This window comes from Terrapene carolina, unplaced genomic scaffold, assembly GCF_002925995.2.
Source record: "Terrapene carolina triunguis isolate 2854851 unplaced genomic scaffold, T_m_triunguis-2.0 Scaffold58, whole genome shotgun sequence".
Lineage (NCBI taxonomy): Eukaryota > Metazoa > Chordata > Testudines > Emydidae > Terrapene > Terrapene triunguis.
Genome location: NW_020664409.1, coordinates 78,140,210 through 78,212,298, shown reverse-complemented (window position 1 = coordinate 78,212,298; position 72,089 = coordinate 78,140,210). Strand labels below are relative to the sequence as shown.

Below are 72,089 nucleotides of genomic sequence, written 5' to 3'. Positions count from 1 at the left end.
AGTCCCCTCCTCACCTCTGCCCTGCCCGATGCACCTGTTAAGGTGGCAGCACTGGGAGGAGTGTGTATACCAGCTGGAGGCAGGAAGGGTAAGAGAGTGGAGAGGCAGAGTCCCTACCCCAGATCTGGGTCTAGTATATGGCGAAGGGGACTTTCAGCTTCCCTCTAGTTAATCAATGCTGATTAGGGTTGCCAGGCATCCGGTTTTTGACCGGAACACCAGGTCAAAAAGGGACCCTTTCGGCTCTGGTCAGCCCTGCTGACTGGGCTGTTAAAAGTCTGCTCAGCGGCACAGCAGGGCTAAGGCAGACTCCCTCCCTGCCCCAGCTCCGTGCAGCTCCCAGAAGCGGACGGCATGTCCCTGCGGCTTCTAGGTGCAGGTGTGATCACGGAAGCTCCGTGCGCTGCCCACATCCTGAATGCCATCTCCACAGCTCCCATTAGCCGGGAACTGTGGCCAATGGGAGCTGCAGGGATGGGGCCTGCTTGTGTGGGCAGCGTGCAGAGTCCTGCCCGCTCCTGCACTTAGAAGTCAGAGGGAAATGCCGTCCGCTTCCAGGAGCCGCCTATGGTAAGCACTGCCCAGAGCCCGAACCCCCTCCTACACCCCAACCCCCTGCCCCAGCCCTGAGCCCTCTCCCACACCCAAACTCCCTCCCCAGAGCCCGCACCTCCTCCCTCACCCCAACCCCCTGCCCCATCCCTTAGCCCCCTCCCACACCCAAATTCCCTCCCAGAGCCCGCACCCCCTCTCACATGCCAAACCCCTTGGCCCCATAGCCCCCTCCTGCACCCCAAAGCCTTCATCCCTGGCACCACCGCAGAGCCCGTGCCCCCAGCTGGAGGCCTCACCCTCTTCTGCACCCCAACCCCTTGTCCCAGCCCTTTGAAAATGAGTGAGTGAGCAAGGTGGGGAGAGTGAGTGACAGCGGGAGGGGGATGGAGTGAGTGGGGGCGGGGCCTTGGAGAAGGGGAGGGGCAGGGGCAGTGTCTTGGGCTAGGGGGTGGGGCATGGGTGTTTGGTTTTCTGCAATCAGAAAGTTGGCAACCCTAGTGCTGATGCTCCGCTGTAATAATCCCACAGGTGGGAAAAGTAGCCATATGCCGAGCAATCATTCTGTCATGTGCATAGAACATGTGTAATTTATGATCTTTCAGAAAATAGTTAGAGCTCCTTCTAAATTCACTGTACAAATTAGTAGCACACATTTCACAAAACCATAACTCCTTAACAGAGGCAGATAGTACCAACATGCCTGCAGACTTCTGTCAAAGGTAGGGTTGTTCAGATTTACAGTGCATGGGTTTAGCTCAGGTTTCAATGGGCCCAGCATGTTCCCTTGAGTCACCCTTGTAATGTGATAACAGGCTGCCTGGAATTGCTTGCCCTAGTCTGCTGAACATGCATGTTTCAATCTCTTTGGCATGTGAGTGTTTGGCACATACCTATTTTATATAATTATAAACATAGTTGAGTCTGTAAAATGCTTTTTTGGGGGTAGGTTGTAACTCAAGACCCATTGTTCAAATTACCCCAAATTTGGAGCAGTGACACTGCCCATCTCCCCCATGAGGTACAGTAAATTTCAAAAAGCAACAGAGGGTCCTGTGGCACCTTTAAGACTAACAGAAGTATTGGGAGCATAAGCTTTCGTGGGTAAGAACCTCACTTCTTCAGATGCAAGTAATGGAAAGCTCCAGAGGCAGGTATAAATCAGTATGGAGATAACGAGGTTAGTTCAATCAGGGAGGGTGAGGTGCTCTGCTAACAGTTGAGGTGTGAACACCAAGGGAGGAGAAACTGCTTCTGTAGTTGGATAGCCATTCACAGTCTTTGTTTAATCCTGATCTGATGGTGTCAAATTTGCAAATGAACTGGAGCTCAGCAGTTTCTCTTTGGAGTCTGGTCCTGAAGTTTTTTTGCTGTAATATGGCTACCTTTACATCTGCTATTGTGTGGCCAGGGAGGTTGAAGTGTTCTCCTACAGGTTTTTGTATATTGCCATTCCTGATATCTGACTTGTGTCCATTTATCCTCTTGCGTAGTGACTGTCCAGTTTGGCCAATGTACATAGCAGAGGGGCATTGCTGGCATATGATGGCATATATAACATTGGTGGACATGCAGGTGAATGAGCCGGTGATGTTGTAGCTGATCTGGTTAGGTCCTGTGATGGTGTTGCTGGTGTAGATATGTGGGCAGAGTTGGCATCAAGGTTTGTTGCATGGGTTGGTTCCTGAGTTAGAGTTGTTATGGTGAGGTGTTGCTTTTTACAGATTAAGACTAACACGGCTACCCCTCTGATAGTAAATTTCAAAATAATCTAAATAAGCATGTAGATTTTAGAGCATTTAAATGAGTCTTCCTTTAAACATAAAATGCTGCTCAACCAAAACTATAGTGGAGCTGGCTCTCCCCTATAATATATATATATATATTCTTCACCTCTGTATAAGGAGTTATCACCTGGTCACCTAAAGATTACATGTTGTCTGTATTACATGTGGTCTGTTGTTAGACATTTTACATCGTAAGCTCCTTGGGGCAGGGATCAAGTCTATTTCACATTCTTTACAACTCTAAGCACGTTGGAATTCAACAAATATATAAGAGAGTGGTAAAGATGGCTGCAAGAAACTGAAGAATAGTAGCTAGTCCTTCAGAGATACTTATTATGGGCTTCACGATCCAAATAAAATTGTTTTCCATTAATAAAGTGAAGTAATGTTGATGAGGTGTGTTGGTTTGCTATGCAGGGAGGTTAGATAAGTGGAAACATTACCCATCTTCTTTTTCCTGTCCAATTAAAGGACAATAAAATCTCTCAATAACTTCCATTTCCATCCAGATTTTCAAAATAAATGTTGCAGGATGTTTTGTCACCTTGCCCAGTATGATAGGATCAATGGAAGGTACATGAATGACTTCCAGCGGCAACAAGTTTAGCAGAGTTCCTATTGGTTCATCCATGGCAAAACTTGCTTTTTTGGCTCAGCTACCACCACAAAGGTTCTAGTTCAAGCCTCAGCCATGGCCAAATGCAAGGCACACACAGAGAGTTAAAGCACCAGATGCAGTATTCCCTTAACTGTTTAAATCTGCTCTAGTATCTGGCTGTTACTTGGCTTGTGTGTTTGTGTTCTTCCCGTGTGCTTTCCCAGCTCTATGCAGATAGCCGGTTCAGCTGAAATCTTGTTGCCTCAGTAGCACTGTTTAGGCTGCTCAGTGCTTCTGTCCTTGAAGCTTTAACGTTATTAGTAGATAGCACGGCATATTAGTTTAGCAAACTTTGATGTTACTCATAAAGGAAGACCCACAGACATGGTTTAGTGGCCAAAGGCACTCGGCCAGGTTTATTGCTGTTTATTTACCCTCCTAGTGCCCTGGCTCCATGGTTACAGGTACACTAACACATGAGTGCCCTGTGGCAAGGAATGACTCAGTCAGTGGTGGAACTTTCCGCTGCCCTCTCGGCCGAACAAATAATTAAGGTAAAGTACCTCTACATTTATAGACTAAAACAAACAATTAACCCACAAAACTTACACACCACCTTATGTATTTCATGACATCTGTTTGTTACCTCCCCTTGTTCCTGATATCTTGGACAAAACCTCCCTAATCATTGTTTTGTCAAACCATCTTATCTTATCCTAGATTGAGATGTATCTGTACTACCTGGAATATATTTAGGTAAATATCTAGTGCCTAGTACACTTGCAACTGCTTTGCCAAGTTCATGTACTGAACAGTGAACTTGTAAGCATCTGCTTTAATGCGTGGCCTGACTTTGCTTCACAGCCTCTGGTTCAGGCCTCAGACCATACACCAGGCCCAGTGCTCCAGCTCTCTCTCTCTCTACTACACTGGCCACATTAGAAGACACTATTGTGACACATAGGCCCATTGGTGCCCATGGGCAAAGGGTTCAATGTTCATTACAAGCAACCCCTGTTTCAGACCTGACAAACTCACTACACCCAATACACCACTTTCATGGTATTTATCCATAAAGGCTAGCATGTGTAGTCTCTACTGAAGACTTGTAACTTATTGATAGTCATAATCATTGTGAGATGTGTGTATGGATGTGACATACTAGGGTGCAATCCAGACCAGCGAGGGCTGTGTCACCCTTCCCTGCAACCTTGGATGCCTTACAATACCCTGCTGCATTGGCTCCCATCTGGGCCACTCACAAACAGCCTGCCAGCATGCAAGCCACACCCTAGGTGTCTGAGTATAACTGCAGCCTGCCAGCCACACTTTTACCAGCCATGGTTACCTCTGCAGGGTGACCCCAACACACTCCCAGTCCCAGATTTTCCCCACATAATGTATGTCTTGTACTGTCCAGCCCTTTCCTGGCCAGTTTCAAATGTATTATTCCTTTAAGAAATAATATATACTAGCTTGTTGCCTTAAATGGAGTTGCCCAGACACTTCAACTTAAGCACACTGGATTAGATAATACAATAAAACAAGTTTATTAACTACAAAGAGGTAGATTTTAAGTGAGTATAAGTAATGAGGCATAAGAGTCAGAAATGGTTACAAGAAAAATAAAGATAAAATGCTGCCTAATCTAACCAACTCTTTTAGATTCAAAGCAAAGTTTCTCACCATATGCTTCCAGCAGCAATACTGACCAAATCCTTCATGTCAGGACCCTTCCTCCAGAGTCCAGCGGCTGCTTCTTTTGTCTTCTCAGGTGCAAAGAGTGAGAGGGACAGGGAGGAGGGGTCTTGGAGTGTTTTCCCCTCCTAGTTTTCGTCCCTCTTTGAGAAGCATTTCCAGCTGAGATCCAAGAGACAGGGAATCTGATGGAGGAAGGAGACTTGATGTTGTTTCTTTGCTAAGCTGCAGAGCTTTATCCCTACCCCTCTTTCTTGCCAAAGAATGGCCACTTGGTAGGTGACGGCTCATCAGTTTTGTTGACACCTGGCTGGGGTGTCAGCTTGCCTTTTGTTTTTGTCTTTGTCACAGTGTAGCTGGCTGACAGGATCCAAGAGGGTATGGCAGCTTCGTGATTGGGAGATATCAGACTTGTCTATGTGAGAAGGAGGTTGTGGGTTTATCAGGGGTGGAAGGGGAAATCCAGACAGTAACCATGGGTTTGTCAGCCCAAGTGCTGTGATGGGGATTGCTCATTTGTTCCGGGGGACTGGAAAGGGGGATGTGGCCTTCTTGGTGACAGGAAGGTGTCTGTAGGTTTGTCAGTGTGGGGAGACTAAGAAGGGATTTTAGGATTGTCTTGGGGGATATCTTGTGGCTTGTCACAGGGTGAGAGAAGGGTTGTGGGCTTGACACTGAGAACACTGAGACATCTCCATGGCTAGGAGATGCCATCCCATCCTGGAAAACGAAGACCTGGCCTCAGTTACATACATCTTCATCACCTCCCATGTGGACTACAGCAATGAGACAGACCTGAGCACAAAGCCACTGGGCCTTAAGAAATTCAAACTAGTACAGAACCCTGCAACACAACTCTTCCACCACACAGGTTGCTGCAAGCACATCAAACCTCTGCTTTCTGCCCTGGCTTCCCATAGAATATTGAGTCAAGTTCAAGGTCTTAGGCCTTTTCTTCCAGGTGTTCCACTGCGTGAGCCCAGGATATCTAAAATTCTGCCTGAAGCTCTGAGATGAAGACCGTGTTCAATAATTCCTCTGCTCAGGCACAATGGAACCTTCTACCACAAGGATAAATCTCATCTGTGGAAGAGTTAGAACTTTCTTGGGGTCTGGCTCCTATAGAAATTAAGGCCCATTGCAAACCTCACCACCACCTTCTGCTCCAAGTGCAAGGTGCATTTCTTTGACCTGCCTTCTGTGAAATAAACACGAGTAGCATGTACATTAACACAAAAACCCTAAACAAAACAGGACTCTCCATTGCACACGCAATGCTACCCATGAAGAGGATGAGAGAATGAACATGTGACAGATGTTAGTCTCACTGCTTAATGCACCATTGGAATGCACTCGGTTACTATGGTGATGAAGGAGGCACAAGAACCTATATAGAACAGAAGAGAGTGTATGGATGGTAAAAGCACAAGGATGCAGTTATTTGCAAGTCTGATAATCAGATCAGTGCTGTGAAATCAGATTTTGAGTGCTGTCCAGATGCACTCTGAGGTGTGCTCTGGATTTAAAAGTGTGAACATTTTGAAATACATGGATGGAAGGACAGACAGATCAATGAGGGGCCCAGCAGAAATTCCAACGGACCTGAAGGGAGAGTCATTAGGACATCTAGCCATCTCCTCCACACACACTACCATTCAGCTGGCAGCAGAAGGAGTCCAACTGGTCTGAAAGACTTCCTCCGCCACCCTGCCATCTGTTGCAGATGTTGCAATATCTGAAAGGCATGAAGCACTCTGGGGCAAAGGGAGCCCACAAGTGTCTGAAATTTGAATTCAATGTGTGATGACAACTTTTTGGAGAAAAATAAATGGAAGACAAGAGTATAAAGGCCAGAATGTGCACTGAGATCAGTGAGGGAGCAGAGAGGTTTTGCTTTGTTTTAATGTACAGTTCTAGATCCCTTCAGGCATCTGCCTGGTGTAGGAGATAAGAAAGTAAAAGTGTGTTAGGAAGAATTTTCCAAACATGATTAATACCTTTTTTGAAAGTCCCAGATCTCAAAATCAGCTTTTCTACTTCACGTTACAGTTGTACAATAAGTTGTCTGAGGGCTGCCATCCAACCATATCCCCATAACACAACCTGAAGCAGAAAGGACCTTTAAAAAAAAATTATGGGGAGTAGGAGAAATTGGGAGCATAATGGAGGGCAAGTGACAGCCTGACCTGGGAAGCACCTGTTGCCTCTTCATAATATAAACTTTGATTAGGCTGTGACTCAATTATTATTAGTAAAGATGGGCCAAGAGTTGAACCTCAGATCCAAACCACCTGATATCAGATCTTCCCTCAAGTTCTGAGATGTTCAGATCTGAGATTTAGAGAACTTGGGGGACAGTAGCAAATTTCAGATCCAGATCAGAAGTTCCCCAGAGTCTTAGGGGGGGTTGTGGTTCAATCTCACCTGAATACTCTTCAGAGGGGAAGAATGGCCTTGCAGAACTCAGATTTGGGTTCAGTTCCCAGCTCTGAGCCAGACTCCCTGTGTGATTTTAGACAGGTAACTCGGGGCCTGATTTTCAGAGGTGCTGAGCTTTCAGTGGAAGTTCTGGATGCTCAGTGCTTCTCAAAGTCATCACTGACCTGATATATTTGCACCTCAGTTCCCAGAATATCAGTTACTGTACGTAACTTGTACAAGAGAAAACCACTATGGAAAAGACCCATCGAAATGAAGAGAGAATGACAACCAACCTATGGAATTTCTAAACCAACATATTCTGTGGCAGGGATATAAATCTCTACTCATATCTACAGGATCCATTAAAATTTCTGTCAAAAGGATCTCATTCTCTGTTGAATCCTATTGGATTTTAAAGAAATGTCTGAAGCCCTCTTTCGTGCTATAGAACCTTATTGGTTTCATCCCTGTTCAATTATAAGGCTTTTCCTTATGGATTAAGGGCTTATTTCTGAAAGGTGCTGAGCACTTTGGCCTCACTCTAGTAAAGCAAGCATGTATTTAGCTTTAAGCATGTGAGGAGTCCCATGGAAATCACTGTAGTGTGCTTGGCACCTTGCAAGATCAGGCACTGAGCATGCTACTGAGAGACAGCCACAGAACTGCTAGTGTCCTCAGACTGGTGCTAGTCAAAGTAATTGACTGTTAATTTACTTCTGAAATAGTGAATTTCATTACAAACATATTAGCTCACTGTAACACCTGCCTCACTTTTTCCCTTATTTATACAAATAAGTGCAGCGGCTCAAAAAAAAAGGCTTAGTATTAAAGCAGGGAAATGATGACAAAGCGAGAGATATTTGTGGCAAAAAATAAGGCTTGCATAGCAAAACAGCAATCCTATTATCTCATCAACATGGCACAGACTGAGGTGGAATTATAAATAGCAGCAGTGGTAATGCCTGGGAGTTGCAACTTGGCGCTGCTGCTGGCCACTTCTTTCTGGCTGAAGTTCAAGCTGACATAAAAAGGGTAGGAATCATAACAGCTAGAGATGGAAAATACCTATCAGCTCACTGATTCCATTCTCCTGCAGGGGCAGGACATAGTCCTCAAACAGAGGATGCATCAGATACAAAACTGACACTTGGGCCTAGTGAAAAGGCCAGCAAGGAGCAGAGGAGTTTATTTGGTTAGCAAATGCAATTTTAATGCTGAAAATAACTGAAAGATGCAAAGGGCAGAGCTGGGAGCCTAAGAAGGTTAGTTGTTTTTATTGAGTTGTCCTGACAGTTAAGGGTATGTCTACAGGCAGCTTGGCTGGGATTGTACTTGGGCAACTAGTCCCTCCCCCTGCTTGCACTGCCATGGTTAGACTCTATTTTTAGCGTGTTATCTCCATCAGAGCTAGGGCAGGTATGTCTCCGTGGGCTGGGAATCACACCCCTAGATTGAAGTGTAGACTTACCCTAAGAATACAGGGTATGATACAGTTGTTCTCAGCCTTTCTGTACTATGACCCTATGTTACATTAGGAAACTATTTTTCCTCCCCTTACCACCTGCCATCTAACTATAAAGAACAGGAGGGGGGTTCACAACCTCTTTAGAGTGCTCATGACCCCCCAGTTGAAAATTCATTCATCCCTAAAGGAAGAGTTTTGTATGAATAGCCAAGAAAATGGACTACGTGCAGCACTGTAGCATGTAATAATTTGGGGGAAGTGTGGCAGACACAACTGTGAATGAATATATAGTGCCTTGACTGTTTCAGCCATTTTCAAAAAGACACAGGTACACTCACTGACCTTTGTATTTAGCCATTCTCCTTAAATGCTGGAATTCCAAAGCTTGTCTATGTACATTAATTTTCTTTTTAAGTTCAATTGGCTTCAATGGGTTATGGATCAGATGCTGCATGAGGACTGCTGAATGGTGCCTTTACTTCCCACCAAGTACTTGTTCCTAAAGTGCCCTCTTCTATTCTACAAATGAATTAATAATGAAACTTAGTCTGCACTGTCGTCTGTTCATTTGAGCACAGGTTAATCGTCTACATTTCAAGAAAAGAGGACAAATCTGGGGAGGGGAAATAGTGCAAAGCTTATTTTTAAGGGACAGAGCCTCCGGAAGTTTTAATTGTGATACAAAATTATGCACAGCATAAAATCATGTATTTGTATCCCAGTATATGATCCCTTTCATGATTATTGCTGAAATATGAAATAAAGTATATGCTATATTGACTTGATATGGGACATTCTGCACCAAATAACGACAACTTGTCACCTTAACTGGGAGCAAGGGACTTTTCAGATCTTATTTTGGCTCCACTGCTAATTCCCTTTGTGGCCTAACATGTCATTTAATGTCTCGCCTCAGTTTCCCAATCTTCAAAATGGAGATAACAATACTATCTACTTCTCAGAAGTTCTGTGAGGATTAGTTAGTACATATTTAAAAAGCGCTTTCTGGATGAAAAATGCTGTGTATGATTTCAGTTGTCCTGCATATAGGGCAGATTAGGAGGAAACCATGCAAAACCTGGAAATTAGTATTTTACTTTCTGCAGCAGCTCAGAAAGCCAAGGTAGAAGAGGGAAGCCATCACAGTAACCAAAAGGCTGTAAATGACCTTCTGATTGAAAAGCGATAGCTGTGGCAAGAAGCCAAGGAAAATATAATCCAATCAGTCTATCTATAAAGTGTTTTAAAAATGTAACTCATTGAAGAGGAAAGCTATTGATGGGGCCTTTTTATGAGCATCTTCCAAAGGAAAAAAGGATAATGCTCAAGGATATGTAATTTCCAGATTCCCACAGACCTTGTAACAAAATATTGGACAGAGGGAAGGGACCATTTAATAAAGCAAAGTTTGCAGGAAACATCTTCTGGAATTGGAAAGAAAAGAGACCTCTTTCCCTTTGAACTGAACGTATGTGGAACCAGCACCCAGCCCTTCTATAGCACTTTACATATCCAAAATGCTATAGAGACAAATAAGTAGTCTTCACAGCACTACTGTGGAACTAATAGCAAGAAAACAGTCTGAGGATTCTAGAAGTGGTAACATTGCAGTCTGTTCTCTTTGCCGTTTTCTCCTTTGTGTTTCCTTGGCAGCTCCAAATTATGTGGCTGCTCTCTGGTGGCAGCGAAACGACTGTACAGCCACAATAGTACTGCTCCTTCAGAATGTGCGGCATTACAATGCATTTATAGGGCTTAGCTGTATCTTTTAAAAAAGTATCTCATTGTATCTGTAATATAGTGCATCACTCCAGTGTGTGGATGACAAAGAAATAGCAAAGCTTCACAGATTGGATGCTGCAGCAATTAAACTTTATAGCTCTTTCATATATGCAAATGGACAATATTTCAGAATAAAATGGGCAACTGAAAGCAATGATAGTCTTGAAGCATCTATTTGGGTTGGTTTGCTTGTTTCTAAGCTAGCTAACTTGTCCTTAATGACCAGAGCTAGCCACATAATGGAAACATGGTTTGCAAATATGTATTCGATGAGAAAAGGACAACATTTGCAATGAATGTCCCCTCTCAAGGACTTGCGGTGTTGATGGTGAGTGACAAAGCTAGAATATCATTCAGGGGTCTCGATTTAACTTGCCCCTCATAGGATTCAGCAAGATTGTAGTGCATGGATGGGGGTTACCTGCAGCCATGTAGTCCTTCTACTTGTGATTATTTTTTATTTGTTATGTCCTTGTGTTTCAAGTAGTGTCTGTTTGTTAGGTCCTCTCAAGTGCTCAGGGATCGGTATCCACTCTCAGCCCTCCTCATGCCCTTGGCCTATCCCCAACCCACACCCTACACAATGGGGAGGGGGAATGGGACTCAGTTGCAGAGAGCTGGCTACAGCAGCCTTACCCCATCTGGACATTCCAGCTCATCAGGAGAATTCCCTGGCACGGCAGTTCTCCTTCCCCCTTTGAACTGCTGGAGAAGTGCAAAGGAGATGGAACCAGGATCTGGCCCTTCATCTTTCTAAATCACTGTGTTTATGGTGACTGTAAACATTTTTCTAAGGGGAGGGAGTTGTGAGGGAGAGAGGGAGTAAAACAAAAGCAATAAGGGAGGAGATGTGTGGTCCATGTAGTCTAGTATTCTGACACAGATACTTCTGAGGAAGCTGCAAGAGACCCCTGCAATAGAGACTTAGGGGATAACCTGCCCCCAGGGAAAGTTTCCTTCCAACCCCCAATAGTTACAAGTTGGTTTGTGCCCCAAAGCATGCGTGTTTATATTCCTTCTATCTAGACGAGCCAGAGGGCCCAACTGTGCAAAATGCAGACGTCAATGGAAGTTAAGGGAGCTCAGCCGCTCGGCTTGGGATCAAAGAGGGGAAAATGAGGATGGGGGAAGGCAGAGAGTGGGAGGAGTGACTGGATGAGTACGGAAGCAATAGGGGAGAACAGGCTGGAGTGCTGGATGATTGTGGGGGAGTGAGGTAGAGCGATGGTGTGAGGATTGAAGCATAATGATGGAAGCAGCTGTTAGAGGCCAGAATGAGAAGTCCACCAGGACTGCGCTCTGCTCCTTGAGTGTCTGAGCCATCCCAAAAGGGCATGGAGGATGCAAGATCATACCCTCAACCCTCCGCTGCCGACACTCCTGCTAGAGTAACTGGTCAACTTCATAGAGGAGAACATGCTCCACCCCCACATGGGATGGCACAGTGGGCATGTTCCCACTGCATCCTGGGAGCTCCAGGAAGCATTGTGAACCCAGTGCTCCACTTGGGCAATGTAGCTCTGCGTTCTCTTTGATACAATCAGAACAGACAAATTCCAACTAACGCAACAAAACACAGCATTTGGAACTATAGGGAAGCAACTTTATAATTCATTTAAATAAAGCTGGCCAAAGCTAGTTTTTCCCCTCTAGAGGAAGCAGAGTGTTTCATCCCTGTAAACCTTCTAGCTCTAAGGCTTACATTAAAAAACATGTTAGCTATTCATGGTTCACCCTGGTGCGTGGGTGGGGTGAGTGACTGGTAGTACATTAGCATCAGTATGTAGTCTGATTTAACAGAACCCCCTAGGGTAGTGGTTTCCAATCTGTGGTCCGCAGACCATGTCTAAGAGGTCTGCAAAAGATGACTATGAAAATAAAGTTTTAGATCCCAGAAAAAGCATTCCATTTTTCTGCTCAATCAAAAGTATGTGAATACTCCCACCTACAGGTCAAAACCCGAAGGTACTACCATTACCATAGAAGCCCACAGTTTAGCACCCTTTCTCACGCTGCGTCAAATGCCGGGCCGAGCACATGCAACATTTATACTTTAAATCTGTTCAGTCACTTTTCAGTCTAAGACTTCTATGATAGGGGTCCGCGGACCACAGGTTGAATTTCCAAAGGTGTCCGCACCTCCATTTGAAATTTTCTAGGGGTCCGCAAATGAAAAAAGATTGAAAACCGCTGTCATAGGGTTAATCACAAACAGCTAATATGCTTTTAAACATGAGTGTCCTTGTCCACGCTAAAGGCAAAGTTGTGTTTAATATTGTGCTAGTTAAAATGTGTTGTTAATATGGTTTTTAAGGTCTTGTCTACACATAAAAGTTGAGCAGCTTATCATACAATCCTCATAATACAGACACAGTTTTGTCAGTGTAAAAGTGCTTATACCAGCATAGCTTATTCCAATATGGAAAGGGGGAATAACTATACAGGGGTAAATCACCATTATACCAGTATTACTGCATCCACATTAGGGATTTTACTGGTATAATTATTTCACTAAAAATAATCACATCCTTAACCTAAATAGTTATACTATAAAACTTTTAAATGCAGACCAGGCCGATTACAAGGCATTTTCTCAAGCCAGGGCAAGGGCAACATGTTGCAAAAGTATAAAATAAACAACGTTCTTAAGATCTGGGGAAAATCCCTGTAAAAGTCACCACAAAGCCTGAGCAGAATTCTTGCAAATTTCACCTTTTTTCCCCTGCAGTTGCCCCCCACGGGTAAGCAGCGCCAGGGATAGAACATGAGCTACATGGGTTTCCAAAAGCTGTTGATTCTAATGTCATACTTAAAGTCAGTGGTGCAAAGATCAAAGGAGAAAATGAGACAATTGAATAAAAACCAATCCAGCGTACTAGTCCAAAAGAACCCATCCCAAAAGGAAGTCTGCTGTCCTAGCATATTATTCATCTTCAAAAAATGGTTCTGCTGGCTAATTAACTTCAAGTGTCTGTATTCTCTCTTGTACAGTTGTGTGTTATTGTCACTCTCTCTTTATATTCTGGTCGATAACACCTCATGTCATTGTAATCCAGGCAGTACTGTGCAGTAGCCAGAGCTATTTTTACTGATGATGCATTTTCTAATCTGTTTATCACCAGAAGTGGTTTCTCTCAGTCGTGTACCAGACTTCTATCTCCTTTGCCTGTCACCCATCTCAGCACCCTTCTGATTTTCCTGCCTATCTCCTTCAATATTTGTTCTTTCCACTGAGTCACTGAGTTTTTGTATCCCGAGTGTGCCTCAGAATCTCAGCTGCTATGGCACAAACAAGAGCCCTGAATGTATCTATCTTTTTGTTGAAGGCAAGGATATATGCAGAGCAACCATGCATGGTGGGAATACATGTATAAAAAATACAAAACACAAAATAGCAGAGAAAATATTTCAGAGGACATGAAGAGATACAGGGAAGTATAAAAGGCATTGAGCAAAGGCACCCTCCTGAGTTTGATATGATGCCAGAAGACCATAGGCTGATAGTAGTTCTGTCATTTTCACCATGCACGTTGGCAGTCCATTTCTCCAAGTTCGCATTGTCATTCAGTTCCTCTGTCCAACTCCAGTGCAGGTTTACAGAACAGGGGCATCACAGAATCATAGGACTGGAAGGGACCTCAAGAGGTCATATAGTCCAGTGCCCTGCACTCATGGCAGGACTAAGTATTACCTAGACCATACCTGACAGGTGTTTGTCTAACCTGCTCTAAAAAATCTCCAATGATGGAGATTCCACAACCTCCCTAGGCAATTTATTCCAGTGCTTAACCACCCTGACAGTTAGGAAGTTTTTCCTAATGTCCAAACTAAACCTCCCTTGCTGCAATTTAAGCCTATTGCTTTTTGTCCTATCCTCAGAGGTTAAGGAGAACAATTTTTCTCCCTACTCCTTGTAGCAACCTTTTATGTACTGAAAACTGTTATCATGTCCCCTCTGTCTTCTCTTCTCCAGACTAAACAAACCCAATTTTTTCAATCTTCCCTCATAGGTCATGCTTTCTAGACCTTTAATCATTTTTGTTGCTCTTCTTTGAACTTTCTGCAATTTGTCCACATCTTGCCTGAAAGTGTGGTGCCCAGAACTGAACACAATACTCCAGTTGAAGCCTAATCAGCGAGGAGAAGAGTGGAAGAATTACTTCTCGTGTCTTGCTTACAACACTCATGCTAATACATCTCAGAATGATGTTTGGGTTTTTTGCAAGTGTTACACTGTTCACTCATATTTAGCTTGTGATCCATTATGACCCCCAAATCCCTTTCCGCAGTACTCCTTCCTAGGCAGTCATTTCCCATTTTGCATATGTGCAACTGATTGTTCCTTCCTAAGTGGAGTACTTTGCATTTGTCCTTATTGAATTTCATCCCATTTAATTCAGACCATTTCTACAGTTTGTCCAGATCGTTTTGAATTTTAATCCTATCCTCCAAAGTACTTGCAACCCCTCCTAGCTTGGTGTTGTCTGCAAACTTTATAAATGTAGTCTCTATGCCATTATCTAAACCATTGATGAAGATACTGAACAGAACTGGACCCAGAACTGATCCCCATGGGACCCCACTCAATTTGCCCTTTCTTGACTGAAAATCACTAATAACTACTCTCTGGGGATGGTTTTCTGACCAGTTATGTACCTACCTTGTAGTAGCTCCATCTAGGTTGTATTTCCCTAGTTTTTTTATGAGAAGGTCATGTGAAACAGTATCAGAAGCCTTACTAAAGTCAAGATATACCAGATTTACTGCTTCCCCCCATCCACAAGGCTTGTTACCCTGTCAAAGAAAGCTATTAGGTTGATTTGACATGATTTGTTCTTGATAAATCCATACTGACTCTTACTTATCACCTAGTTATTTTCTAGGTGTTCGCAAATTGATTGTTTAATTATTTGCTCCATTATCTTTCCGGTACTGAAGTTAAGCTGTCTGGTCTGTAATTCCCCAGGTTGTTATTATTTCCCTTTTTATAGATTGACACTATATTTGCCCTTTTCCAGTCCTCTGGAATCTCTCCCATCTTCCATGAGTTTTCAAAGATAATAGCTAATGGCTCAGATATCTCCTCAGTCAGCTCCTTGAATATTCTAGGATGTATTTCATCTGGCCCTGGTGACTTGAAGACATCTAACTTGTCCAAGTAATTTTTAACTTGTTCTTTCCCTATTTTAGCCTCTGATCCTACCTTATTTTCACCGGCATTCACTATGTTAGACATCCGATCACAACTAACCTTTTCAGTGAAAACTGAAACAAAAAAGTCATTTAGCATTTCTGCCATTTCCATATTTTCCGTTACCGTTCCCCCCCCCTTTGAGTAATGGCCCTACCCTATCCTTCGTCTTCCTCTTGCTTCTAATGTATTTATGAATGTTTTCTTGTTACCCTTTATGTCTCTAGCTAGTTTATTCTAATTTTGTCCCTACATACTTGTGTTATTTGTTTATATTCATCCTTTGTAATTTGACCTACTTTCCATTGAAGATCTCCTGGTTAGGCCAGGATGGTCTCTTGCCATACTTCCTATCTTTCCTATGCAGAGCAATAGTTTGCTCTTGTGCCCATAATAATGTCTCTTTGAAAAACTGCCAACTCTCTGAACTGTTTTTCCCTTTAGACTTGCTTCCCATGGGATCTTACCTACCAACTCCCTGAGTTTGCTAAAGTCCGCCTTCTTGAAATCCATTATCTTTTTTGCTGTTTTCCCTCCTACCATTCCTCAGAATCATGAACTCTCCCATTTCAAATTCTCAACCAGTTCCTCCCTATTTGTCAAAATCAAATCTAGAATAGCTTGTACAAATCTGTAACAATACTCATGAAAGAACATAGGAATACTGCAAGATGTGCTGGAGTAAGTGGGTCACCCTGACTTTACAGGTAGTGGACTTTGATTTGGGAATGGAATTCAAGTTCAACAAGAGTCTAGGGTAGACGGCTCGGTTCTAGAGACCAGGAACTCTAATCTGAGGAGTAAGAATTCTGTCCAAGGGCCCTGGTTTACTCTAGCTTTCCCACCTGTAGATTCTAAACTGTGTGGAGTGATTCTGCAGGACTCCGGCAGTGGCAGTGCTAGTGCTGACTTCCCAGCAAGGACCTGACTAGCCCGGCAACAGTGGTATAATGCTGACTTCCTAGCACCCTGCCAGGTAAGAGTGTAGAGCTGAACTTTACAATGGGACCTAACCACACCAGCAGCAACAGGACTAATGTCATAGAACTGGATCACATAGCTACACATCAGAGTGGGCCTTGTTGGCAAGGTCATCTCTAGACTGGAGCAGCCACGCAGAAGAGAGGCACCCCCTGACTACACTGAGTCTGAATGGATCCATGGGTGGGGTTTTAGATGAGTAGGGATTGCTGTGTGATTGAGTTCAGGACCTAAAAAAGCCAGATCGTTAATAGTCAGAACTGTGGAGGTAGCTGTACTCCTGGTACACTGACTGAGTTTGCTCAGTCTGCTGTATATACATATATACAGTTATTGTGTTTCTTGTGTCTTTTTCCCCCAAATAAAAGGTCCTTGGGAATCCATGTTCCCAAGACCGCTCAGTTCTTGCAAGTGGGGAAGAACCACCTGCAACAGTGATCACAAGGAGCTTCATGTTTAGTTTCCCAAAGCCAGAAGTATGAGAACAACTCTGGATGGCGGCTCAGGCCATTGTTTTATTTATTGTTGAAAAAGGACCCCCAGAAAGATTGAACATAGCTTTTGTTGCCACCCTTAGCACCTGGCACAAAGGCTACAGAAACATGACTGTCTTTGTACACTGTAAAGTCAAACTTGTGCTAATTAACATGTTTTTTAATACAATGCATCTTCCCAACATAGAGAAGGCCATTGTGATGGTGATTCTATTCTAATCAGGTTCTTATACTGCGCCCATAGTGTCCAAATAGTGCAGTTGTTGGCTGAGATGCAAAGTTTGGCAGTCTGATGCATAATGACTGTGCAACAGAAACCGTGTTTCAGAGAAACTTGTATAATTCTGTTTCCAGGTTTTCCTTCTAATACAGAAACTGGTGGCTTTTTTGTAAAATGTTCATGAAGTGCTCAGCTTCCACATTTACTGGGGGCCAATCAGAAATCATGTTCCTGTTATGGAAATCGAAATCCTGGGCAAAGTTTGCAAAATCTTGGCAGAGAAATGTTGGTTCATAAACAGAGATGACCTCCAAGATAGAGAGAATTTTTTGTCAAGTAATGGGATAACCTTTTGTGAAGAAGTAAGTGAGGCAAGTTCATGACCATTCATAGAGGATAACCAGGAGATGGCTCAGCCACTGTATGAACTAGTGTCACACAGTCAAGAACGAAGCATGGAAAATAGTTGAACATTACAGGAGGCTGCGTACTTCATTGGAATTCTGTGGTGTTGCTGACAAGCTTTTGATGGCTGCTATCTTGTTAGGATCTGGTGCTATGCCAGCTGCAGAAAAACGTAAGGTCAAAAAACCCTAATGAGGTTTTATGGAACTCATATGTGTCTTGATTTAGAGTGAGGTTCATCTGCTGAAGTCTCTTAAACTCTGCTTTAAATTATTTGTCATTGGCCTCACAACGTATCATGTCATGTATGTTGTCATCGCTGAAATGTTTTTACTGCAGGGTTGCCTTGCACAACAGGCTGCACTGTGTTCTGGAACACTTCAGCAGCAGAGCAGATGCTGACAGTGAGCCCTGTGCATAGTTGATGGTGGTGCAAGCTCCAGCTGGTGATATCAAGAATTGTGCTCAAGGTTGAAGAAAAGTGTAGTTCTATGGATGAGATATACAGCAACTAGAGAACTGCAGTTTTAGGAAGACTCATGTCCACACATGTTCTGAGTTTCTTGGGTTTTGCACTTACTCTTCTAGACAGCAAGATCTGCATGCACAAAAGGAGTTAGGCATTGCGACACTCAGTATCAAACAAAGCATTGTGGTCCAAGTCTCCCCTCTGCCTGATAGGGAGAGTGGATTTGAACAGGGATCAGATGCCGCTTAATAGAGTGCTCTAACCACTAGGCTATGAGATATTCTGATGTGAGATTCCCTCAGTCTCTCCTGTTGAAGCTGTTGCACTCTGGATAAATAATGAGTCATTGGAGCTCGGGGACTGGATCCTGGGTCTCCCATAACCCTGACTGCTCTAAACACAAGGCTATACAATCATGCTCATGCTTGTGCTCTTGCTCTGTCTCTCTCTTGCCCAAATGACTCAGCATGAGAGTGAGCATGACTCTATAGCCTGATGGTTAAAGCATTTACTCAAAATGTAGGAGACCCAGTCCCCCTTCTCCAATGACTTTTCATTCTACCTTGTTGAATTCTAGGCACTACTGCAATATAAATGTTAAATAACAAATCCGAGCTGCCCACAATGTGTGTCTATTTACTTTTTCCATGATCTCCAGTTCTTCAGTATATTCAAGCTTTTTGTTCCATATTTTTCACGTTTTGAAATGGAATCAGGTGGCTCTAAGTGACTGGTGGTACACTGACATCAGCAGGTAGCTTTATTGGAAGCTTTTGATTTTCTCAGTGCTGTTGAGAAGGTTTTGGGTATCACTGAAACAGTTGGTCAATAGTAATTCCAGTGGGCCAGATGCTCTACTCCACTGAGGCCATTTTGCTTCATGTTTGTGACACAAAGTGGCTTTAAAGGAGCTAGAGATGCCAACAGAGAACTTCCACCATGTAGAGGAAATCTCCACAGGTGTAATCACCTCCTTTTCCAGCTGCACTCTACCTAGGCATTGCATATTCATTTCCAGTTTCAGGTCTAGCAAAGACCAGTGTGACTGCTGCATTACATAGTGCATGTACATGGCTCACTTTCTGGAATCATCTCAAAAGTTTGGTGCTCTCCAGCAGTTTTCAAAATACTGAATCCATTCTTCAGTGTGTCAAATTTGAGGACTGATGGGAGCCCTGCTGCTCTCAGTTTCCCCTTCAGTTTCTTTTTATTGTCTGATTTATGTTCTTTGCATTCTATTTTTGTATTGAAATTACTGAATTGTAGTTTATCCTTTTTTTCTCTCTCATTTTCTTTTCTACCCAGGTTTAACTGTTCCAACATGCAGAATGTTTGGTTTCCTCTAGGCACACTTGGTAGGGCTTGTTTGCATTGTTTTTGCCACTTACAAGATGGCTGACAACTAGCTTCCTGGGCAGGTTCAGAGACCTCTGTCACTCATAAAGATGGATTCTACTTAGGTAAAAAGTCTGCTTTCTATTGTAGTGGGGTTCAGAATGGAACAGTTTTTCCTTTGAGAAGCTCAGGATATCATCTACATCAGTGGCTCTCAACCAGGGATACGCCTGCTCCTGAGGGTACACAGACATCTTCCAGGGGGTACATCAACTCATCTAGATATTTGCCTAGTTTTACAACAGGCTACATAAAAAGCATTAGCGAAGTCAGTACAAACTAAAATTTCATAGACAATGACTTGTTTATACTGCTCAATATACTATACATTGAAATGTACAGTGAATATTTATATTCCAATTGATTTATTTTATAATTATATGGTAAAAATAGAAAGTAAGCAATTTTTCAGCAATAGTGTGCTGTGGCATTTTTGTATTTTTATGTCTGATTTTGCAAGCAAGTAGTTTTTAAGTGAGGTGAAACTTGGGGGTATACAAGAGAAATCAGACTCCTGAAAGGGGTACAGTAGTCTGGAAAGGTTGAGAGTCACTGATCTACATTAAGATTTTACAGTATTCTTGTTTGAACTAAATCTGTTGCACTGGGCAGGTTTTGAGTCCTCTCTTAGTCCTCTTTTCAGCTGCATTTACATGCAATTTCTTGAAGGCTGGGTTTATGTTTTGCTTTTGTTATTCTCTGGTATCTTTTATGCTGGACATAGCTGATGATGTTAGTGATCCTGGCTCCCTAGCTCACTGAGGAACACAGCCCATGTTGCACAATGTCAATGTCCTGGCCCAGATTAAGCAATCATGATGAATTTGGAATTGATTGCTAACTACAGTAGTTACTTACCTAGGTCAGATTGCTTGTGCCTTACTAGCTCATTAGCTTTACCTAAGCAGTTATATTCAGGTAATCATTAGCTCAGAGCAGCAGCTGGAAGATCGTGAGTAAGCTACAGCAGGCAACAGAACTCAAACTTAGCTCCAACTAAGGGCCCAATTCTCCTCTCACACTGATATAAACTGAGAATAGGTCCATTGAAGTCAGTGGAGCGATGCTGCTGTATGTCACAGAGGAGAATCAGGGCCCAGAGGTTTTCATTCCACATATCTGTAAGGCACTGTCCAGAGTGCAGGCCAATTTGAGTAGCGAAGTGAGAAAGAAAAACCTCGGAGAGGAGGCAGCAGGGTGAGTAGACTACCAAAGCCATGGGAGGGGGAGTAAGTCTGTTGCCTTTCCCTAATGCCTGAGGAGGGCATCTGCCCAGCAGTTCTCCTACCGCAAAGAGTGACTGTTGGGGGGCAAGGTGGCTGTGTGTCAGAGAGCCATGGAGCATGGTGGGAATTGCTATAGATTCATATAAATATCTATGCTGTTGAATGATTAGCCAACCCATTCACAAATGCCAAAGCTTCTGAGATCTCGCCATCAGTGTTTTCTGCATATATTTTGGCAGTGTCAGCACATGTTGCGTGGCTTTGTGTTTTTACAATGTTACATCATTATGATGAAACGTCACTTATTAATGCAACCTATAGGGCAAATAATGTGTGATTTAGTGGATATTTTGTTTTAGTCCTTTTGGTCTGCTCTGTGAGATCTTTATCAGACAGAAAATTGTATCAATTTTGAAGCCCTGATATTTATATTAAAAATACTGTAACAAAGCTGTGGCCATCTAGGATTTCCCAGTTGTCAGTCACTGTGAGGAATATTATGGCTACTGAAATCTTCCCAGGAACACTAGGCATAGTACTCTGCTCCAAAACACATACTCTTACAGCTTGAGCTCGAGGAGAGGTGTTAGAAGTATACGGCATATGACATACAACTCAGCAGTTCTAATTCTAGCCAGTAGAGGGCAGTGGCAGACAGACACATTAGAAAGTACTTCACAGTAATCTAAAATTCACCAGAGTATGTACATATACACACCCTTGACATATTTTATTAAAATTGTTCTTTGGGGAAATTTTTTTTGCCAACTATGTTTTGAGACCCATAAAGTAACCTGACCACTGTTTTTCTCCTCTGCATCATGGCTGCTTGGGGGACAGGAAGAGGATTTCTCCTCTTTGGCTATCTATTTCCAAAATGACTTCTTTGTATCGCGCCTGACCTTTGTTAAGGAAACAGAAGTACAATGTTTTGAATGGCTGAGGAGTTCCCTGTTTTAAGGTCTGTTTTGTAAGTGAAGCGACTGCTTTGACTGTTGGGAACGAGAATTTCCACAAATATATAGCTTTGAGTTTTTTGAGGGTATTTTTTCTCCTAGATTCTTTTTTTTTTTTAAAGTATTACTTGGAATTTGGGACTGCACTGCCCAAAAGATTATCTGCCACTGAAAAGCATGTCTGAACTAAGTAGGCTACCAAAAGTACAAAGCATTATCAGTCATATACTCAATTTAAGGTAACTGACACTCCCTTGTGAAAGCCACAGTTCCTTCCTTATCTCTCTGACACAGTTCCTCAGCCTTTTAGCTTTCATAATAGTATTTTTAGCATATGGTATTGCACAGCAACTAGTTAAGAGAGGAAAAACTAGAAGAGGGCAAGAAAGTACCTGAGTTCAACAATGCAACACATTTGAATGCCAAGACTTTATTTTCTAAATCAAGCATTACCTGTGTTTTCAAATGACTAGACTAACAAACAAATAGCAAAAAACCTGAAATACAAATCCAGAATTAGCACATTTTGGACACAAATTTAAAACAAATGTTTTCCAAACCAAATTATAAGGTCTGATATGTATTTATCACTTTCAAGGATTAAATAGTATTTAGTAAACTTCACCATATAAACATTTGTGCATTAATACTCACAGTTCCACTTCCTATGGGGCAAGAAGAGAAATCTACATTAATAAAGTATTAACCAATTTCATTATTTCCACTGGAATCTAAAATGATTGAGAAATAAGTAAATTCACAAGTCATAACATTTTTGATACGAGGAAAATCTTAATTGTTTAGAGATAACTAGGGCCATCCCAAATTCATGGTGCATTTTGGGCAATTCCATAGTCATAGGAATTTAAAAATAATAAATTTCATTATTTCAGATATTTAAATCTGAAATTTCACAGTGTTGTAACTGTAGGGGTCCTGATGCAAAAAGGGGTAGTGTGTGTGTGTGGGGGGGGGGGGTCACAAGGTTATTGTAGGGGGATCGTGGTATGGCAACCTTGACTTCTGTCCAGCTGCTGGCGGTGGTGCTGCCTTCTGAGCTGGGCAGCTGGAGAGCAGTAGCTGCTGGCCAGGAGCCCAGCTCAGAAGGCAGCGCCACTGCTAGCAGCAGTGCAGAAGGATGGCATGGGATGGTATTGCTACCCTTACTTCTGTGCTGCTGCCTTCAGAGCTGGGCATCCAGCCAGCAGCCACCATTCTCCGGCCACCCAGCTCTGAAGGCAGTGCAGAAGTAAGGGTGGTAATACTACAACCCCCTACAATAACCTTGCAATCCCCCCGCAACCGCCTTTTGGGTCAGGACCCCTAGTCTGAGAAACGCTTGTCTCCCCTGTGAAATCTGTATTGTATAGGGTAGACCAGATTTCACATCTGTGATGCATTTTTCACGGCTGTGAATTTGGTAGGGCCCTAGAGATAACCATTCCACTAATTCAGCTGTGCTTAAAGTTATATGTGATGTTTATTAAATTTCATGTTAGGTCTCTGCGCTGAGTAAAGATTCTGAAATGGCTGACCAATCACTATTAGTGAAATATAACAAATATACTTGGCTTTTGTTCTCTTGTTCAATGGTTTCATTCTTATTTAGCTGACACTAGGCAATTTGTCTATCAGCACTGGTAAGTCTTCAGAACTTCATCTGGATTGTGGAATGTTCCAAGGACCCATAATGAGAGAATTATCACTCCTTATACTCCTTACCCTGTTAGGCGAGATTCATCCAAACTGTAAAAAGAAGTTGTAAATTATCTCCCCATGCCAACTGGACTCCTTGTTCTAAAGGAAGATTTACCTTGGAGAGTGGCTATGCTTCTGCATGGGGGAAGAGCTTTCAGTTTACTCAGTTGTCCTTAGCATATATGATGACCAGGGATGCATTGAATATGGACGTAACCAGACCCTCTCCATACAGGGGCTGCACTGGTCTCCTATTGTCTTCCTGGTGGAAAGGAGGTCATGGTGAGCTGCTGCAACCTCCAGCAGGCAAGTAAGCAACCATCACATAGAGCAGGGGTGGGCAACCTTTCAGAAGTGATGTACCGAGTCTTCATTTATTCACTCTAATTTAAGGTTTCGCGTGCCAGTAATACTTTTTAATGTTTTTAGAAGGTCTCTTTTTTTAAGTCTATAATATATAACTATTGTTGTATGTTAAGTAAATAAGGTTTTTAAATGTCTAAGAAGCTTCATTTAAAATTAAATTAAAATGCAGAGCCCCCCAACCGGTGGACAGGACCCGGGCAGTGTGAGTGCCACTGAAAATCAGCTTGTGTGCCGCCTTTGGCATGCGTGCCATAGGTTGCCTACCCCTTATATAGAGGTTGAAGAGCATCAGAGCCTAAATGGATCCAGGAGACATCATATATGACATCAGTAAAGATCAACAATTTTCCCAATTAGATTTGCACTATTCAAAGCCAAGTCCCACATTCTGTGTGGCATGTTATACACCTCTACCTCGATATAACGCTGTCCTCGGAAGCCAAAAAATCTTACCGCGTTATAGGTGAAACCGCGTTATATTGACCTTGCTTTGATCCACCGGAGTGCGCAGCCCCGCCCCCCTCTGCCCCCAGAGCACTGCTTTATCGCGTTATATCCAAATTTGTGTTATATCGGGTAGCGTTATATTGAGGTAGCGGTGTACTTAAATTACATAACAGCTACCTTCCAGTTATGCAGCACTTTGGTCTTGAGTCTGCAAGATACTTAAGCATGTGCCTAACTAAGCACATTAATAGTCCCAATGAAGTCAAATGGGACCTAAGTTAGGCACATCTGTAACTAGCTTGCTGAACTGGATCTATAATGAGCACATTCCTCTCCCCAATCTACTTCACTTTCATTGTTCTCTCCCAGTCCAGTTAGTATAATCCAAGTGGACTCCAGTCATTGAGCAATTCTGGGGATGAGGAACTAAGGAAGTCCCCAAGGGAAAAAAAAGTGTTAATGGGGAGCGTTACAGAGTGAGGGAGTGAACGCCTATTAAGTTCTGGGGGTGGACAGAAGGAAAAAACACTATTGCCTGAGAAGTTGGAGAATGGTGGTTGAGTATGCATTTGGCCATGTGAAAGGCATAAGAACGGCCGTACCGGGTCAGACCTAAGGTCCATCTAGCCCAGTATCCTGTCTACCGACAATGGCCAATGCCAGGTGCCCCAGAGGGAGTGGACCAACAGGCAATGATCAAGTGATCTCCCTCCTGCCATCCATCTCCATCCTCTGACAAACAGAGGCTAGGGACACCATTCCTTACCCATCCTGGCTAATAGCCATTAATGGACTTAACCTCCATGAATTTACCCAGTTCTCTTTTAAACGCTGTTATAGTCCTAGCCTTCACAACCTCCTCAGGTAAGGAGTTCCACAAGTTGACTGTGCGCTGCGTGAAGAAGAACTTCCTTGTATGTGTTTTAAATCTGCTGCCTATTAATTTCATTTGGTGACCCCTAGTTCTTGTATTATGGGAATAAGTAAATAACTTTTCCTTATCCACTTTCTCCACATCACTCATGATTTTATATACCTCTATCATATCCCCCCTTAGTCTCCTCTTTTCCAAGCTGAAGAGTCCTAGCCTCTTTAATCTCTCCTCATATGGGACCCGTTCCAAACCCCTAATCATTTTAGTTGCCCTTTTCTGAACCTTTTCTAGTGCCAGTATCTTTTTTTTAGATGAGGAGATCACATCTGTACGCAGTATTCGAGATGTGGGCGTACCATCGATTTATATAAGGGCAATAATATATTCTCAGTCTTATTCTCTATCCCCTTTTTAATGATCCCTAACATCCTGTTTGCTTTTTTTAACCGCCTCTGCACACTGCGCGGACATCTTCAGAGAACTATCCACGATGACTCCAAGATCTTTTTCCTGACTTGTTGTAGCTAAATTAGCCCCCATCATAGTGTATGTATAGTTGGGGTTATTTTTTCCAATGTGCATTACTTTACATTTATCCACATTAAATTTCATTTGCCATTTTGTTGCCCAATCACTTAGTTTTGTGAGATCTTTTTGAAGTTCATCACAGTCTGCTTTGGTCTTAACTATCTTGAGCAGTTTAGTATCATCTGCAAACTTTGCCACCTCACTGTTTACCCCTTTCTCCAGATCATTTATAAATAAATTGAATATGATTGGTCCGAGGACTGACCCTTGGGGAACACCACTAGTTACCCCTCTCCATTCTGAGCTTTTACCATTAATTCCTACCCTTTGTTCCCGGTCTTTTAACCAGTTCTCAATCCATGAAAGGACCTTCCCTTTTATCCTTTGACAACTTAATTTACGTAAAAGCCTTTGGTGAGGGACCTTGTCAAAGGCTTTCTGGAAATCTAAGTACGCTATGTCCACTGGATCCCCCTTGTCCACATGTTTGTTGACCCCTTCAAAGAAATCTAATAGATTAGTAAGACACAATTTCCCTTTACAGAAACCATGTTGACTATTGCTCAACAGTTTGTTTTTCTATGTGTCTGACAATTTTATTCTTAACTAATTTGCCCGGTACCGACGTTAGACTTACCGGTCTGTAATTGCCGGGATCATCTCTAGAGCCCTTTTTAAATATTGGCGTTACATTAGCTAACTTCCAGTCATTGGGTACAGAAGCCGATTTAAAGGACAGGTTACAAACCTTAGTTAATAGTTCCACAACTTCACATTTGAGTTCTTTCAGAACTCTTGGGTGAATGCCATCTGGTCCCGGTGACTTGTTAATGTTCAGTTTGTCAATTAATTCCAAAACCTCCTCTAGTGACACTTCAGTCTGTGACAGTTCCTCAGATTTGTCACCTACAAAAGCCGGCTCAGGTTTGGGAATCTCCCTAACATCCTCAGCCGTGAAGACTGAAGCAAAGAATCCATTTAGTTTCTCCGCAATGACTTTATCGTCTTTAAGCGCACCTTTAGTATCTCGATCATCAAGGGGCCCCACTCGTTGTTTAGCAGGCTTCCTGCTTCCTGCTTCTTATACTTAAAAAACATTTTGTTATTACCTTTGGAGTTTTTGGCTAGCCGTTCTTCAAACTTCTCTTTGGCTTTTCTTATTACGTTCTTGCACTTAATCTGGCAGCGTTTATGCTCCTTTCTATTTGCCTCACTAGGATTTGACTTCCACTTTTTAAAGGAAGTCTTTTTATCTCTCACTGCTTCTTTTACTTGGTTGTTAAGCCACGGTGGCTCTTTTTTAGTTCTTTTACTGTGTTTCTTAATTCAGGGTATACATTGAAGTTGGGCCTCTATTATGGTGTCTCTAAAAAGCGCCCATGCAGCTTGCAGGGATTTCACTTTAGTCACTGTACTTTTTAACTTCTGTTTAACTAACCCCCTCATTTTTGCATAGTTCCCCCTTTTGAAATTAAATGCCAGTGTTGGGCTGTTGAGATGTTCTTCCCACCATAGGGATGTTGAATGCTATTGTATTATGGTCACTATTTCCAAGCGGTCCTGTTATAGTTACCTCTTGGACCAGCTCCTGCGCTCCACTCAGGACTAAATCTAGAGTTGCCGCTGGATGGCAGATGGCACTGTTCACAGAATAGGTTGAAAGTGGCAGAAAAAACATTCTGACCATTATAACTGCATGTTGTGTTCTACAGGATATTTGTGAGAGTAAGGGAGAAAGTGTTCTTGGTGGGCGGGAGACAGAGGTATGGAGACTTGCTTGGAAGTTCAAGCAGCCAGCTAGGCATCCCACAGAAAATGCTAACGCCCAGGGGAATGCTGATGGGGATGCCTATTATTCGTATTTTGAGTCTTATGCCTGAGCATGTTAGCATGTGGAGGGGAGAGTTGGGAAAGATACATTGTGAGCACTAGGGTGCTGTGTATGGGTGATGGAAGTGAAACGTTCCCTAGTTACTTTTGTAAAACCCTATGAATTATTTCAGCTTTATTTAAATAAATTTCAATTAAATGCAATGATGACACATAATGGATGCGTTGTAAGCTGTTTTTATTATTAAAGAACGATAAACCCAAAATAAAGGTTTTATGAAACCAATGGAAAAATATATATTTTGCAAATAAATGTAAACAATCTACTAATTTACCAACTAATAAAGACAACTTTTAATCAAAGCAATAGTGCAAACAGAACTGAAAGTACAAAAATAAGAACACTGCAAATAGAAAAAAACTGGGGAGGGAGGGAGTTAAAGTTACAGATGTGTATATGACTTCCATCTGGCTCTTCTCGGCGAGGGTTCTTCAGTCGAGTATTGTGGCTCAAAGATTTCAGGGGCATTGCAGGGCTCAAAAGAGCTCGGCTTTCAGGTGTAGAGTTCTTGGTGCCCAGAGGTTGGTTCTGAGAGGAGAATAGCATCAGGAGCACTGCTGGGGGTAGTTTGGTGGGAAGGAGTTGCTGCTGGTCCCAGAAGCCAGTATTGCCCATAGGCTGATGGACTCAGCTGGGTCCATGATTGCAGGACCTGCTGGCCAAGCAAGAGCATGTTTTGGAGGATAGCATATTCTGGCTCAAAATGGCATCCATGAGTTACCACTACAGCTCCCTGTCTTTTTCCATGCTGTCCTTGCCCAATGCTACAATCTCCTGGGAGAACTGCATTTCTTTCTCTCTCTGGGTCCTCATATACAGCTTCCACTTCTCAGACAATCTGGTTTTCCTCTGGGACTCTGCCATGAATTCTGAAAATTTCTAAGTCTGAGTCTTCCCCCCTCACCTCTTCAGGTTAGCCAGCATCTCAGCAGCACATAGAGACCCTGTCCTTGAGAGTCTGGCCATTGCAGGTGCTGTGGGAGTTGGAAAAAAGAATTGCTTGCTGTTCATATTCCAGACTGGCCATGGTAACATTTTTTATATAGCTACATGTGATTAGCTCCCTGAGACTCTTCCCAGTCTTGGGAGAATCTCTCAGATGGTAAATGATCTACATGTGAGGAGAAGGAGGGTGCTTGGTGCATTGGGATTTCTGTATATGCTGTTTGGGGGTGAAGGGCTTGGAGTTATGTTCCCATTGTGTTTGTGCACTAGAAGCATTTTATGATATGAGTTAAAGGAGATTTATGGCGGGGCATGGGGATGAACTGGATAGTAATCCCCTCGACATCCCCTTTAGGCTCTCAATGTTGTGCTGAGGTAAGTGACTAGGAAGTACAGAATGGTTTTATTAAAAAAGGCAAGAGGCAGACCAGCAAGATATACACCTCTACCTCGATATAATGCTACCCAATATAACACGAATTCGGATATAACACGGTAAAGCAGTGCTCCGGGGGGGCGGGGCTGCACACTCCGGTGGATCAAAGCAAGTTCAATATAACGCGGTTTCACCTATAACGCGGTAAGATTTTTTGGCTCCCGAGGACAGCGTTATATCGAGGTAGAGGTGTACTGTGAAGTTTTTCAACCGGGATAGGCCCCCTAGACGTGTGCAGGAGTGGGAGGGCCTTGCAAGCTATACCAAGGAGGGGGGCGCACAGCTATGCACTATCATGTGCAAAACAAAACAAATGGAGCAAATCCTCAGTATTCAGTTCTGCTGTATCTCTCTTGCAAACATGGAGAAAGTGCAGAGAAAAACAGACAGAGTCCTGTAATGATTGTCAGCTTGAATGCGTGTCACAGGTCATTTATATCTCAGCAGAGAGTAGTATTGTTTACACCTTTACTCAGGTATGCAATATGAATTTCTCTCTCACTAACCAAACACTATGAACACTAACCAAACTTCTTCTCCCATAACCACTGTCTCAGTAAACTGTTGACTTTTGCCCAAATGAATGCTTTTGTTATTTGAATCTGCTGGAGGAGATGATGGTGGTGTGGTGTAAGACTGCAGCTGCACCATGATGGCAGCCCCCATTTTGAGACAGCAGAAAGGGGGAGGGGGTGTTCCACCTCTCAGGACAGATGATGGAAAGGAAAACAGGCAGATGGGCAAAATTGCCCTCCACGCCATAGACCTGTAAACAATTGATAGCTGTGGCATTAGCATGTCGCAGAGGCCGATTGCCAGGTGGAGCAGCTGCCATTTTGAAAACATGCAGGGGGCAGGTGGAGCTGAACAGATAGCATGGGTTGAGGGAGGGAGGTGAGGGCTGGATACTCTGAAGGGCTCCTTGCTCACATCCACCTACAATGGCAGCGGTCCTGGCGCAGTGTTCCCTCTAATTTTTTACATCCATGTGTGGAATGAATTTTGTTATGTGCACCAATACATCACCTTCATTTTGGTGCACATAACAAAATTCATGTGGTGGGGGTGGGGCCAAGGGGTTCAGAGTGTGGGAGGGGATTCAGGGCTGGGGCAGAGGGCTGAGGTGTGGGGGGAGGTGAGGGCTCTGGCTGGGGGGTGGGGCTGGGGATGAGGGGTTTGGGGTGCAGGCTGTCCCGGAGCTGCGGTGGGGAGAGAAGACTCCCCCCATCTCTCTCTCTCACCACAACAGCTCGAGGCCGGGTGAGGGACTCCTCTCCCCAGCAGCTCTGGTGGGCTTGGGCCGAGGGAGGGGCTCTTCTCTCCCAGCCGCAGCAAGTTTGGGACAGGTCCGTGCTGGCTAGGAGGGGCGCCTCTCCCCGCCCGCTGCAGCAGGTCCGTGCTGGGAAAGAAGCATCCCTCCCCGCCGCAGCCCTGAGCCCCTTTGCGGCTTAATAGGCAGCTGCGCAGCCATGAAGCTTAGAAGGAACTTAGGTCCTGGGGCACCAGAACTGAAGCCACAATGCCAGTATAGCACAATAATAAAAAATAATGAATTATAGATACTAACATGCTGAGGTTCTTTCCAGGGAATCTGCCTCTATGGTCCTGGCCTGGACTTGGCTCAGCTGATGCAGGGCAAGAATCAGGATCAGATGCAGTAGGGCTGGTCTAGGGCTGGCTTTCCAGCTGGCTGTCGTCAAGGTCCTGAGTCCCAAAAAGATCCTGGTTGTCAGTGGACAGCTCCTCTCTGGCATCCTCCTGCTCAGCCCCTGATGGATTTTGCCAGTTGGCCTCAGGTGAGGGTGATGTGAGGGCAGAAGGCTCAAAATTGTGCCTGGGGTGAGTTGTGCTTGAATTTTGTAGAATACTGTCCAAGTCATCAAAAACCTGACAGGTCACATGTACCCTGCTGGACTGTCTCCTTTGTCCCTTGTTTCAATGTATTTTCTCCTGAGCTGTTTGTTCTTTATCTAGCACTGGTCAACATCCTGGTTGTGACCACTCACAGACACCTGTTTTGCAATGTCCAAAGAAAAGTATTTTTTCGGTCGCTGGCCACAAGAGTTTCCTGAAAAGACACTTTTCCCAGATGGCAATGAGATCCAGGAGCTCAGCAAGGCTCCAAGCAGCTGCACAAGGCATGCTGTGGGGTTTCCGGTATGTTATTGCATTTGTATCACAAGAATGCTTATAGACTGGGATTAGGAGCAAGTGGGCCATAGCTGACCCTGGGCCAGCTTTTAAACTTGGGGGAGTAGTGTTGTCCTGGGAACTTGACACCAGAGCAGGGAGAGCACACAGGAAAACAGACATCTGTAAGTCACCCTGCAAAGCACTGTGAGATAACTTGGAAGCATGCAAAAAGTGATGTGCAGGAGTTACATCCACACAAACAATAGACCAAACTAATTCAATTTGAAGCAAACCAAGTCCACTTTGTAAGAGTACTCCAGATAAATGCAGAGTTAATCCACAATGATGGACTGGGTCATGTGTATGTAAGCATTTTCAAACCAGATAAACTCAATTTGATCTGGTTTAAAACCACCATGTAGACAAACCTGTCTCAACAGCAACCAGAAACTATATATTACAGGAGCCACAGAGTGAAACATAGGGTCACTTTATCAGTGACCAGCAAAATTAACACCACAGTTTACTAGGCTCTCTTATTCATAATTCTATGAGTGACTGAATATAACCATCTAGTAGAAAATGTATTGCATCTGTTTTCATGGCTAATCAACATGGCTCCTAGCTTCTGTGACAGATCAACCTTCATCTGTCAACAATTTATATTTGATATAGAGAAGAAATAATTCTTCAGAGAAAATTATTAGAAAATAGGAGCACTGTATCTTTGTTTAAGGGTGTACGAGAGAACAAAACACCATTTTCACCTCCCACCCCTCAGGCATCTCCATGTTTCTTGGCTGAAATCCTTCTGGATACTAATTAGGCTTCCATTGACTTGACTGACGGTGTTGCATGACCATTTGTTTTAATTAGTTTCAGCTGGAACAAGTACAAATGATCTTTATAGAAAAATGAAACCAAACACTTCTTTGCCCAGGCCAAAAGGAACCAATTTTTTCCCTCCAAGATAAGTGCACCTGTGAACTCCATGTCAATATGATAATACAGTCTCACTTCAAAGTTCTATCTATAGGGGACATCTGCCTAAGACAAGGGGGCATTGTTGCAGCTTAGCGGAGTGGCACTCAAGTGACTAACACAGTACCATAAAGTTGCAAGCAGGTAATTTTCAATTTTCAATTTTCTCATTTCTTACCTATATACACCTCTACCCCGATATAACACGAATTCGGATATAACGCGGTAAAGCAGAGCTCCGGAGGAGGGGGGGGGCGCGCGCCGGCGGATCAAAGCAAGTTCAATATAACGCGGTTTCACCTATAATGTGGTAAGATTTTTTGGCTCCTGAGGACAGCGTTATATCAGGGTAGAGGTGTATCAGACCCTGCTTAGATTAACTTTATCAAGTTAAGGCTACATAAACATTCATACCATTGTATTGTTTTGATATGACTTTCTCTACTTCCAGTAAATCATGTTTTAATAAAATCCATGAAGTTAGACTGAATTTCCCACATAATATAGGCTGTCTTCAAAGAAGTAAACACACACAACCACTCCATAATCAAAAAGCACACAGAGGACAATTGTTCTATGCTGATCACCAAAGGTACATTTTCCTCTGAAAGTATTGCTAGACATATAAATTATAACCATCTTGTTTACAGTATTTACAGACACTTAAATACCAAGTCCTGAATTGCGTAAATTACTTGGTGAGAACAGAAGGTAGTGTAGTGGTGAAAAATCACATGTAGGATTGAAGACACGTGTATATATAAAAACATGTGCTTCACATTTATTACAATCTATATGCAAGCTTTACCAAACTAATTATCTTTTCCAATTTTGAGATAACTGCTGATTTTTGAAAACTCATTAAACTTTCAAAATGCATTTATTTTCTCTTGTATTTATTTACAAACATTTTTTTGGCACTCAGTATCGTAATACCTGAATACTTCACAAATGTGAATGAACTTAGTCTCCCAACACTCCTGAGAAGCAAAGAATAATTCCTATTTTTTAGAGAGAGAAAATGATGAACAGAGGTTAAGTGACTTATCCAAAGCCACACAGGAAGCCCTATGACAGTACTAGGAATGGAACAAAGAGCTGAGCTTAATCTTGTGCCCTAACCATAAGACCATTCCTTGCCTTCTCCCCAGAGTGACTGACCTAGACCACATCTCACAAAGTTTAAAGGTATGCTGGATAGGATCCTTTAATGTAGTACAGGGGCATGACTGATGTTGTTTGGGTAACCTTAACTGCCTATTTCTACACTTCCTAAACGTTAGTTTTTCCTTTTTAAAGAGAAAGCTAAAAGTTGCTTGTCCAGTTTAATATTTTGTAGTGATGGTATATGATTAAACAGTGTTAATACAGTTTCCCTCCCCTCTATTTATTTATTTTTACATGCGAGCAAAAATAGTTCAGCTGTTTCTGTGAACTAGAGGAAAATAAATGGTTTCGATTAAAATTCTTACAACTATTTGAGACGCTCTAGCATATCCATGCTTTGGAGCAAGGATGTGAAATGTGGAGGAAGATCACCCTGTGGCAGAGAGGTTCCTTTATACTGCCCCCGTGAAAATCAACTCAAACTTCTGAGCTGTAAACCTATAAAAATCCATTTGCATATTCTCAGTAGAGGTTTGTTAAAGGCTGGCAGCCAAATGCTGTGAACATTCCATTTCTACTGAGCACTGCTCCACTCTGGGGTGAAGCAAACTTTTTTTGCAATTTTTTCTGACTGCCAGGTCATTATTGTGCTGGGTGGTGAAACTGAGAACAGGGAAGGTAAGTCTTACATTACAAGCACTGAAGTAGCACAGTACAGCAACACCATTATAGCATCAGGGATGGGGAGGATAGCTCAGTGGTTTGAGCATTGGCCTACTAAACCCAGGGTTGTGAGCCCAATCCTTGAGGGGGCCATTTAGGGAATTGGGGGCAAAAAATCTGTCAGGGATGGTACTTGGTCCTACTGTGAAGGCAGGGGACTGGACTCGATGACCTTTCAAGGTCCCTTCCAGCTCTGAGATAGGTATATCTCCATATATTATATTAGAGTGACATAAGGGGTTTTTCCCATCACTGTAGTAAATTCACCCCCTTGAGAGGTGGTACCTAGGTTGACACAAACATTTACCATCAACCTAGTGGTGCTTACAGTGTTGCTTAGGTTGGCTTCTGTGACATTATTGACATGAACTGTGACTGTATAAATCATTGTAGCAACCAAGGTCCTATAGTTGCACCAAATCTTGTACAAAGGAGGTCAAGTAAGGTGCCTATGAAAAGGTTGTAATTTGCTGGTTATGATTATGCTGTCTGTATGTGTGTATCATTTTTGTATGTGAAGTTATGAATATGGGCTATGTACTTGTATCTCAATGTGTTTGATTCTAAGTAGCATTAGTGAAGCATTTGATTAGCTTCTTGAGAAAAAAATCTTCAGATTAAGTGCCCAATCAAGAAACACTTAACTGACAATGGACCTTGGGAGACACCAATCCACATCTGAGGAGCCTTCCTGGAGACGTTCAAGGTAGCATGTGAGTAATGGCTGCTCTACCTGTAAAGAACTGAGTAATGCAGGGACATGTGACTCCAAACTCCATCTTGCTGCTTTGATTTTCCACAGTAAGAACAAAGGGGTTCTTCCACATGGCAGAGGATATAAAAGGCCCTGGAAACCCCTCCATTAGGTCTTCAATCCTGCTTCTAACCTGGAGGAACTCTGCTTGAAACTGAAGCTCTGAACAAAGGACTGAATGACCCATCCAAGCTGGGATGTTTGTACTCCAGAGACTTGATTGATTTAAATCAGCAGTAATCCCATCAAGCCTGAAACAAGCCTGAATTAAAAACTTTGCAATTGTTGTATGTATTTGATTCCATTTAATCAATTTTAACACTCATCTATATTTCTTTCTTTTTATGAATAAATCTTTAGATTTTAGATTCTAAAGGATTGGCAACAGCGTGATTTGTGGGTAAGATCTGACTTGTATATTGACCTGGGTCTGGGGCTTGGTCCTTTGGGATCGGAAGAACCTTTTTTCTTTTACTGGGGTATTGGTTTTCATAACCATTCATCCCCATAAGGAGTGGTGCTGGTGGTGATACTGGGAAACTGGAGTGTCTGAGGGAATTGCTTGTATGACTTCTGGTTAGATAACAACGAAGTTCTCTCTGTTTGGCTGGTTTGGTGTGCCTTAGTAGTGAAGGACCACCAACCTTGGGCTGTGACTGCCCTGCTCTAAGCAATTTGTCCTGAATTGATACTCTCAGTAGTGTCCCGCCAAAGGCCGCTTTGTTACAGCTTCACCTTTTCACACCTCTAAAGAATGTGGCTAGATCAACTTCAGTTTTAGGTTTAGACCAGGCCAGAGTGTGTCTCCTGTGTTTCCAGTACTCCCCTACTGATGCCGAGGCAGTATGGAGGAGGAGAAAGCAAGTTGACTCAGATAGAGAGGGGTGAGAAGCAGGACCTGGCTAGGGGAAATGGAACAGGGTGGTATAGAAGCAGGGGAACAGAGAAAAGGAGACACTGGAGAATGGAAGAAGTGGGAGGCTAGTGGGGACAGAAGCAGAAGGGTCTGTAGCACACATTTGAGCATACTCATCTTCAAAACTTGGAATGAAACTCAAGATTCTTGAGTTACATTATTTCTCTATCAGTAAATATCTCTGAAAACCACTGGCAAAAACTGTCAGTCAGAAATATGGTTTTGCCCATGCAACATTAATTTGTATTCCTTGTATATAGGTATTAGGTTAGCCCTCAATGACTTGACCACATTTTTTTCCACAGGACCCTTGCCTCATACACAGGATGGGTCGTACTTAGGGTAATCAGGGTTGTGTAGTAAAGAAGGCTGTTGTCTGTAAGACCCTTGCCTTGTTTGTTGTGGAAGTTGGAAGGTATGTAGTGAATGAGGAAGGGAATTGCAGGAAGAGATGGTTTTGTGGTTAAGGCAGTGAATGCTACCAATGAGAATTAAATTCTATCCCTGCCTCTCTCTGAATCCCCAGGTGATGCTGGGTAAGCCACACAAACTGCATTTTCACAGCTGGCAACTGTATTCCTCATTTTCTGGGTATCCTATTTGAGAAAACTTTGGCCAGGTTTGCACAAGTGGTGAATACCTATAGTCAGGGGCGGCTGTATGTATTTTGCCGCCCCAAGCACGGCAGTCAGGCAGCTTTCAGCGGCGCGCCTGTGGGAGGTCCGCTGGTAACGCGGATTAGGCGGCATGCCTGCGGGAGGTCCGCCGGTCCCGCGCCTTCGGCGTACCCGCCGCCGAATTGCCACCTCCCTGACTGCCGCCCCCACAGCGACCGACAGACCGCCCCCCACGGCTTGCCGCCCCAGGCATGCGCTTGGTGTGCTGGTGCCTGGAGCCGCTCCTGCCTATAGTTACAACTGAAGTCAGTAGAAGCCATACTTCAGAGTGCTATTAAATGCTAAGTACTCTGAAAAGTCAGGCCATGGCTTCTCAAATTGGGCACCCAAAATTTTTGCTTTCTTATCTCGTTGCCTAAGTTCCCCATTTCTAAAATGGGGATAACAATGCCACTTCAATTCACTGGTGTGTTTAATGAATGTCTTTTTATGTTTATGAAGTGCTCATGCTACAGTGAGCACCAACAAAAGACTCCTTGAGGAAATTACTAAGGCTGTAATTACAAGCTTACAGTGGCACAGCTGTACCGATACAGCTCTGATGCTATAAGATCGCTCGTGTAGCCATGTTATGCTGACGGGAGAGAGCTCTCCGGTCAACATAACACCAGCTCAACAAGCGGCGGAATCTATGTCGGCGGGAGAGCATCTCCCACCAACATAGCACCGTGTACGAGAGCTTATGCCAGCAAAACTGATGTCACTCCTGAGGGGGGAAGGTTCACACCCCTGAGCGATAAAAGTTTTGCTGATATAAGTGCTAGTATAGACATGGCCTAATTCTGTACTCAATACAGAGCTTGGATGGTATATAATAAGTAAGGAATGGGACCACATACAGAATGATGAGTATAAAAAAAATTAAATAGGTACTAGAGCTGACGAAACTCACAATTTTTGTTCATAAGAATTGTAATCTGGGTTCATTCCGCACTGGAACAAACCCAAATTTGCCAAAATTTCTCAATGAATCAAGAATTTTGTTTTGCGAACACTGAATCATAATGTTTCCTACGTGAAGGTAAATTAATTAATTTTTGCTGGAACATTTCCGACCAGCAACACATTCAGTGAGCATAGTCTCTCCTCTGCACTGAATGAGGCTAGGGTTCTGTGGAAAAAATTGCATGTGATTATGTACTAAGTCTGCATCAAAGTCTACACAAAAGGGTGGCTAAATTAAGGTTGCATGGGCAACTTTAAATTTGGCATTTCCTAATTTAAGTGCTTGACTTTGCAACTTCAGCACTCTTAGATTTGTATAGTGTATGCATATACTTTCATCACTAGACCTTTATTTTAGAATTAAAGATTAAAAACAGCAAAAAATAACTACTATAATGTAAATTAGCATGTAAATATAATTGGATTGTATCTGTTTTAATACATCTGACTATTTTATTTCTTCCAAATACATTTGTAAACAAGATTGTACTTATGTCTGTTCTGTTGTAAAATAAAACCAGAAATCTTCATTTATTCTTAAATCTGGATTAAAACAATTTCATTGACAAATTATCACTATTAACATGCAATAATAGGTTATCACATTACATTGTTCGAATACCCAGTTGCCTAAATTATAATTTCTCCATTACAAAATTCAGTGTCTTCACGGGAGGACTAACTCCCTCCTCCCCATCTCCAGATACAATTCTTTCGGTGGGTTAAGGATTCTCACCCTAGCAAAATCACTCTTAACATGTGACACCAAAGACCACAAATAATCACTCCTGCAGCTCTATTTAGAGCTCAAGATGACAGATGTTGGTGAAAGGAAATGAAAACAAGATTTCAAATCCTGGGCTCTTACTCTTTCCCCTGAAACTATGTAAAGAAGCCTCAGAAGGGGGAGGGAGTGAAACAATCTAACAAAGATAAAAAACAAGTAGTATATCTAAGACTACTATGAAGCAAATGCTTCTTAGCCTACGATATTTTAGGTATGTGTGTTGTAATGAACACAGCAGCCCATTTAAGCAGTTTTTCTTCACCGAGAATCTGAAATTTTATTTAATTATCCTCACAGAGTACAAAAGACAAGTCTATACAATTCTAAATGAATGCTAGATCCTCCACTTCTAAAATGGAGGATGTTTATAAAGAGGAAGTTTGGATTTTTTATGAGTACTATCACACAGCCTTTCTAAACTGCATCCATGGTGTTTGCACCAGTTATTTCTTCCCATAATTAATGTCTTATGTGTTGAAGATCATGACAGTGGTTTGTGATAGGCTCCTAATGAAAAAGTTAGAGAAGAACTGAGCTGCTTTTTATCATCCAAAAATGCCCAGATGTGGCATTAAGTCTTCAGTACCTAATTCAGAAACACAGCAAACTGTGATAACAGAAATTCTGTGAAACAGTCTAACTTAACTGATCAAAAGTCAAATTTGTAGGTTAAGTGAAAGCAATAGACTAATCAGATAGAACAAGAGCAGAAACGGATGTCTTGCCTACACTAGAAAGGGTTTGCCAATATTGCTATGCACACATCTTATTCTGCCCAAGTTCTTTTGCTGGTGTAGCTTATATTATACCAATCTTCAAAAGGCCTTTTTGCCAGTATAACTGCATCTACATAGGGCTTTTGCTGGCATAGCTATGTCAGTCAGAGGTGTCTTCTTCCCGTTAACCAACATAGCTGTAACAGCAAAACTTAAGTGTTAACCAAGCCTTAATGTGATACAACAGAATGATAAAGTCCAGCAGTAAAACTGAAAGCCTCAATAATATGAAAGCCAACCTGCCTGGAACACAAATTCTCAACCAGTAAAACTGATTTCTGGAGAACGAGGCAAAAGCCCATAATTTGATTAAAAACCAATCTACCTTTAAATTTTTAAAACAATAGCTACTGGCACTATTAAAATAGAATCCAAAGTAAAATTCAATTTATTTTGAACAGATTTATTAGGTACCAAGATGGGGGCAAAATAGTTTGGCAAAACCAGCTAGTACTTATTCTCAGCTTTTAGACTGGAAGATACTATCAATAATCTGCTAGCATTAGGATATCACATAACAACTATCTTGATCTGTAGTCCCATGCAAAGGGAAAAGAACTCCTTCTCCTTAAGCAGGCATTTATGAACAAAAATGATGAGGTAGGCTGCTGTATACTGCAAAACTTTGAACATGATGCAGTGGAGAACTGTAAATCCAAAGGACAAAATGCTCCACACTTGGGTCTAGATCCACAAAAGGACTTCGGCACCTAAAGTGGCAGTTCAGTGCCTAAATTCAACATTTAGGCACTACCAAGATTCTCAAAATCCCTTCTCAGCTACCATCTAACTCTGCAGGTGCCAAAGTTTCTGCCAGTGAACTTGAGTACAACCATCTCAGTCCAGGTACCAAGCTCAAGCCTAAGCCTCGGTGGAAATCCTCAAACTGGCCCATTCCATGCCTATCTTACCTGTAGAACCCAACCTGGTTGGCACTCACAGTATAACCTAACCCCACACTCACCTGGGAGGTAGAAGACTCAGGTTCAATTTCCCCCTATGCTTAATGTGAAGCAGGGATTTGCCCTTGGGTCTCCCCCTTCTCAGAAGTGTGCTCTAACCACTGGGCTATTGGATATTCTGGGGAGGCATTTCTCAATCTCTCCTGGTAAACTATTCCACTGTGTATAAATAATTAAATATGCACTGGAACAGGGAGGAATATGGATCTCCCACATTCCAGGTGAGTGCTCTAACCACTGAGCTAAAAGTTATGAGGAGGCACCACCACCTCTTCCGGTATTTCTTGAAAAATAAAAAATTAAAAACAGCTCAGGTACCTAACTCCAGGAGAGGTTTCATGACTATGAATCCACGTGGAAATAGGTGCCTAACTCCCTCTGAAGGGGAAGAGCTTAGGTCCCAACCCTTTCCTCATCTTTTCCTATTGGCTAGCTGAAGCAGCTCCCTGCTCAGCTTGCTGACTTTAGTAGAAAACTTTTTTAGAGGCCTCTCTCCCCATGCATTATATAAAGATCCTGGGTGCCTAATTCAGGACTGTGGATTTCACTAGGTAGCAAAGTGCTACAACTCTGAGTCTTGCAACGCCTAAGTCACCAGCTCTAGCCCTGGATGCATAAAGTTAGACACCTAAAGAAGTGGTCTATTTTTTAGTGCTGGGAGCTGCAAATGCCTTAAGAAATAAAAATTAAAAAAAAATAAGAATCAGGCCACCTAGTTAAGGGCCCAACATAAAGCACTTAAAATTGAAGAAAAATTGCCTAAGGCTGTAGCACTGTTGCCAATTTTCACGTGATAAATAAGTACCCCAACTTTCACAATAAGCCAAAAATCAAGCGAATCCCATTTCAAAACAAGGCCAAAACAAGCCAATCCCTAAGAACCCCAACACTCTATGTGACTAGATCCCCCTGGCATGCAGTCTGGGACTGTAGTGGGCCTGCTGTGCACCCCTGAATTTCTCCCCCCCTTGCCCCTGCTTGCCGGGAGCCGATCAAAAAAAAGAAGCAATAAGCTACAAGCCCAACAAGCCAAAAACTAGTCAACAAGCAACTCACAAGCCAATTAAGCCAAAAACAAGCCCAATTTCTGCATTTTTTCCCCACAGGTTTGGCTTGTCTGGGCTGTAGATGAACACAGGGTACATATGTGCTACGGCAGCACTGCAACTATAAATTCTTCCATTCACCTAGCAGGGTCTACATTGGGTTTTATATCACCTTAACGACATCTCGGGGGTGTGAATTTTTTACACCCCTCAGTGACACAGCTAGGTGGACCTACGTTTTAGGTGTAGACCCGACCAAAGGTAAAACTTGAGTTGTAGGCCACTCAGACCCTTAAAAAAACTTAAGTGACATTAAGGTGTCTATTCTCCAATTTATTTAATTAGTCCTAAATAATTCAGCTGACTGTGCTAAGACCTCCTTGCTCCCCTCAACAAAAGGAAGGAACTGTTGGGTTTAGCTTTTTTATGTCTTTTTATGAACCCTTGCATAACTGTTGTAGTTAAAGTTACAGAGATTTAGGCCTGGTCTACATTAGGAAACTAGGTCAGTATAACTGTTGCCCAGGGGTGTGAAAAATCCATACACACCTCTGAACTGATCTAACCTCCGCTTTAGACAGCATTAGGTGCATGGGCGAATTCTCCTGTCAACCTAGCTACAGCCTTTCAGGGAGGTAGGTTGCCTACACCAATGGGAGAAGCACTTCCCCAGGAGCGTGCACAAGGGCCAGGGCCCCCCAATAATCAGTGGAGACACAGAACTCCTCCAATCCTTGGGCCATAGCAGGGAGAGCAAGTGCCTCTGGCCCCCTGGGCCATGGCAGGGTAACAGAGTTCCTCCAGCCCCCAGGGCCATGTGGGAGCTGACAGCTCCTCCAGCCCCGGGGCTGTTGCAAGGCACAGAACGTGCCCATCCAAAAACAGTCTAATTTAAATTTCTGTGCACATCCCTGGGCTTCACAGAAGGCCAGAAGCAGTGCCACATTAGTGTTTTAAGTGTAGACAAGCCCCCAGCCATAGATAGTTTTCATATTGCGCATAAACAGGTTTCATATTAAAGCAGCAGTTTCCAAACTATCATCAGCAGACAGCTGTCTAGTGACATAGCTCTAAATCTCCTCGCTGTTTCCACCTGTTACTGTGTTTTTAGCTGCTTTTGAATGTAGTTTATTTACCTACTCTTGATTTTCGGTGTTATCAACTGCGTAGTTTCCACAAGGGTGCTGTATAATCAATCATGCTTGACTAGGAGCTCGATCTAGGTCAGGAGTCTGAGAACTGCTGCCTTGCAGGTTGAATGTGGGCAGAAGCTGGGCATGACCAAACTCTAGCCCAGGGTGCGTCAGGGGAGGGGGAGGATACGGATTACGGGTCTCTGCCTGCAAAGGCCAGCTTGAGCCCGACGCCCTGGTAAGGCGTTACCTCCCCAGCCTCATGGCGCCATGGGAACACACGCAGGCAGGGCAGCGGCTACTGCAGGCAAACGTCACCAGCCAGCGCCTTGTACCCCAGGCCGGGGAACAGAGGTAGACGGAGCCCAGCCGAGCAGCCCTGTCCTTCAGCGTACGGGGAGGCAGCGCAGCTCGTCCCCGCGCCCCAGAGCAGGATGGGGATAGAGATGCGGCCGAGCAGCACAGGCTGGCACCAGATCACCCAGGTGCTCCCACAGCGCAACCGCCTCAGCCGTGCGCAAAGCCGCTCTTCCCGCCTAGGCGGCTCAGAGAACAACAGCACCCCTACATGAAACGGCTCCCTCATGGGGCGCGCGCTGGAGAAGGGCACGAGCCACAGCTCAGCACAAGCCTCCTACCCACCCAGAGCGGCGACAGACTCCGCACACGCGCTCTAGGGCCTTCCGTCTCACACCACACGCGACGCGACGCGAGCGCTCAGTCCTATCACCGCGCGTGCGCGGTCAGTATCTTCCTGACCTCCCCTGCTGGGCTGGGGACACACACCCCCACACGCCCCTCTAGCGCATGCGCTCTCTTCTGTCTCTAGCACTATGCACACGCTCTCGAGATCCTTAGCCAGTATCCCTATCTAGACAGCTTGACTTTCAGCGGCGCATGCGCTTTACGTCTCATCAGAGTCGTCACACATCTCTGCTGCGCATGCGCTCTCTAGCTAGTTCGTTCTCTTCCCTTTGCACGTGTACGGTCGTCCCCGCTGCTGTCACTTAGCGCATGCGCTCTCGTCCAGTTCCCCTTCCCCCTGCGTTCAATCTATCGTCCACTCCCTATTCGGCGCATGCGGCTTTCCCTAACTCTCCTTGTTGCGCTCAGGCGCTGTGCGTGTCTCCAGTCCCCTGTGCTAGCGCCTGCGCGCTGCGTGCGGTCGGTGCGTGGCGTGCAGTACGGTGGGGGCGGGCGGGGGCGGGGCGGGTATATATAGTGCGCGGCCGGGGCGGCGGCCTCCCCCTTGTCCCCCGGCCGCTGTCGGTGCTGTGTGCGCAGTGCGTGTGCTCCGGCCCCCCGGACACGCCGGCCCGGCCCCGCCGCACCATTTATTACTAAAAATACTTAAAAAATCCAAAAAAAATCCAAAAATCCTGAAAAACCCATAAAAATCCCCCCGAAACCGGCCGGTTTGATATAAAATAACCCGGTGAAGCGAAGCCCCGGACCCGGCACAGCCGAGAGGAGACACCGAGCGAGCCTGACCCCCGCCTAGACCAGGAGCAGCCGAGACCTCCGCCAAGGCCGGCCCCGAGCGAGCCGGGCCCTCCCCGCCGAGAATCCGCCTCCCGGAGCCGTTAAGTTTCGAATCTTCCACTCGCCTCTCACGGAACCCAGGGCCGCCGCGGCCTCCTCGCCTCAGTGTGACCCCTTCCCCTGCTGGAGACGGCGGCAGGATGAACCCCAGCGCCCCCAGCTACCCCATGGCCTCCCTGTACGTGGGGGACCTGCACCCCGACGTCACCGAGGCCATGCTCTACGAGAAGTTCAGCCCCGCCGGGCCCATCCTCTCCATCCGCGTCTGCCGGGACATGATCACCCGCAGGTCTCTGGGCTACGCCTATGTCAACTTCCAGCAACCCGCCGACGGTGAGCACCCGTGGGGGGTAGTGGGGCAGACCCACACCCTGAGACGAGAGGGTCGGAACCGGGGAGAGTGCTCCCTCCCCCCAGCAGCACTGTGTCCCTCATCCTCGCGAGGGCTCAGTCTGCCTATCCCACCCCCTTGGGTGGCTGGTGCTGTGTTCCCCTTGCAGAGCCCTGAAGCCCCTCTCGGGCCTCTCCCTGGGAGGGGGCAGGGGCTCCTCTCCTCCCGGTATTTTCCCAGCTGGAAGTTGGGGTGAGGGGTGTTGGGACACGAGCAAAACTTGGCGCGGTGTTTGGGGAAGTTTGTGCGTTGGAGCCGCTGCTGCTGCTCGGTGACATGCGGCCTGGGGCTGTGTCTGCGCCTCGTGGCGGGGGGGAGGCGCTTACTCGGGAACCGAAAGCAAATGCGAACCCATCAAGCTCGAGAGACGGGCCTCGCCTCCCAAAGGCCGCCTGTCTCCGGGAAGAGCATTCGGTACCTCGCCGAGTTGTAACCGCCGGCCCGGCCGGCTCTGCTCAAAACTAGTTTCGACCTCGCTGCAGCGACTCCCTGGTTTCCAGAACCTGGGCTCGTGCAAGGATCGGTGGTCACCAGGAAGGGTGCGTCCAGGTATTTCTCCCGAGGTTAATACGCTGAGTACATGGAGGGAACTGGAATTAAATCCGGTTTGAAGGAAATGCCACAATAATTAGCACCTCGACTGTTGCCCTAGGAATTGGGTGTAGGCATGATGTGGTGAAGTGGTAAAAGGTGGAAGTGTCAGGCCATTGTGAAATAACCTAGTACTCAGATATGAAGTCACATAAAGTCCATGGAAATGGATGGGTGTAAAAAAAATAGTTAAAGCTTTATATAGCAGGAGCGTGGATCAAAATGTAGGGTTTTACTTTTGAAATAATGTAGTGTTGAACATCTGCCGTCTGTGTCATCTAGCAGTCTTGCTTTTGGTACTTAATTTGTCTGCAATAAATTCCTCAATTTGTACTGTTGAGTTGTAAAAGCTTGTATTACAGTGTTGGTGCAGCTATAAGTTAGGTTAAAGCAAAGCAAGACAAATTATTTTTATGCAGTTCACAAATGAGCTGTAAACAGACCTTCGAGGTGAACCTTGGCATACAAGGCCTTCCTTTCTAATTATATTTTGAAGACTCCATCTGACCAATTTGAAATTGAATGACTTGTCTGATTATGAAATGTCATTATTTCAAATGGCTTTGATTAAAGCACAATTTGCCAAATACCAAAATATATATTTTTAGAAATGTTAAGGAGTCTGCCCCACTTGATTTCCCAACTGTTCAGGCATGTGCATTAACTGGTGTTTGAAATTAGTTTTCCTATGTATATGCTATGGCCAAATTCCCAAGTCTGGTTTGCTGGCATCTATATGTATTAAATTAACTGTCAATATTTACTGGGTGGTAGGTATGGTCTCTTCAGCCTATTTAACAATTCTCTCTCACTTTAGAGAGCTTTTAATTTAATTTGACTAATATTTCAGAATGAGAGGATTTAAATGCTTATTTTTAACATAAATTTGTCTGGTTTTAAATTGACAAAGGCCTACAACCATTGCCCTTGTGTTGTGATCCAGACAGCTCTCACAAGGAAAAAGGGTGGGGTTGGGACTGAACCAGTCAGTACTTTGATGTGGTAACTTCATGGCATGTGTAAGTGCTTTAGGAAGTTGTAGGTGATTCAACATATGCCACTCTTCTTTCTGATTTTGTATTGAAACGTGCCCTTGTAAATTACAAGGGTTGATCTTATCACTTTAGTCACTGGATTGAATGGGTAATTTCATTGTGCTATATGCCTAAATTCTATTTGCAGTTTCAATTGGATAAGATGTTTTCTTACTACAGATTTCAGAGTAGCAGCCGTAAGAACAGGAGTACTTGTGGCACCTTAGAGACTAACAAATTTATTAGAGCATAAGCTTTCGTGCATATGCATCCGAAGAAGTGGGCTGTAGCCCACGAAAGCTTATGCTCTAATAAATTTCTTAGTCTTTAAGGTGCCACAAGTACTCCTGTTCTTTTTTCTTAATACAGAGTTGTTGGTTCTTCAACACCTGCTGTTTCACTCAGAGGCAGTTGCATTTCAGTGATGGATAATGATCCTTCCATATTGTTATGGTGTCATTTAGGTTTGTAAATTATTTTGAGATCCTTTGGGATGAAAGGCTGTATACACACAACTAAGTCTTTTTCAAAAGTACAATTTTTTTGGTTGAAAATCTCTCCTTCCGCTACAGTCTCATGTTCAAGTGACCGCAATGTTCAAAATGTATCTAAACTGTATCTAGTGAATTAAAAATTAACAAGTTTTGCAAATACCATCAAAAGCTGTATTTGTGGAAGAATTTTGCAGATAATCCTATAAAGTCCTGAAAACTGAGTTGAAGCTGAACTACCATCCTTGACTCCTACTTAATAACTAGCTTTAATTTGAATTTTGAATTATCTGCCTTTTCTCAACCTAGGCTTAATTCTTATCTATACTTTAACATATTTTATTTTTGTTTTATTAACTATTAGTAACTAGTTAAGAGGTCTTTGAAATTCTTGTTTCACATATAGAGTACCAATAATCCAGGACACTCAAAGCTCTTTTCAAACACTAATTATGTCTGATGACATCCTTGTGAGGTATGCAAGTATCTCCACTTAATTCTGTGATTTATCTGATGAGAGTGAGTCAGTGTCAGTCAGGGCTAGAACACAGGTATCTTGTCTAATCCCTGTATACTAGAGATAATTATGGGCAAATAGTGTCTCAAACAGCAGTTTTTTTCAGGCGATTTCTAGATTAAATAATGTTTGCAGCATTTTGTTGAGTGTACTAAAATATATTTCTGTATGTTTAGCAGTACCATTCCTGGTTTTATGGGATATATTCCATGCAGAGACTCTATAAAGTGATAAAGTGCAGTCACTTCTGAAGCTGACTGTCCGGTTCCCAACTAAAATGGGAACTAATGACTCATTCAATAGACGCTTAAGCAGAATCAGCAAAAGTATAACATGGGTAAACTCAGTAGGTGTGGCCATTTTGTAATAAGTTAACTATTTAATCTGTTTGTCTCTTACAAACTAATGCACAGTCCTTTACGGAAAAGAAGCTAAAATATGTTGGATGCAGTCAGTTTTATTAGTTATAACTTTACAGATGTGTAAAAAGGCCAGTGACTGATTGGGATATCTAGTTTGAGGTTAAAGTGTATTCAGTCCTCATTTTATGCCAAGTGACTATAGCTTTACAGATGGAAAAGGAATTTAACCTTTTTCTCTATACAAAGGTTATTGTTTAAGAATTGCTGTCAATTCAATGCTTAGGAAAGGTGCCAAATTGACAGTCATAGAAGCTGACGACACCTGTTTATCCAGACCAGGTATATCATGGGCAACAGCAGTTCAGATTTTTTGCGCTGGCCTTGTCTACATGGGAAAGTTGCACCAACCTTAAAGATGGTCATTAACTTACTGTAGTTAATGTTTGTACTAAGATAGTCTGGACTCGCCCTAGAACAAATGTTTAGGGAATGTCGTGGAACACTATCCTTTACAAACAATTAATGTGTATGCCCAAGTCCTTAAGTGTTACTGGAAACAAATAATGAACTCATTTTTGGCCCCTCTTCTAAGACTGCCAACAATGATTCTAATTATCTCCAGTTGTGGTACCAGTGAGAATCTTACTGAATCCTCCAATTCATTTCACTTGGCCACCAACTGGTTTGATGGTAACAACTTCTGATTTTTATTAGTCTCTCCATTTCTCACTACTGATAACCCAAATTGTCCATTCTCCCCTACTCCATGTTCATAATTAAATTTGTGTGTACATTGCATTAGTTTATTCAGTGGGAGAATAAACTTTTATTTTGTACAGCTTTAATTTTTATCCAGTTTAACAATTTTAATGAAGTGTTTTATGCAACCTGATATTTTCTCCAGAGCAAATACTATTCTCATTTTATTCTCCTTCCACTTTATAACTGATACAGTTATATCTGAATATAGGGATAATGTGTCTGTTTGGATGAGAGTTTAAGTGGAACCAATTTTCCATCAATTTCTTTCAAGTAGTAGACCCCCATCAGTAGTATGTACCTACTTACTTTCTGCAGAGCAATAATCTTTCAACACAAAGACATCTCCAGTTTAATGTGAAAATCTGAAAATAAGATAGAAGTAACAGAGGCATGTGCATTATCAAAAAAGGCAGTGATCAGGATATAAAGATTTTCTTTGGGCTATGATATGCACCTGTTTGAATAGAAATGAGATGGCAATTCAAAAATGCATAAAATATTAGTAATTTAGGCAGCATTCTTCTTGTTAGAAATAATTTTAAGTAGATTTTGAAATGGAAATTGGCAGTAAATTCTACAACTCCTTATATGTTTGACCCTTCTTCCACTTAGAAAAAATGATTAAATGACCTTACTATTTTAAAAGAACAGCTTACTAATACAGTACAGTATTTTGATTTTCCATTAACATTTTCCTACTATAACACTAAAATGATTCAAAGTCTCCTTTTGTTGTGAAAAGGACAGGCTCCATTTTGCTTATAATTTGTCAATTCTGTTCTTTTCATAGAAGTCATGTTATCTTTGTGGATGACTACAACAGTAAAGAATGCTCTGTAAAAAGTATGGTGCTTAAGGGCTCATAGATTAGAAGGGATAATTCCATAGTTGATGTTCTTTTGAAAGTGAACAACATTTTAGTCCTGATAATTACAGCTTTTTATTTGTATCAAAGGTTTTTCTGATTTGGTTGTTGCTTACATCGCATCGCTTTCTCTGAATGCAGATAGCAGTTCAACAGGCTATAGTACCATTGGTTGAGACTTAAGGCATCTACTGGGGTTCTGCTTTGAACGCCCTCTCCAGACTTATACGAAGAGATTAACACTGAAAGAAGGTGGTCCACCATAATTTAGTACCATCACTACTTCTTGCTTAAATAACTGCTCATTCTTTTCATACATGCCTGTGATTTTTAATCATGTTACTGCTAGGAATTACCATCCCATGGATACCGAGGATTACTTTTAAAAGATGGAAATGTCAAATATAGTGACATCAGAAATCCTACTCTTTCTTCTAAAAAAAGTTGGCCGTGGACCTCTACTGGATAAGTTACTCTGCGGGAGTGGTTTAAAAACTAACTTACATTATTTCATATTACACCTCTACCTCGATATAATGCTGTCCTCGGGAGCCAAAAAATCTTACCGTGTTATATCGAACTTGCTTTGATCTGCCAGAGTGTGCAGCCCCGCCCCCCCTGGAGCACTGCTTTACCGTGTTACATCAGAGTTCGTGTTATATCGGGGTAGCGGTCTATATCTAGCGTTGTAGCTGTGTTGGTCCCAAGATATTAGACAGACAAGGTGGGTGGGTAATATCTTTTTTGGATCAACTTCTGTTGCTATGTGAGACAAGCTCTTGCATTTACACAGAGGTGTTCAGGTCTAGGAGATGTAGTACATTTGTGTAAACTGTAAGCTTGAAAGCTTGTCTCTCTCCTAGCAGAAGTTGGTCCAATGAAAGATATTATGTACCCACCTTCTCTCCATTATTTCATATTGCTATTTTAATACTTAATACTTTATGCATCTTGCAAATTTTCTAAAAAATTTTTGCTTTTATCTGTAGAAAGTGTTTGTATATGAATAGTATGGCAAAGTGTTTCCTTAAATCCTTTGTTTAGGAGTACAAATAGTATTTCTATGCTAATGAGTTAAATGCTTGCCACATGCATTGTTCACTACTTTCTTTGAATATTTGAAAACCATATAAGCTTGGTTAAACTAATATGTCCTAGTCTTGCTTTTTCATCCTCATCCCTCTTGGATCCCCCTTCTACGCATCACACCATCTTAGTAAACATGTTGCTCTAAGGGTTGTATTGGACTTATTCAGGAACTAGACTTAGGTCAGGTCTACACAAGAAAATGCTGGTAATTTTAGTTAGAGGTACAATTTTTTGCAACTTTTTATACCAATAAGAGCCCCTATGTTAGATATAGTTGTATCAGCATAAAAGTGCTTTTGCTGTTGTAACTTATTTCATGCAGAACTGATATCAGGTATATTGGCAAAAGCGCTTTTTTTGGTATAAGCTATATCTGCACTAGGAGGGTTTGCTGGTGTAGGTATGCCAGCAAACCTTTTCTAGGGTAGAAAAGGTTGCCACCAATTGATACATTGTGAACCTTGCTCTTCCATACTGTATCTTCAACACAAGGTGTCCACAGTGATCACAGATCTTGTTAACCCAGGAACAGAGAAAATCCTACCATTGGCAATCCAAGCTATGTATTTTTCTCTTTGGTTGAATGGAGTTAATTACTTTTAATGTTCATTCAATATCCATACTTAATTTTTTGTTCAGAGATTTAAGTTATTTTGGTGATTGAGATGGGAGTATGAAAGTCATTATCAAAACATCTCTAATGGCTACAAGTTTACCAAGAATTAATGAACTTCAAGTGGAGTTAGTGTGTTGCTAAAGATAAATGGTTTAGTACTACCCATTAATTTTAGTGTCTCTTCCAGCTGAACGAGCTTTGGATACCATGAACTTCGATGTCATTAAAGGAAAGCCAGTGCGCATCATGTGGTCTCAGCGTGATCCATCTCTACGCAAAAGTGGTGTTGGAAACATCTTCATCAAGAACTTGGACAAATCAATTGATAATAAAGCTTTGTATGATACATTTTCTGCTTTTGGAAACATCCTCTCCTGTAAGGTAAGGGGAAAGTAACACATGTGCCCAGTGATTTGATATTAGAAGCTACAAAACTGTACTGGGGCAGTTTGACATGTTATGACATTTTTTCTTTAATAGGTAGTATGTGATGAAAATGGGTCCAAGGGTTATGGATTTGTACATTTTGAGACACAGGAAGCAGCAGAAAGAGCTATTGAAAAAATGAACGGTATGCTGCTTAATGACCGCAAAGTGTAAGTACAGAAATACATGCTCTGGGGCTCTCAACAGACTGTAATTCAACCTAAAGTAGATTACTTTCTGAAGTTTATCTAGAAAAGGCAGATTTTTCTAAATATGTTGCTAATTTTAAAATGATTAAAAATCTAGTGCAGTTCTGTAAATATATTGATTACATGTGCTGAAGGTAAGAGGAATGTGACTAAAAAATGACATCTTAAAGTCTTTAAAGCTCAATTTATGGTGGTAAAATAATGTTGCAGCTAAGGTGTTTACAGTTGGACACGAGGACCTGTTACTGGTCTTCTTTTTTTCCTGTTATCTTCATTTATACATAGAGAGAAGGGGGAGTGAGGCAGCAGCCACGGAGAGTCCATATCTTAGAGGTATGAGACCCTGCTCTGTAAAAGGTTGCTATGGGAGGGTCTTAGAAGTAATTTTATACCATGATTTTAGCTGAATTGAGGCACTTAATAGGTGGTGGTGGTTTTTTAACTAGCCCAATAGTTCCAGCAGGTTAATCACTGAAAAAACCTGTAATTTAAATAACTAAACATGATTTAGTGTATCATAAAAGTTACATTTGCTTCAGGCTTCTATTTAGATCATGTAATCGTAGAACTGGAAGGGACCTCAAGAGGTCATCTAGTCCAGTCTTCTGAAGAACATTTTAAAGTAGATTAACAATTTTCCTGACTATCAAAATCTGCGGAGTACCAGGCATCACCAACATTAAAGTCCAAATGTAGCTACAAACCAAGTCAAGGCAATGTTCACTTTAGACTACTGAACCATATCGATTGGGATGTGGGTTTACCAGTGGGATAATTTTAAAATATAATTGGAGAGACGAGAAGACTGGTATAGAAATTGAATCGTTCATGTAGTAGCATTTGTGATTGTTGGCCCACAGAATCATTTCAGCACAAAGGCTGTGCTAAAAGCACATTCCTCCCCTGGTGGTAGGAACTGACCTCACTGTTCTCAATCAGCTTTTGGCATTGGCCAATTCAAGAGCAAGCCAGTTCCATGGCTCCTTACTAGTAAGGAGAAACACTATGATATGAGAGAAGAGGAAAGTTGGGGGTTTAGTGAAAGTCCCTTGCCTAAAAGTCAGATGGGATATCGAAACAATATTTGAAGGCTACAAAAAACTTTCAGTGTAGCAGAAACCACTATGCTAGAATTTCCCCATTGTCTGATTAATGATGCTGAAAAGTAAGCTTTACACTAATGAAAATTACAATTCTATCAAGTCTTTGGTAAGATTATCACAATTACTCTGATAAAAGGGATTTAAATGGTAAAGAACAGTCTAATTGTCTCTTGTAAAGTTGTATCTTAAGTATTTTATCTGTTGGGGATTTCATGCCTATCATTATATTGATCAATGCCACGTTTAAGAAATAACCCATGGTTGAATATTTGTCTGGCCATGTGCTGTTGTATGTAGTCTAGGAAAAACCTTAGACCTGGATAGATTCATTTTAACCCTATAGTCACCTTGGTTTCCTGTAACTAGATTTGTTGGAAGGTTTAAATCCCGTAAAGAACGAGAAGCAGAACTTGGAGCTAGAGCAAAGGAGTTCACCAATGTTTACATCAAGAATTTTGGAGAAGACATGGATGATGAAAGACTTAAGGAACTCTTTGGCAAGTTTGGTAATGTCTTAATTTTCCACATTGTTTATACAACAGCAAATAGACAAGCTTCAGTTTGCTTGTTAACACCTTTTAACATTAGGGTTCAGGCCATTGTGTAGAGACAATTAAAATGCATGTATACTGAACAGTTAGTTGTCAGTTCAGTGTTCATATCCAGAGAAGTGATTAATATCCACTAAAGAATTTCAGTTGTCCAGAGTAGCACACACAAGAACTTGGCCATCAGAAATGTCCTCATCCAGTTTAAAAACAGGAGGATATTACATTTGAATAATACATATAAATTATTTTGAGGATCTTCGAGTTTCAAACGAAATGAGGAAGTGACCTTTTAGGTTTGGTGTGGCCATTGAATAGTGGATCTTTGAAAGATGTGTAAATGAATGATGCCTTTGTTACATCTCCATTGCCATGCAGGTACCCCTGTGCATTCTTCCCTCTGTTGAGGGTCTTCTGCTATTCCACACAATTGTTTGCTTGGTTTCTGAATTAAGGATGGAAATATAGAAAATTAAGCTATCAGCAGTATTAGTGTCAAGATGTTAAATTTAATCTTGCATAGCAATTTTGTTTAATGCCTGAAGTCTGTATTGGTGCTGTCATTCATGGCCTAGTAATTCATACTGTATGACATCACTATTGAAGCTAGTGATGTTAAAAACTTTGTAAATGGTTTTTCCAAACCTGTTAATACACCTGTCAAGCCATCTTCTACTTACTGACTTGGGTGGTGATATAGGACATTTAGCAAATTATATGGAGGAAAGAGTCTAGTTACAAAACTTGAAATTCTAGTTCTGATTTATATGGATCATTATGTGCTGTTCTAATTCCAGATGTCATATGAGGTATCTTGCTAGTGTTTCAAAAAGTATTTCATAATTCATATGCATGCTTGATGACTAATGTCCTTTTAAAGTTAGTATATGATGCCAGCTGTCATTTGTGAAAGGGTGGAGTGTGAAGTAAATTCCAGGCTCTGGAAGTGCTATAGTGGGCATAGACTCTCCTGCTTGCAGAAATGAGCAGATGTCTTTTGACCCATCCCCTCCAACCTGTTTTTGTAAGGCTTATAAACTGGCCGAATTTGGTTGGATTTTCATGGGGCCAGCAAAAGGCATGTCCTTGACAGAAAGGCCACTCCTATGCCAAATTCAAGTCCTGCTTCAAAGCATGGGGGCACTAACACTTTTCAAAGAAAAGGTCACCAGAATTTTTTAATATGGGCTAAACAATGTATTTTCCCCTAACCTTGTTCTCTGAAATGACTGGACTGTTTCAGCTGGAATTTTCTGGAAAAATTGGGCCTGAGGCAGACACCAAGTGTGGAAAATTTCAGCCCAAATTGTTGTTTTGGCAAAATTATAAGGAAATGAAAACAGTTCTATAATGAGAAGTATCGGGCAAACTTAATAGGTGGGGCTACCAGCCCTGCCTGTGCATTTGTACAGAGGAAATAAAATATATTGAAATTTGTCATAAAATTTCAGGGTTATGTCAGTTAAGGTAAACTCATCAAGGAAAGCCCCATTTGTTTATGCAGAATCTTGCTGTCAACTTCAGTGAAAAACACCAAGTGCCTAATGTTAAGCTCCTAAATACAAGTGACTTATTTCTCAGAGGTGCTGAGCTTCAATTGGCATATGTAGGGTTTGTGGATGCTCAGTACTTGTGAAAAATCAGGCAACTTCTATTTAAATCTACATTTTGGTATTTAAGAGCCTAACATGAGGCAACTGTGACAGAAAGTTTTGGCCACGAGTCTTAAGTAAACATCTCTCATATAGAAAGTTGCTTCTAGGGGCTGAGGATGGCAGCACACTTGGGGCATTCTTTGGGAAAGGAATCTGCTGTACGCTTAGCAACTGGAAAATTTCTGGACCAATAGACATTCTGTATAGCATCAGTGATAATGCAAGCCTTAGTTAGATGCTGACTAATATAAATTAGATTGTAATCTCTTCAGGACCGGGACTGTGTCCTTTTGTACTATAAAGCACCTAGCAAACCTGTGGATGTTGTAAAACTTTAATAATTAAAAAAAAAAAAGAGAGAAGGGGGGGTTAGAAAATGGATTTTTATGGAAAACCCACATCTTCAAGTGGTATGCAAGATTTCATAACATCATATGGTATTGTGAATGGAACAGATTTACTAATTCTGTAGTGTTTTTAGGATTTAACTTCTTGCAGGTAATACTAAGATTTAACCACCAAACAGACGGGTTTATAGAATGTACATATAATATAAATATTGCATACTTTTTTCAGGCCCTGCCTTAAGTGTGAAAGTTATGACCGATGAGAGTGGAAAATCCAAAGGCTTTGGCTTTGTTAGCTTTGAAAGACATGAAGATGCCCAGAAAGTAAGTTTACACAGCATTTTTTTCTTTTAGATACATCATTCTGGGAGACTAGTAATTTTGAGTCTTGAATACAAACTTCTTTTTTGCATCCTGTAGATCCTTCCAAATTTTTATTGATTTGATTTTTATAAAAAGATGTGAGGAAACAGGAATGAAATCTGCGCTGCTTCCCCAGAAATATTCCTGTCTAGAAATGATATAATGGCCTTTAAATTATTTAACATTTATATTGTAATATTGCCTAGAGAACTCAGTGGGGTTTGCGTCTTGTGCTAAGCATTGTGGAAACAGTAAGTAACCCCTGCTCCAAAGAGCTTATGATCTGAAAGACAGGATACAGCAGGTGGCTATGACAAGTGGGTTGGGAGAGTGCATTGTTTTTTAAAAATTACTAAGACTGGAAACTTTACACAACAAACCTGTTTCCCGTATGTATTCAGCCATATCTGCTTGCTTTAGTAACAGCATATGGTTTGCGCTGCTTTTTATTTCTTTTTGCATTGCAGAGCCAACACAGCTACGACAACTGACCTGAGTACTCTATTCCATCTTGTATACATGGACAATTCTTTAAACTATAGTTACTTACACCTTTGCAAAACACATTGAAAAAAATAGGACATAATTTGGCCTATATAATCTTTATTACTATTGATTTGCAAGACAGAAAGAATGCTGCTTTGAGCGCAGGCTGATGTTACAGGGCTGGAAGTTAGAACGAGCATCTTAGTTTCCCTCAGTTGTCACCAGCACAAATGTGCACACAACAGATTAGAATAAATCCCACCTTATAAATATATAAGTAACATTTAGGTTTGCACATTTTCTTAGTCTGAGTGTACTTAAGCTCTCTTGTGTTATATATATGTATTACTTTCTTACGGAAAATGGTTCACTTTAGTAACTGTAATGCATTTGCACAATGGTAGACAAGTGATTCCGGTATATTGGGTAAATACACATTAAAAAACAGCTTTTAAATTAATAGACATAGACCTGTACTAAAGCTTTCACACTGAAGGGGATATACTATAAATTCAAAATCTTAGTGTCAAGTATTGCCTCTGCTAGAGTGCCCTTACCAATTTAGAATTGATGTTCAATATTGTCCTATTTTGAAAATGCATGAAAGATGCAGGAGGAAAAAAGGGAAATTGAGTATATGGATGGTGCTGTCAAATGCACAAAGTGAACAAAATTTGGAAAAGTTTTTCTTAAATCTTTAAATGACAGTAATTTTACATGTTTAACAATTGAGTAAAATTCAGATGTATGATTTTTGAGCTTATGGCCCTTTAACCGTCTTCTCTTTGCATATGATTCAGAGTATGCCTATACTAGAAATGCTATAGGGGCACACAAGTGCGCTGCTGTAGTTGTAGATATTGACCTACCTCTGAGAGGAGGTGGCTCAGTTGACTGAAGAATTCTTTCAACCTAGTGGTGTCTACACCATGGGGTAGGTCGGCTTAACTAAGTCACACAGGGCGTGAAATTTTTCACAGCCCAGAGTGATGTAGTTAGGTCAACTTAACTTAGACTAGCCCTGAGTTAAACAGGGCTATGAACATGTTGTGGGTTTTGGATATGTATTCTGTATGGGCCTTGGGTCTCAGAAAAATTCTTAGAGGATATCTTCAGTGCATTTAACAGTACAGTTGATGAATGTTTACTTCTGTCCCCTTTTTATTTTTCTTTAGTCCATATACTGGACAGAAAATACACTTGTACATATCTTATACTTAAATGAAATATGATCCAAGAGGTTCTAGAGATGGCTTTTTTCAATTAACCATATTTTACATCTGTTTGTTGGGGCAGAAGGTGGGGAAAATATTTAGTTTTTGTTGTTGGAAATTTTATATAACTTGTGCACTTAAACTGCATTAGTGGCTGAAAAAACATGTTAGGTTTAATATACTATGAGCATTGGTAACCCTTTGTTTATTTATGAAGGCTGTGGATGAGATGAATGGAAAGGAGCTCAATGGAAAGCAAATTTATGTTGGCCGGGCTCAGAAAAAAGTGGAAAGACAAACAGAGCTCAAGCGCAAATTCGAACAAATGAAGCAGGACAGGATCACCAGATACCAGGTTACACTTTTAAATTGAATGAACAAGCTTATTTTATTACTAATCTTTTTAAATAAAGCAATTCTGTCTTTTCTAAAGAGGGTAGTTTTATTTTTTTAGGGTGTAAACCTTTATGTGAAAAATCTTGATGATGGGATTGATGATGAACGTCTAAGAAAAGAATTCTCCCCATTTGGTACAATCACTAGTGCAAAGGTAAAGTTAGCATTTTAGACTTAATTTGTGTTTTGCAATGTCTTGTATGAAAGAAGGAAAGTCATGGTTTGTCACCGAAGAAGTGAGTGGCATTTAACTTTTTCTCAACTGGCAAAAATAAGATGTGGAGATATCGTACAACCACTCGTACAGCCAACCATCATTAAATTTGAGTACTGATTCTTATTAAAAACTCATACACTTTTAAAAACTGTATATTCATGTTGTATTTTTGGATGCAGTGATACATAATAGTTTTAAAAATACATGTGTTATAGACTGTCTACAGTACCTTATTACTCCTTTTTGTGCATCACATTCATGGTCATGAACCATTGCATGAGTGTCTTTCTCTCATTTTTTCACAGATCTTTAATAAAAACTCAGACCAATCAACCATAGAAAAACTCCAGATATCTCAATCTATATCTGGGATGGATGGATGCTGACATTACTAACAAAAAATCAAATATTTTTTCAATGCAATGGTTCATTCATACTGTTCCTCACTAATAGGCCTGAAGTGACTAGTGTTGTGAGAGGATAGACTTATAAATAAACCAGCTCTGAAAGAAAACAACAAAAATCATCCTGTGCCATTCATGGTCCTGGCACAGGAGCTAGCAGGTCCATTGTATGCAGAGCAACTGATCAAAAGGGATTTTTAAATTATATATTCCTCAGTTCAAAGCTGGAACAGATTATTTGATTCTTAGAAAACTGTAGGTTAGATCAAAATTTTGAGATGTTGCCTGTTTGCAGACAACTGGGTTGGATTCTTTTTCCCTAGCAGAAGGTAGCATTGACAGTGGGTACACCTCTACCCCGGTATAACGTGACCTGATAAAACATGAATTCGGATATAACACGGTAAAGCAGCGCTCCGGGTGGGCGGGGCTGCGCGCTCCAGCGGATCAAAGCAAGTTCGATATAACGCGGTTTAACCTATAGCGCGGTAAGATTTTTTTGGCTCCCGAGGACAGCGTGTTATTGGGGTAGAGGTGTATATTATGTCTCAAAACTAAGCAGTATACATCATATACCTTCCACTTGCAGAAAGTGTAAAAAAATAATTCAGAAACCTGGAATTCAATTCTTACCTGTACCAAATTGTGCATCCTGCCCCAGACTGGTTTTAAAAAACTACCTTGTCTTTTTTGGCAGGTCATGATGGAAGGTGGCCGCAGCAAAGGGTTTGGGTTTGTATGCTTTTCTTCACCAGAAGAAGCAACCAAAGCTGTCACAGAAATGAATGGTAGAATTGTGGCCACTAAACCATTATATGTAGCTCTAGCCCAACGCAAAGAAGAGCGCCAGGCTCACCTCACCAACCAATATATGCAGAGAATGGCAAGTGTGAGAGCAGTACCTAATCCTGTAATCAACCCCTACCAACCAGCACCTCCTTCAGGTTACTTCATGGCAGCTCTCCCACCGGTATGTATAGAAATAATTAATTTCTTATTTTATACCATTGATAGAATCTGTTTAGATTTAGCAGTAAATTATGACTCAATCAAACATCTGTAATGTTAGTATGTTAACACCAAAATCACCAGCTTTATGAATTTAAGTAATGAAGAACCTATGAAAATGTCTAAATTTCTGGATGGAATAATACATTATATTCTATAAATCAGTATTTTTTCAGATATTTTAATTAGGAAAGTTTATAGAAGAAAGTACTTAGAAATGCCTGGGTGGTGGGTGGAACAGGTACATCAAGATTAATAAACAGATGTCATTTTATTTTTTTGACAGACTCAGAACCGTGCTGCATATTATCCAACTAGCCAACTTGCTCAACTCAGACCAAGTCCTCGCTGGACTGCTCAGGGTGCTAGACCTCATCGTAAGTAGTCTCCTTAACTTTCTAAATAAAGGGGCATTCATAGAACGCTTATTGTCTAGCGAAGGTTAACTATGTGGCACTAAAATAAAAATGTTTGGTCATTACATGTAATTGATAGAAAGGTAATATGCCAGGTCTGGCTCCTGTTTGCGGCTGTTTTCCAGGAAACCTAATTTAAGGTTGTTAATTTTTTAAAATATAACTCATGAGGTAGTTTTTATAATAAACCACCTAGGTTTTATTAAGCAGTTGTATCACAAATTGTCATTGGGTTGAATTCCAGCCCCCCAAAAACTAGACTGCTGACTTTTCCCTTTCTACCCTTATCTGTAATATTAGTTGTCATGCCATGTGAGGATGGCAAAGGGGAAAAAAATGACTGATAGTCTTTCGTCACCATTCAGTATTGTTACATGATGCAACTTAAACACTCATTGTTTTAAATGCAGCATTCCAGAACATGCCTGGTGCTATCCGCCCAGCAGCACCCAGACCACCATTTAGTACCATGAGGCCAGCTTCTTCACAGGTTCCACGAGTCATGGCAACACAACGTGTTGGTGAGTTTCAGGTTTTAAAAAATTGCATGTTCCTTCATCAGGCTCCACCAATATCCACCTTTCTTTAGGTATGTAACTCATTTGTGGCCACACTTCAGAGATTCTGTTAATGCTGAATAATATTTCAAATATCTTTTTGAAGCTGAGTAGTGCAGAGTAGGCACCACTTTGCTCTGTATTGTACTTGCCCCTAGCTGACTTGGGGTTTCTAACCTCCCTAATGGCCAGCTAACATGTTAGCCCAGCGTGTATAAGGGAGGTTGAGGAGGTTCCTACTCCCCATAGCACCATCCATTTCTCTTCTGCTTATGGCTATTTCATACTTCTCAGTATTTCCCTCGCATGTTAGATTGCTATCCTCCTACTCCCTCACTGTGATTTCTCTACCACCTACCCCCTCCCTGCTTAGGAATGTGCCCTGTCAAGACTGCACATTTGAGGCTGACCTAGTGTCTCTAGGGGAGGCTGCTTGTTTAACCCTTCTCAGTCTTAACCTGTATTTTCCAATTATTTTGCAACTATGAGAAAATGTTGCTCAATATATAGATCAACTTAACCCACTAGATTAATATTATTAACTAGGAGTTCTCAACTTTTTCATACTGTGGGCCACATCTTAATGATATTGCATGGGTGGCCTCCCCCTCCCATTTGTATCTGTACCATTCCTGTGGTAACCACAGCAGTGGTTTATGTGGCAGAATAATATTGAGAAAGCATTTATTTTTAGCTCTTAACATTGTTGCAGATGGGAACAAGGAGTGCCAGTATCACATGACAGTACTGTCTGAAGATCAGCGGCAAGTGGGGACCACTGTTATATAAAGAAAAGCACATTCAGAATGTAGTAGTCTGCTATATATTAGTAAAACATCTAATCATTTAAAGTAATTTTTATAGTAATTTAATTGGCAAAATGTTTTAATTGAAAAAGAGAATCACCCTTAATTATGACTGGCATAGAATGAAATTCAAGTAAAGATGTTTAATCAAAAGCAGATGTTCTCTCCATGGTGCTTTTTTATAGTGTTTAAAGAGAAGCAAGTAATTAGCAAAATAATGAGAAAAGAAACATGCATTTTGGTTTTGAGCCCACAGGTTGACCATTGGTGTTTTTATTTACTATTATTGCTGTAATCAAATATAATACAATATTAAAATTAGATACACTGTTAGGATTATACTGAATATCAATTCATTAACTTGTACAAAATGTAAGCTTAATGAAAGCTGAATTAACAACATATAAATCATGTTAATCTTTACAGCTAATACATCAACACAGACAATGGGTCCACGTCCTGCAGCAGCTGCTGCTGCGGCCACTCCTGCTGTACGCACAGTTCCACAGTACAAGTATGCTGCAGGTGTTCGTAATCCTCAACAACATCTTAACACACAGCCACAGGTTGCTATGCAGCAGGTATGTAGTCTTGGTTTTGGTAGCTAAGTGATGTCTTTGCTGACTAAACTTTTCTTTTGCCTAATCTGTATCATAACTGTAAAGCATCTGCCTTCACCACTGAGATCCTTGAAGCCACAGAGTCTGATGTTAAAGCTTTATTTTTCACAAATCTAAAATATATTGAGAACAAAACTTATTTTCTATTGTGATATTACATATTTTTGAGTTTTCTCACCTTATGTGGTTGAGATTTTTTTGTGCTTCTGCATTAGTTTTCCCCCCATTGTGCCAAAATTCAGGTTCACAAATTGTGGCACCAAGTTTGCAAGCCTGGAGTTTAAAATAAATCTCAAGCATTCTTAAGGAGGACATGACCCTGTTCTTGTTTTGTACTACCCAAGTGCTTGATGATACATTCTGGGCTTGAGCTTTGCTTAATATATAAATTATGCTCAGCAAGGGATTGAGTCAGCACTAGTGTGCCTTGCAATATCAGTCATCTTTTACCAGCCTCTTGATGAAAATTACTCAGCCATAATTTTTTCTAATATTTGACAAATATGCAGGCATGATTGTTACATTGAAGATTCCCTGTTCTGTTCATTCCCTCTGAAGCACCTTGCATTGGCCACTGTCGGAAGGCATGATACTGGGCTAGATGGACCATTGGTCTGACTCAGTATGGCCGTCCTTATGTTCTATGTCGTGGAGGTATAAAATATGTTTAAAGTTAAATTCTGGAACATTCAAAATACAATGTTTTATTAACTTGCAGCCAGCTGTCCATGTGCAAGGTCAGGAACCCTTGACTGCTTCCATGTTGGCTTCTGCCCCTCCACAAGAACAAAAGCAGATGTTAGGTATGTACATTTGATCCCACTAGCCAATTGTTGTAGAGATTAAATAGTTTTCAACCTTTTTAAAATGTATGCTTCTAATCAGTTGTGAAGGAGTATTTTGAATGTTACTGTTGTAGGATACATGGTTGAGTTTTTAAGATGAAAGTATTTGCCCCTTTTCACATTGTAGGATTTGACATCTGACTATAGCACTGCTGTCTGTCCTCAGCAGATGTAGAATGGAGAGATCTATTCCCTGGAGAAGTTTTAGTGTCATTTAACATGAATGAAATATCGGACCACTTTAGGTTAGGATTAGGCAGTTGATATATTTTCTATTCCAATAAACCAGTGATTTGTTTACCTAATGCAAAAGCCTTAACTAGATGAGAGCATGGAATGCATAGCAGTGGGGTTGATACTACTTTTCTGCAATAGTTAACCTCTATGCAAAGCAAAGACTTAGTTGCTGATTACTTTAAAGGCTCCTTTAATCTTGTTTTAAACTGATACTCTAGTTTTATACAATCATATTCAGGAGTTTTTATTTTTAGCATTCAAGTGGGTAGGATATAATACTTAACCTTTTAATGATTTTGAGGAATTTAGATACAAGTCCATAGATTGCTTAACAGTTTTTAGTGCCTATGTTTAGCATTGTTAAAGGCTAAATTAAATTTTAATGACATTGATCACTGTAGCCAACTGTAGAGTTTTAATGTTTTTCTAGGTGAACGGCTGTTTCCCCTTATTCAAGCTATGCACCCTACTCTGGCGGGTAAAATCACTGGTATGTTGTTGGAGATTGACAACTCTGAACTCCTTCATATGCTTGAGTCTCCTGAGTCTCTTCGTTCGAAGGTAGATAGACTTTTAGCGTCTAAGCCCTCCTTTTGATGTTACATGTGTATTGTGTGTAACTTAGCTGCTTCACTATCTTAAATTTACTGAAATTAAGTAAAGCATTGTCTTTTGTAACAATTGTTTTATCCTATTAGGTTGATGAAGCTGTAGCTGTACTACAAGCCCACCAAGCTAAAGAGGCTGCTCAGAAAGCAGTTAACAATCCTACTGGGGTTCCAAGTGTTTAATATGTAAGTTTTCCTACAGAATGCATTCTTAGTTTTTCTCATCTGATCAGGGTATTCTACTGGCATTTTATTGTGTGTATAGTTAGTCAAGAATGTTTTAATATGACCTGCCGTAGCTAAAGTTTCTGTACTCCTAGAAATAAGTTTCTAGTTATAAGCCACTGTTAAATAGACTATCATTAGACAGATCTGGCAACAATAATTTGGAAAGAAGGGAATAAACTAAAGCTACATTTTTTATATAAAGTTGACCTATTTACTAGAGCTATTGGAATGCAGGACTTCACTAATGCTTGTCTCTAATCTGGGACCTTGTAAACTTGAGACTACTTAGAGATGGCCTTTTTATTCCTCAAACAAGAGGTATGTGAAGCTATGTGAAGGTTAAATTCTGTCATAAATTACTCATATACACCTCTACCCTGATATAATGCGGTCCTCGAGAGCCAAAAATCCCTACCGCGTTATAGGTGAAACCTCATTATATCGGGGTAGCGGCGGCAGGGCTCCAGCGGTGAACCATGGGCATGGGGGGGGCACACAGGGTTACCTGCCACTGGGCTTCTCCCTCTTCTTCCCCTCCCCCACTCCCCCTTTCTGCAAGCGCAGAGCTGCCCAGCTGAAGGAGGTTGTTGGCTCAGCTGACTCTGTAGCTGAACGCCACCTCCTGGGTCCTAGTGCCAGTCGTGCTCCCCTTGTGTGCTTGGGAGCCTTCCTGTTTTCTGTGTAACAGTGAGTGCCCGCAGTGGGGAGGGAAGAGGGGGTAGAACAGGGCAGGGGGAGGGGAATGAGATGGGGAAGAAAAGGGGATAGGGAAATTACGGGGAGGAAGCAGGAGCCCAGCATGCGGCATCCCCAGAATGCGGTATCCCCTTGGCAACAGCTGAGGCTTCCCATTAAGCAGGTCCATCAAACCCTCATCCTGACGAGCCCTACCCTCCTACATCTGGACTCTCCCACTGAGCCCCAACCAGCTGCACCTGGACCCTGACCCCATCAAGCCCCCCAGCATCCAGACACCCCCCTGCCAAGCCTCATCTCCCCACACCTGGACATGATACACCTAAACACCCCCTACTGAGCCCCAAACACCTTCACCTGGATCCCCTGCAGAGTTCCCATTGCCCCTGGAACTCCCCAACAAGCCCCTGTGCATCCAGATCTCCCACTGAACTGCCCACACCCAGATTGCCCCACACAGAAACCTATTGCCCCTCCACACTTGAACCAAACTGTAAACCCTGTATATAATGGAAACCACTTCAAGCTTGGGGGTGCTGTAGTAACCCCCGCACCCTTAGTTCCAGTATCTATGCACCTGGTGCAGAGGGGCAGGGCCCCAGGGTGTTTCTGGGGCAGGCCCAGCCCTTGCACTGTCAGAGTTGGGTGCGGCTTCACTGCCAAGGCCCCGTACTGGGGGAAGTGGGAGCTTCAATGTAGCCAGTGGCCTGTGCTCCACACTGCCATGCTGGAACCACATCTATTTATTGAGAAAATTTGCAGAATTTTAAAATATCATGCACATAACTTTTTGGTGCAGAATTCCCTCAGCAGTGACAGTTGTCCAACTAGCTGTGTATCTAGAATTCACTCTACAGGGTTTTCTTTACATGCTGATTAATTTAATTTTTATATTGCAATTAAAAATTGTCCTCCCCATGAGGTTGCTAAGTTTGTCTCTGTTTTACAGATGAGAAACTGGGGCAGAAATGTTAAATAACTTGACCAGGTCCAGAAAGGGAACAGAATTGCAGAGTCATGATTACAGTGCAGGAGGTCCATCATTCAATCCAGTGTTTAGTCCAGTTAAAACCACATTACCTGACTTTATATATATCAGGGTAGTCAATAGGCAGGCTGGAGGCCAAATCTGGACCGCTAACGTTTTTGAACGGACTCTGAAATCTTTTTATTTACATATAATTATTATTATTTTTATTATTTTCTGTGGAGTCTGGACCTTGACTATACCTTGACCAAGAAATTTGGACCTTGACAAAAAATAGACTACCCCTGATATAAGTTAACATTTTTCAACTGTCTTCACCGGAAATGGCTAGGGACATGCTTTTTAAAAATGAAAGTTTAAATTCTATATCTAGGTCCCTAAAATGGGGGTTAGGGAAGTGAGGAGAGAGAATTCAAAACATCTGGTTTCATCATGATCTGTTATTTTGCAGGAGCAAATACAACAGTTGTACGCTAATTTCAATATAGTCTATCTAAATGGCCAATTGTTGCCATCATTAGTTTGTGCCTAGATGAACAGGGGAAAATGTGTGCACACTACTTGAAAAGAAAATATGCTTTCAATTCTAATTTTGGCCCAAACTCAGTATATAATATCTGAAGAAAAAGAATTATTTGGTAATGTTATCCAGGAAATTTGCTCCTATTTAATGTAGGTTGTCTTGGAGCTCTACTTGGGTACCTGATGCATCTTCTCCACTATTAAAGGAGAATTAGATTTGATGTCCAGCAAATTACCATCATTAAACATTAGAATTACTTGCAAAGATCCTTCACTACTACTATCACAACACTACTTACCAGCATATGTGCTTGCCCATACTGTGATGTTTTTTGGGCTTCATGACTCATTACTACTTGCCATTGGAAATAGTTACTAAATTAGGTGTTCTCCATTGCTGTAATTAACTGTCTGGTAATAGTTGTCCCAGAATGAGGCAGTATAGTCCAGTGCTTAGAGTAGGGAGGACTTGAATTCAAACTATTTATTTGTATTACTATAGCCCCATGGACGATAGCCCCATTGTGCTAAGCGCTGTACAAAGATAGGAGATCTAGTTTCAACTCTCATTGACTAGCTGACCTTTGGAAGAGGCACAACTCATCTGTACATGACATAATGTTTGTGAAGGTCTTTTAGATCATTATATAGAAGATACTATGAAAGTGAAGAATATTCCTGTAAGTTACTATTTTTTTCACATTAGCAGCTGCTAATACTGTTCTTATTTACAGAAAGATCCGGGACTTCAAACTAGAACTTCGCTTCACCGAAGAAAAAAAATCTAAACATGGAAAAATGATTAAATATTGAGAAAAACATTGCAAAATATAAAATAAATAAAAAAAGGAAAGGAAACTTTGAAGCTTATGTACAGAGCAAATGCCAGGGCTAGCAAAACTAATGCTGGTCCTAGATTTACCTATTGATTTAAAACAAAAAAAAAATAGTAAAATAAAAAATACAAATTAATGTTTTATAAACCCGGGGGAAAAGAATTTTCAGCACAGTACAGAAATTTAAAGCATTCCTTTCTTTAATTTTGTAATTCTTTACTGTGGAAAAGCTCAGAATATCACTACTGTTTTAGTTAACAGTGAGAATTGATAGCTGAGCAAAGAAACGTAATTTGGATTATAAAATTCTTGCTTTAATAAAAATTCCTTAAACATGGTTTTATTTAATACTCTTTCCTTTTTCCTGTCATGTTGGTATGCCTCAAACTACATTGGTGTCATTCTAGAGTCTGAGTGCGGGAATCCCACTCACTATAATACCTTTATGCAGTTTCCAGATCAGATTAACCTACATTTAGCCACCTGTCGCTAATATTGTAAACTCAAGTACTAAAACAAGTGAACTGAACAGCTGGATCCACCTGTTTTAGTTTTCCATTCTTAGTATCATGTATTTTCTCTGTCTTCATGAACATATTTAAGTATTTATAAATAAGATTTTGAATTACTTCCTGTAGACCACTGTAAAACATGAGCAATTTAAAGTATAGGACTATTGAAATTGGATCTCACTCCCTTGTGCAGCAAGGAGAAATTTACCAACTCTTCCCATTTTTTGGAAGGAAACATGATCTCCATGCATCCTTTTGGCTGGCTTTAAGAAGGCTGATTTACTCTGAAGGAGTTTCATCCACCATAGCTGAAGCAAGAACTTGAGTGTGGGCCAGTCTAAAGAAGGGAGATTCTCAAAAAAGATACCCCCAGGGATGTGGAAGAATTAATGGGGATTCTGTAATTGACACCTGCAAGTTTCCTCTGCCAATAAAGGATGTTACGTAACTCACACTTAGATTATTTTAAAGTAATGCAGATTTTTTTATGCGTTTAATTCAGTCAGTGGACCTGGTGATTTAAGAAACCGAAGTGGTGTGAGCCTAATCATTGTCCCCAATTACTGAACAATTTATTCACTTATAGATATTTCTAGGGTAGTTCACAGCAGTGGTACGTTACTAATGCTTTATATGCAGGAGCAATAGAAATTTGCAATGAAATAATCTATTCATAACTTCCCCATTCATAAATGATTTCTACCTTTTTTTTTGAGATGGTGGTTTTTGGCAGGTAGATGATGGATGGCCTGAACTCCTACTTCCCCTTTCAGAAACACTTGGTAGCAACCAGCAATCCCACTGTCCCAAAATGAAATTATGAAGCGCAGCTCTCTGGCAGAGTCGGGATCCCGTGGCAAATTAAAAAAAAATAAAGTTGTCTATAATCTGTATGTGACCATTAATGTCCTACAATAGGTCTAAACCTGTTTCTCCATGTAAAGTTGGCTTCTTGATTCCTTCCCACTGTTTAGAAGATGACCTAAAACTAGGCATTTCACAGTACCTGTTCCCTCTATTTGGTTTGTAAAATAAGTTTTCCCCTTAATATAAAATTGTGACCTAGGGCAAATAATGTGGAATGACACAAAAATCAGCCTGCGAGTATTCACTGAGGGTAGAACAGGAACCTGTGTTCATCTTCCTTATAAGGCGAGGGATGTTGAATGAAGTTGAAAGGTGGCAAATTCAAAAGTGAAGAAAGGAGGAGATGCTTTAAAACAATTTACAATCAGCTCCTGGAACTCATTGCCACCCTTGAGGCCAGTAGCTTAATAAGGTCAAAGTTCTATGCATAACAGGAATATCTGAAATTGCAATGAATACTAAAACAGTACATTTGAAAGGATACAAACCCTTTGAATGTAAGCTATCCTCTAACTGCTGGTGTTAAGAAACTCCCTAGGGACAGGTTCTCTCAGAGCTGCCTATTAGAGTGTTTATTGCCCTTTCCTCTGAAGAACAGTCACAAAGGCCCTGCAGAGTAGGGACTTGTGGGCTATGTCTACACTTTGAACTTAAGATGGTGTTCACCTGCTCATAGGATCTCAAAGGACCTTGAGAGGTCATCGCGTCCAGTCCCCTGTACTCAAACATTACTGTGGGCAGGAACATCAGTCCCATGAATGTTCGCAGAAAAGATGATTTTCAATACAAAAGCAAATTCGTGGGTTTTATTTGGACAAATGCTTTTGAATCCTTAATTTACAGTAGTCACCCAGCTCTGCCAACAACCACTACATAGGTGAAAGTTTCTCATGACAACCATTTAACGCTGTAGGCAGTACTTTCCTCTTCAATGGGCAAGAGATGGGGTTTGGTCCCGCACAGTGCTGATGCAAGGAATGTTGCGCATGTGAAAAGTCAAAAATGATAAGCAGAGCTGAGTGCACAGGAATCCAATCCTGCATTAATGAGTGTGCTGCTGTGCACTGCCAGGGCCAAGTGACTCCTGCCTACCAGTAGCGGAATATGTAGTGCAGGGGTCGGCAACCTTTCAGAAGCGGTGTGCCGAGTCTTCATTTCTTCACTCTAATTTAAGGTTTTGCGTGCCAGTCATACATTTTAACGTTTTTAGAAGGTCTCTTTCTCTAAGTCTATAATATATAACTCAACTATTGTATGTAAAGTAAATAAGGTTTTTAAAATGTTTAAGAAGCTTCATTTAAAATTAAATTAAAATGCAGAGCCCTCCGGACCGGTGGCCAGGACTCGGGCAGTGTGAGTGCCACTGAAAATCAGCTCACGTGCCACCTTCGGCACGCGTGCCATAGGTTGCCTACCCCTGATGTAGCGAAACAACTCAGAGTGAGGATGTCTCCTCAGGCTCATTCTCCACACACATCCTGCCCCTTTTCCACTCTGCATATTTACAAGACAGAAGGGGTATGAGGGGTGGGGGACTTGACTCTGTTGCTCAATGCAAAAGTTGATACCTAGCAATATCCACTTGAACTGGTACTACATGTACTCAGTAGCTCTCATCGAGCGAGCAAGAGTACAAATAGCAGTCTAGCTACACTAGCACAGGTAGCAATAGTGGAGGCATGGATTAGCTGGGCTGACTGTACACCCTGAATTTACAAAAAAATTCCCTTTGTTATAAAGTGAGCATTAGGTTAATTACTATAATCTCTTAAAAGACATTGTGCTAGATGTGGCCTTTTTCTTTGTCTGAATTTTTAAAATTCATCCTATCCTAAAATAATAGACTTTGCCATATTCTGAAATGATTTAAAGTTCTCTTAAATATGGAAGTTTTAGAAGATCTAAACAAGACTGCCTGGAAATGTGGACTTCTAGCATATGCCAGACCCCCTCCAAACCAATTGAGCACACTAATATATAGTCTTCTACAAAACAGGAGTATGGATCTCTGATTTATTCACAACAGGGTTTGAAATCTTTTTTTCATAGTCCCTTAGACATTCTCTAGTCATATTACTTGATTTTAAAACAAGCTATACAACATGCTATACAACATACAACCACTAGGCACACAAGATTAGCTGAGCCTGGCCTGGCCCTCTGTCTCTTCACATTCTCCCCTGAGAATACTTGGGCTCTGACAGACAGGAAGTGAATTCCAGAACTAAGAGTCCTCTTCTGAGCTTGCAACACACAGATTTGCAGCAATTTGGCTTGGCAAAAAGGAAACCTCTCTTAAACTCCTCCCTTTTCTAGTTATAAAATTGATAAGATGTCTGGGCTGATCCTTTTATTGAGTGGCAGCAGTGCTCAGTGCTGAAGAGAACAGAAGACATGGAGTGGGAGTTTGACCACTGACTTCACTGGAAGCAGGACTAGGCTGTATGGGACCTAGTCTCAAAACTGGTAGTCCCACTGAAGTCAATAAGAAATGGTTTGTGGGCTTGGGCCCTAAATCAGATGAAGTCAGTATAGATCAAACAATGCCATACAATGTACAGAAGGCATATACATGATTAAATGAAAGGCTGAAGGTCAAACCTTGTCTGGCCCACAAATTAATTATATGCAGTTAATATTTGGTGGATTGGAAGGCCTTGTGGGAGAAATGTGTTGTGCCCTGTTCTGTTCTATCTTAAAACCTTTTTTCTGTTTGAGACTCAGGATCATTAAGACAAAACAAGAGGATTTCTTTATAGCCTATGTTATTTGGCAGGCCCTCTACTCATTCTGATGCTTGGGTAGCAAGCTGCTAGGTGCTATGGTAATGCAAATAATGAAAATTAAGTACAATAGACTTAATTATTAATTATACTTAATTACTTATACAAGGCTCTTTGACCTTATCAAAACAATACATGATAATTTTTCACAAATTCAGATCAACTCATTGAGTTTCCATGAAACTGATTTTAAATCAAGATTTTTTTGATGGAAAACTGTTGACCAGTTCTACGTGAGAACTCCAGACCAAAATTTACTGATATCCCGGGAAAGATTATAGAGCTGCTTAGTGGGACTGACATATTCTGGGCTGTATCATGGTTTCCAGTATTCCCCACAGATTAGAGAAAGTAGTGGAAAACTCATTATAGGCAGGACTCCTTATACTTCATGGCACAATGGTGTCAGATTCTGTGGTGATAACCCCTAAATTCCACAACAACATTGGTTTAGCCGGTCAGCATGAAATCTCCTTTGTTCCCAGCCCCCAAAACACACAGCGAGGCTCAAGCAAAGGCACTAATTGATATAAACGTTGATTTTTCTACCATTATTATTGTTTTCAAGGATGGGTTTTTCATCACGCTCTCTATCTGCTACAGATCCCCATCTCAGCTCCCATGATGTTGTCTTGGAGACCCAGCTCAAAACCGCTTTCTCCCAACATGCCAGGGAAGCGGGGAGCTTGGAGCCTTCTATCGTTTATCTCCCCCGATCTCAGGCTATGTCTACTCTGTGCACCTTACAGCAGCACAGCTGTGCTGCTACAGCAGTGCCACAGTAAGGTACACAGTGTAGCCACTCTTTGTTGGCAGGAGAGCTCTCTCCTGCCGACAAAATAAAACCACCCCCAATGAGGGGCTGTAGCTTTGTCTCCTGCTGACAAAGCTATGTCCACACCTATGCTTTTCGCTTGTAACACTTTTGTCAGTTGGGGTGTGTTTTTTCACATCCCCAACCGGCAAAAGTTTTACTGACAAAAGTGCAGTGTAGACATAGCCTTAGCTGCTGCACTGTTCTTCAGAAAAACTAGTTTGCCAGACTACACTCACTGCTGCTTCCTCTGGCTGGGAGCTGGATTCCACTTCTCACTCCCCTGCTGCCTGGCTCCAAGGAACAATGCAAGGAGCATATGCTGTAATCCAATTAACTCCTCCAATTAACTCAGGGTGACAGAGAAAACAAAACATTGGCTTCAGCAAAATGGTAAATACTGTGGCAGGGATGCTGAATTCCATGGCATCTTGGGAAAATTTGAAGTTATCCAGCCACTGAATTGTGGAGTCTATCAGGCTGTAACAGAGATAAATGGGGCAGGTCACGCCTCTCAGAGCTATTGGTTCTTGCTCTGATCAGATGTAGGCAAATGGACACTGCATTGATTTATGCTTGGTTCATGTACTTGAAGTTTTTTTCTGTAACCATAAGGGCTGCTAACATACTGTTTTTAAATGAAAGCTGAGAGTCTGGAGCACATTTCTGCAACAAATCCCCCAGCCATGGAATCACAGAATACACAGCGGGCCCTGCCTATAAATTAATTGCCCCAAATCTGTCAAAGGGAGAGGAGCTGAGACCAAGCTGCAGCAGCAGCCCCTTTGTCTCATTACCAAGCTTGTGGAAGCCCTGCATAGAAAGAGCTCCGGAAGTTTAGGTGATTGCAGATCCAGGAGAGTAGCTCTTATCTGCAGGAGTTAATGCAATATTATTCCTGTGGGTTTCTAATCAGCACAGTCAATACCCTTTGCGGGAGTATAGCATAAGCCAGACATGGAGGGAGAGTCAAAGGTAGGATGGCAGCAGGGACTAGTGGAGAGGGGATTTCTACAGAGGTTCATACAGCTGTAAAATTTTCATATGAAAATAAGAATATGAGTGAGTGGTGCTGGAGAGCCTCATCCCTCACCCCAACTCCCATGCCATTGGACTGCAACTCCCCCCTTAAACCTGCATGATCTGCAGAAACTCCACAAGAAGATATATGCAGAGTTTTCTAGGACATCCCTATAGTCCCCTTGGGTTTTCCACAATGAAGGTGTACCCAGGCCCTTTTTATCAGGTGCCATTTGTGTGATGTTAATGAGGCATTTGACCGACTGGGGTAACAACAATATCCTAAGGCTTTTTTCTTCCTGGATCGTGAAGGGGATTGTGCTGTTTCAGGTT

The 72,089-nt window shown here is 41.8% G+C and overlaps 1 protein-coding gene across 3 annotated transcripts; it reads left to right on the top strand.

The window, feature by feature from the left end:
* Positions 1-43,001: 43,001 nt before the first annotated feature.
* On the top strand, positions 43,002-66,098 carry PABPC1 (poly(A) binding protein cytoplasmic 1). 3 transcript variants are annotated; one of them, XM_024203307.3, is made up of 15 exons: positions 43,002-43,640; positions 50,213-50,406; positions 50,506-50,621; positions 52,130-52,260; positions 54,543-54,637; positions 56,594-56,731; positions 56,831-56,926; positions 58,091-58,363; positions 58,688-58,778; positions 59,228-59,338; positions 60,607-60,761; positions 61,519-61,603; positions 62,313-62,443; positions 62,581-62,676; positions 65,659-66,098. In XM_024203307.3, the coding sequence occupies exons 1-14, from the start codon at positions 43,448-43,450 to the stop codon at positions 62,671-62,673; spliced, it is 1,902 nt and encodes a 633-aa protein (XP_024059075.1). In that variant the 5' UTR covers positions 43,002-43,447; the 3' UTR covers positions 62,674-62,676; positions 65,659-66,098. The 3 variants fall into 3 exon arrangements, with proteins under 3 accessions (XP_024059075.1, XP_024059074.1, XP_024059073.1); XM_024203306.3 differs by having other exon boundaries at positions 52,130-52,269; positions 65,663-66,098; XM_024203305.3 differs by having other exon boundaries at positions 52,130-52,269.
* The last annotated feature ends 5,991 nt before the right edge of the window (positions 66,099-72,089 follow it).

What these genes read in the sequence shown, in the direction of transcription:
- PABPC1 (XM_024203306.3), top strand. Translation starts at nt 43,448, where the DNA reads ATGAACCCCAGCGCCCCCAGCTACCCCATGGCCTCCCTGTACGTGGGG. An exon ending in GAAACATCCTCTCCTGTAAG is followed by an intron (nt 50,407 to 50,505) that starts GTAAGGGGAAAG and finishes TTTCTTTAATAG; the next exon opens with GTAGTATGTGATGAAAATGG. An exon ending in GACATGAAGATGCCCAGAAA is followed by an intron (nt 54,638 to 56,593) that starts GTAAGTTTACAC and finishes TTATTTATGAAG; the next exon opens with GCTGTGGATGAGATGAATGG.